Raw genomic sequence first — 72089 nt, 5'->3', positions numbered from 1 at the left:
TAACTATCGATAGTCTTTGTGAACCCTGAGACAGCAGGAACCTCACATCTCCACTATAGAGCCCCTACTTCCCCCAGTCCTGGAACCCTTGGATAGGGCCCACTTTCCCGTATGCCTCTCCCAATCCATATCAAATAATATTGCACCAGTTTCTGTGAGGGAGACCATATGTTCACACATATACATAAACTACTGCAAAATATATAACTGAAAGCAGAAGTACATTAGAGTTTGCAGTGAGTACCTCCCTAACACTTCCTCTCCACTAATCCAAGCTTTGGGTCCATGATTGCTCAACAATTTGTTTGGCTTCATTTGTTAACTCTCTTTTCAGTCACCAGGTTCCAGATGCCATCAGGATGTTGACCAGGCTTCCCTGGATTGAAGACCCCACCAATGTGTCCCGGAGCTCAGCTTCCCCAGAGTCACACCGTACTAGGGAAAGAGAGAGGCAGACTGGGAGTATGAACCAACCAGTCAACGCCCATGTTCAATGGGGAAGCAATTACAGAAGCCAGATTTTCTACCTTCTGCAACACACAATGGTCCATGCTCCCAGAGGGATAGACAATGGGAAAGCTATCAGAGGAGGGAGAGGGATATGGAGATTGGGTGGTGGGAATTGTGTGGAGTTGTACCCCTCCTATCCTATGGTTTTGTTAATTAATCCTTTCTGAAATAAAAAAAAAGAATGAAAAAAAAAGAATACTTAATCTTTCAGGTGTTTCATGCCACTTTATCTCAGAAATTCCTCTGGCTGTCCCTGTCATATATTTGTGCCATGCCATGAAATGCAAAGTCTATTTTAGTGCTATGCTAAACAATTGAATAAATTGTCTGTGAGTGTTAAGGCCATCCTCTTATCCCAGGACTATCAGGAATCACTACACCTTTTAAATGAAGTCTGAAGTGACTGACTTAGCATTCCGGTGGGTCATCTCAGCTAGATGTAATTTCCCTTCACATCTTCCTGGCACACCATCTTCCCACCTTTCAGAAGCTCCTTCACTTAGCTTGCAGCTGATACACTGAATATGTGTATCAATTCAAGTCTCAGGAGAGCCGAACAAGAATCATTTAAGGGGGCTTCACAGCTCACAATGTGGCACTGTGCTCTAACTCTGGACTTAAGAAGTCTGCTTCCTGGGGGGCTGGGCGGTGGAGCACCTGGTTCAGTATGCATGTTACCATGTGCTAGGACTCCAGTTCAAGCCCCCCGTCCACACATGCAGCAGGGAAGCTTGAGGGGTAGTAAAGCAGTATCTCGGGTCTCTCTTCTTTCTCTGTCTCCCTCCTCCCTTCCCTCTCTATATTCTCTGGCTTTATACAATCAATAACAAATAAAATATAAAGTAAAAAATAAAGAAGTTTGATTCCTAACTTTAAAGTGCCAGAACTCTAGTTCTGTCTCTTTCTTCCTTTTCTGAAAATAAATTTTTATGGCCCTGAAGTTGGGCAATGGCTAGAATACTCGACTCCAAAGCATGAGATTCTGGGTTCAGTGTCCAGCATCACTTGTGCCAGAGTGACCCTCTGATTATTTCCCCTTCTCTCTCATGTTAATAAGTAAGTTTTTTTTTTTTTTTTTGCCTCCATGGTTATCACTGAGGCTCGGTGCCTGCACTGTGAATCCACTGCTCCTGGGAGCCATTTTTCCAATTTTCCCATTTTGTTGCCCTTATTGTTATTGCTGTTATTATTGTTGGATAGGATAAGAGAAATCAGAGAGGAGGGGAAGAAAGGGAGAGAGAGACACCTGCATACCTGCTTCACCACATGTGAAACAACCCCATCCTTCAGGTGGGGAACCAGGGACTTGAACTGGGATCCTTAATGCTGGTCCTTGTGCTTCACACCATGTGTGCCTAACCCGCTGTGCTACCACCCATCCCTACCCCAGTAATTGTTTTTTTAAAAGTAGGAAGGTGGGTGGTGAAGTAGTAAAGTTGAGGGTCCAAGTGGTGATGCACCTGCCCAAGTATGTGCATTAAAATGTACAAGAATTCAAGCACTCCAGTGTTGGTATTGCTTCGGTCCCCCTCCCCCCATCTCTAGTTGATTGTGGTTTAGTCTTGCTAGTTTTGGTGGGGCCGCTTGTCCCCGCCCTAGGAAGAAACCCCAACAGAGTTCCAGAGTTGAGTGGTAATTGGCGCCACCGCATGAGAAGGAGGCAGGAGAGTTCTGTTTGGTGATTAGTTTGGTTTAGTTTATAAATCGCTGATCTTAAATAAAGAAATACAGCTTCCAGGCCCAGCCGTGTGTCTCTGGTCGTCTCTGTTACCCGCCCGTGAAGCTAGCCCAGCCTGCTGAAGCCAGCCTGTTGAAAACAACATATGGCGCCTACACCATGGGACCGGACCTGCGCAACTCCCAGATAAGTGAAGATTTTGACTACCTATGTACTATGGCCTTCTCTTCTGCTTGTCAAGAGATCTCCAAACGCCTCTGCCCTTTCTTCACAAGGCTGTTTTGCTGTTTCTGGAACATTTATCTCTGGACCACTCTGTGGTTTCCACTTCCTCAGGCGCACTCAGAACAGCCAGCAGAGTCGGGAGAAGCCAGCAGGCGGGGGGCGAGGCGTGGAGCTGCCATTTCCACTTGGTGGAGCAGCCAGCCAGCCAGCTGGCCGCACCCAGACAACCCCACATACCACGCCCGCAGCCCCACAGCCCGCAGGAGGCTGACGCCAACCCACAGGAGCCCCCCCCACCCGCCTGCAGGAGCCCCCCGACGCCAGCCCGCAGGAGCCCCCCAAGACCGGCCCACAGGAGCCCCCGATGACCACCTGCAGGAGCCCCATGACGCCATCCTGCAGGAGCCCCCCGACGCCAGCCCAAAGGTGCTAGCCTTCCGCTGCATGTTGTGGGGCACTGGGTGACGGCTCCCTCCATGCTGCTCAGCCACTGAGAGCAGGGCAGCAGACATAGCAGGGCCATGGGGCAGGACAGCAGATATGACAGGGCCATGGGGCACGGCCATGGCGGCCTATCTTGGCAGCCACCCCTGGGCACCTCGGCCCATGCCTTCTGCCTAGCTGGCCCGCCCACCCTCGTGCTTTGAGATCTGCATGCATCCCAGCCCCCCCCCACACCACGCCCGCAGCCCCGCAGCCCGCATGAGGCTGACCCCAGCCCACAGGAGCCCCCCACGCCCGCCTGCAGGAGCCCCCTGACGCCAGCCCGCAGGAGCCCCCAAAGGCCGGCCCACAGGAGCCCCCGATGACCACCTGCAGGAGCCCCCTGACACCATCCTGCAGGAGCCCCCCGACGCCAGCCCAAAGGAGCTGGCCTTCTGCTGTATGTTGTGGGGAATCGAGCCACGGCCTCCAGTTCCCAACTGCAGGAGGAAAACTTCCATGGGTGGTGATGCAGGGCTGTGGGTGTCTCTGTCTGTAAACCTCTCTAGCTCTACCCAATAAAACAAGTCATTTTTATTTAGTTATTGATTTTTCAAAAATAGCTAATGGGTAATGTGCTGCTTTGCCAAGTGTGCACCCATATTCAAGCCTGGCCCTCAATGATTTGAATTAAGATTTGGTGCTGTGGTGTGTCTGTCTATTTGTCTCTCTCTCTCTCTATGCCTCTATTTAAAAAAAACGCACACACACACACACACACACACACACACACGGGATTTTATTTGAGCACATACACATAGCCACTTATCTCCTCTTGATTGGTGACTAGTGTCCTACCAATTAAGCAACAAGTGTGAATCTTAGGGCTAGGTGGTGCACCTAGATAACAACACACAGTATAGTGCAAAAGGACCTGGGTTCAAGCCCCTGTTCCCCCCTGCAGGGGGAATGCTTCACGAGTGGCGAAGCATGGCAGCAGTTGTCTCTCTGTCTCTCCTTTCTAACTCAGTCTCCCCTCTCAATTTCTGCTGTCATTAAATGTAAATCATGTTCTTATAATTTGCATTTACTCTTAATGAAGACAGAAGAGATTTCATCCCTAATAGAGTTAGTAGTTTAGAATAAAGAATATATATCATTGTATTTTAATATAGAAAGTCATAACATTTTTGGAAACTCAAAATACAGGTTGCTTAAATCCATTGCTTGTTGGTGGTGGCGTTTTTGTTCTTACTGTTATTGTTTTACAAAGTGATTCAGAACATACTGTTTTTATTGACAATGTTGTACTTTATTTACTAGGTAAAACAAAGCAAGAAATTTCTGGGTTTTGAAAGGTATGTCTCATTCTGAAGTCCTATAAATATACTACCATTGATTTAGTCTTGATAACTCATCTCTAAGATGTTATCTATTTAAAATATTCAATGACTTGAGAGAGTGAGAAAGGAATACCAATGCACCAAAGATGTTTCTCAACATATATATTCTTATCACCTGATCAGCTGAAACAAATGCAGTTGAAACAAATTTAGAAGGGATCTTTTTGCTTTTTTTTTTGTTGTTGTTGTTTTCTTCACATATTCATTTAACCGAGCCCTGCTCAGCTCTAGTTTATGGTGGTATGGGGGACTGAACCTGGGACTTCAAAGCATCAGGCATGAGAGTCTCTTTGCATAAGCATTATGCTTAGAATAGATCTTTACTAGAAGACCAGATGGGATGCATTGGATCGACCTTCCCATGGTGCATCCCGTGAGTACCCATTCATTGGGGAAACTGACGATCCTTCCTAGCCGACTGAATCCACATGGATCCCAGTCACTTTCAAAGCCAGCAACAAGTAGCTCTTGACAACTTTCAAGCTGTTGGTCCTGCTCTTCGAGTCCTCCAACTTAATGTTGAGGGGCTGTCCTTTGCCGAACGCGTTCTTATTGGTCAATTGGTGATACAGCATCAGGCAGATGTTATTTGCCTACAAGAAACACATATAGCAGTTGATGAAGCTGCTTGATTCACCATCAGTGTATTTGATTTAATATGCTATAATCTCCATCGTAAACACGGCCGAGCCATCTACGCCAAATCGTGTCTTGCGGACGTTTACCATAAGGCCTCTTCGACCTTCTATGACTCCATTACTATTGGAACTATTCAGCTCGTCAATGTATATAAGCCTCCCAGTGCCTCATGGGATAATGAGGTCCTGCCTAGCCCGAAACACCCAGCCATTTACGTTGGAGACTTTAATAGTCATCACCAAGACTGGGGACATTCCTCCACTCGTGCTGACGGCTCTATCTTAGCCGACTGGTCTTCAGCAAATGACCTCTCCCTATTATACGATCCCAAACAGCCAGTGCTAGATGGAATAAAGACTCTTTACACAGTGCTAGATGGAATAAAGATGCGTCACCCGACCTGTGCTGGATTAGCACAGTCAACGGCCAAGCCTTTCCCTCTACGAGACACCTTCGTTCTCAACATCTTCCTTCACAGTCATCACTATGCAGCTATCATCCACATTGGTCTCCAGCTCCCACTGTGCTCGGAGAAACTAAGATGGAACTTTCGGAAAGCAAACTGGCGTCTGTTCAGTGATCTTACCAACAAATCTATTCCTGCAATTCCAATTAACTCTATCCCCTCTGAAGACTCCTACAGGCGCTTCCACCAAGCCATCTTCAAAGCAGCTTCCCAAGCTATTCCTCGTGGGAGACGTGCTAACTATAAGCCTTGTCTTGATGCTGAATGCGAGCAACTACTAAAGCAGTATGATGAGTCGGGTGACCCAGATGTGGCTGACCAGCTCATTGCCTCCCTGGATGCAGCACGCCAAGCCCGCTGGCAACAACTCATGGAAGGCCTGGAAGCTTCTTCACAGACTGGGTGCCGGTAGCCAACCCCCTCCAGTCTCCCATCCTCCCGTATCTCCAAACTCAGTGGCCAGTCACCTAACTCAAGTTGGACGTGCTAAGATCGACCCAGTCTGGAAAAGAGAAATTTCCCATGAGTGGTCATCCCACTTCCGGTTGTCTTGTCTATGTCCAAAACTCTCTCCCTTTACACTGTCTGAACTGGAAGATGCTTTGAAGAGGGTTAAACCGGGAACAGCTGCTGGCTATGATAACATAACCCCAGAACTCATTCTTAACTTGGGCCCCGCGGCAAAGAAGTGGCTCACTACATTCCTGTCCCACATCTTGGAATCCGAATCTATGCCCAAAATTTGGCGTCGTACCAAGATAATAGCAGTTTTGAAACCAAAGAAAGACCCAACACTGACCGCCAGCTATAGACCAATTTCTCTCCTCTCCGTGTGTTACAAACTCCTTGAGAGGCTGCTTCTGTCACGTATTTCTCCTCTTACAGAGAAATTCCTATCACCCGCCCAAGCTGGTTTCCGCCCAGAAGATCTACCTGCCAACAAGCCCTGGCCCTCTCAACTTACATTGAAATTGGATTCTAGAAGAAGTTAAAGACGGGGGCTGTCTTTGTTGATCTCACAGCAGCCTATGACACGGTCTGGCACCGTGGTCTCCTAGTCAAGATCTCAAGATGCCTGCCTCCATGGGTGGCCAACACTATATCGTTTCTTCTCCAAAACAGAAGATTCCGGGTGCATCTGGGTGACAAGTCTAGCAGATGGAGACTTGTCTCAAGTGGCCTCCCCCAGGGCTCTGTTCTGGCTCCTACGCTATTTAATATTTACATCAATGACCTCCCAGAAACTTCTTCAAGGAAGTTCATCTACGCCGATGACATCTGCTGTGCAACTCAGGAATCCAAGTTTGACATCCTCGAGGAAACACTCATGAAAGACATGTCTCTGATATCTGATTACTGTAAAAAATGGCGACTAATCCTAGCACTGCAAAAACGGTATCATCTGTTTTCCATCTACACCATGCCTCGGCCTCGCGTGAGCTTAATGTGCAGCTTGCCGATACGAGAATCCGTCATGAAGCCCAGCCAGTCTATCTTGGCATTACTCTCGATCGCACTCTGTCATTTCACGAACATCTCATAAAAACTGCAGCAAAGGTGGGCGCGAGGAATAACATCATTGCAAGACTGGCCAGCTCCTCATGGGGCACGAGCGCTTTCACACTACGATCATCATCTCTGGCATTATGCAATTCCACTGCAGAATACTGTGCCCCAGTATGCTTCTGTAGCCCCCATGTCCACTTGGTTGATTCCAGATTATATTCCTCCATGAGGTTAATTTCTGGAACCATCCGTTCCACCCCAGTTCCATGGCTGCCAGTTCTTAGCAACATTGCCCCAACAGATATTCGTCGGGATGTGCCATCATCTAAGTTCATTTCCCACGTCTTCGCTGGACCAGACCTGCCAATATACGTGGATATCTTCACCCACCCTGTCCAAAGCTTGAAGTCTGGTCACCCAATCTGGTCCCCTACACCTACACTGAACTTCTCTGTTCCAGACTCTTGGAAACAGAGTTGGCAGTCAGCTGAGGTAAAGACCAAACACCTCATCACAGACCCCTGCAAGCGTCAACCCGGCTTTGACCTAGCACGTTATGATTGGGCCCTCCTTAATTGCTATTGAACAGGCCATGGCCGGTGCGCCGCTATGTTTCATCACTGGGGAGCCAGAGACCCGAACTGCCCCTGCGTCTCCAGACAGACTATGACCCACATAGTCAACAACTGCCACCTCTCCAGATTCAAAGGAGGTCTCGAAACTTTACATCAGGCGCAACCTGACGCTGTTGACTGGCTTCGAAAGAAGGGTAAACGCTAGAAGAAGAAGAAGAAGACCAGACCATGAAGAAAACCAAACTAAAGGGTAGTTATAAGAGTTACTTCCTAATGAGTGGTTTGAAAGCAAGTTCTATGCCATATATATGATAATTAAATGTATTTTCTGTGTACTATATACACTGATTTAATATGCAAGGATTAATATAATGCAGAAGTTCATAAAGTTATATTATTTGATGTTCATTAATAAATACATGCTACAGAAAATATATTTATTGATCCTGGAAATATTTTAACAGGAAAGAATGACAAGAAATTTAAGTTAAAATAGCTAATATTGAAGAGAATTTATATATATATATATATATTTCACCAGAGCACTGCTCAGCTCTGGTTTATGGTGGTGTGGAGAATGAACCTGGGACTTTGGAGCCTCTCTCTTGAGAGTCTGTTTGCATAACAATTATGCTATTTGCCCCACCCAAGAGTTTTTTTTTTAAAAGTTTTACATTCTCCTGCAGGTAAGGACTGGGGCTTGAACTTGGGTTCTTGTGCATATTAATGTGTGCATTCTACTGTATGTGCCAATGCCTTTCTCCCACATTCCTCAACTTTTTTTAAAAGATTTATTTATTAATGAGAGAGAAAGATCACTGTTCTGAGTAATTGACCTCAGGACCTCATGTTTGCAGGCCCTGTGCTCCCCTGCTTTACCCACCACTCCTTGAGATATTAAGTGCTCCCGTTTTTTCCTTCACTATATTATTTTTTCTTCAATAAATATGTGTCAAGTGGGGAATAAATGAATTGTCTACCTCTTGCATGGAGGGTTTTGTCTCTGCCTCACCATCTTGCCTCTTGTATCTTAGCAACCAGCCAAGTGCCTGGTAAAAGCTAATATATGCTCAGTAGACATGGGTTAACTTTCTGGAAGGTTTTGAATATTACAAAAGTGAGGGCATTGTAAATGTCTTCTCTTTCAGATACATCCCCAGACTGTCCTTATTCAGAGTGTGAGTCTTTGGGTTGTGTGGCTGCTGAGGGATCTGAATGAAAAAGTGACTGTCATGTGGGTTTTGCAATGCAAGTCAGAGCTTGCAGAAAAGCATATGTGCATTGAGGCAGCTTAGAAAACTCTGACCCAGTTCATTTCTGTCTGTTTGCTTAAATCCCTATACTCTCCCTGCACTTTACTCTGTGTGTTTCTTACCTTGACCAACTCTTGGACTACTTGAAAAGTAACCCATACTCTTGGTGATCAGTAAATTGTAAAAGGCAGTAGCCTTGAAATTCCCTTTTTATGCAGTTGTTTGTTAAGTGCTTTTAGTATGAGTTGCTTGTAGTATGAGGTGGAAAATTCCTTGCTCCTTCCCCCTTGAATAAGCAGGACCTAATCAGTGAAGGCCACCCATTGTTCGAAGGACCCTGCCTGGGGACAAGCCTTATCAGGACCTAATCAGTGAAGGCCACCCATTGTCTTGTAAGTTGTTCGAAGGACCCTGCATGGGGACAAGCCTTATCAGGACCTTTGCACAGACTTTGTGGTGTGCTGTCTACCGGATGGGTGGTCATAGCCGATGGCAGGAGGATGTGGCAACCCTGCCTGGTTGAATTCTATTGGTTGTGTGATCTTACTATATTTGAAAATAGCCCGCGCTTTGCTTTGAATGGATCATGCTTTTGCTAAGTTTGAAATGATTGGATCTTGTGTTTGCTATAGCCTGTTATTGGATGTAGGTTGATAGGTGATGTGCTCCCCCTCCCTGAGTGTAGTCTGAATTCCTATAAATTGTATGGTTTGAGCCCTGTTCGGGGTCGAGCTTGGTAGACTAACACCAGTCACCATCTCGGCCCGGATTGCAATTCGTCAATAAACATCTTTGCTTCCTTACAGTGGATGGTGGTTTGATTTATGCTCGCTAACATTTGGAGGCTCCAGCGAGATCCCTCAGATGGGAATTCCTGAGGACACCCCATCCCGGGTCCGGACCCTCAGAGGCCTTGGAAGCCCTGCCCGGCGCCGGTAAGTTAGGCCTAAATTTTGTGCGGTACCGTTTTGTTTTCAGTTTTGTGCCTCCGGAGGACTGGTAGATCAGGCCTGATTTTTGGTGCACGTCCCCGCGGGGCCTGAGGGTCTGTGGATTGCGGGACGCCGCGGTGTAATCCCAGACCGCGGTGCTGAGAAGTGACGACTTCCAGGCCGTTGGGGCAGGTCAGACTGGTGACGAATCTGAAAGAGGATCGACACCCTAGGGATCTGGAAGAAGATCCGACAGCCCCGGTTAGGCAGGGTGGTAATAGGACTTGAGAGATAGTTCACGCCCTGACCGCGATTTGTCTTGTGTGGCCACTCTCTGTCTGTCCTTTTTCTTTCTCTCACCCTTTGGCAATTCGCGAAAAGGCTGAGCTTGATAGTGCAGCTGAGGGGGTCTGGCCAGAGCTACTCTCTGGTGATTCCCGAAGGCCTAACTGGCAATATTCCTTAGTAGCGGTGGCTGGAATGGTAATTGCCCAATCTTGACTGAATGGATGGTCTGCTGCGTGTGTGTGAATGTTATGTGCCTCACGGCCTGAAAAGCTACGGGGCTTGAGTGGGCTCTAACCTGCGTGTCCGTGGGGTCGTTTCAGCTAAGTGGGGGTTCTCAATGTAGTTGAGACCTAGACCGGGGATCATACGGTCACCCCTAAGCTAAGACCCCTTAAGGTCCCGCGAGGGGCCCGGCCAGGCGAGCATCGTTGTGTGCCTGACATCCGTCAGATGTCAGTTCCTTTTCCCCACTTACAATCTGCCTTGTTGGTCTCGCAGCATTTGCGGTTTGTCTTTTTGTTTGTCTCCTTCCCTTATTTTGTGTTACGGTACCACAGGAGGTTAAAGGTTAAAAAATTTTAGAAAAACTGGAGTCTCCATTAATAAAAACTACTTGCAACCTAAAAAGGGAAGAAGGTCCCAAGTGGACACCCTTTGGGTTGATAGGGAAAAAGTGTGTGAGAATGAGAAAACGGTGTGCCAGCTGGCTGTAAGAAAAAGTATAAAAAGAACCCGTGAAATCTGGGGTGTTAGATATTGTCTGGACATTTGTTAAGCGCGCTTGTCTGTCTGTGTGTGTCTTGTCTGTTTGTCAGTCTGTGTTTCGTGTTCACTTACTTTCACTTTGCAGGAATGGGCCAGGCGGCATCTACCCCACTGGACCTGGTTACTCATAGTTTGGGGGTAGGAGTGCATAAATATAAACTCATGACTTTTTGTTCCTCAGAGAGGCTCACCTTCGATGTAAGATGTGTTTCTGTGCTTTTTTGTGTCCCTGTGTCTTTTTGGTCAACATTAAGAAATCATCTCAGAGCGACGGGACCAGATTTGGTTCCGGCCTGAAGTTGCCAGCTGAATTTTGCCTTGTCTTTGTCTCTCTTTTAAGCCTGAGTAGCAGAATCATGTCCTCAGGCTAGTCCAGGCAGGACCCTGAGGGTGCCACCCCGCCCTGCCCTCACAGGAGTCAGGCTGGCTGGTCACAGCAGGGGCCTGGAGCCAGGCCAGGCAGCAGCTCTAGTGCAGGGGCGACACCCCGCCCTGCCTCGGTGTGGCTGTGACCTGGGACTGGCCCATGGGTGCAGATGGGTGATAGTGCTAGCATGTGTGTGGCTTTACCCATGCCCCCGGAGCTGACTGGAGCTGTCTGAAAACTGTCCTTGGTCCTCTTGGGCTCCTCGTGGAGAGAAGCTGAAAGAATTTGTTTCTTCTTCCTTGTTTTTTTAGGGCTAGTTAAGGTTGTCCTAGGAGCTATTGGATAAAAAGAAAAATCTTAGTATATAAATGTGAGATGTTTCATCTTGAAAAATTGTGTGAGTGCAGATCTAAATTTGTGTTTGACCAGGTATGTTGCTAAGATGTGTCTGTACTGGTTAAAAGCTGCTCTTTTCCCTTAAACAATCAGCCCAGATATATAAATGATAAAAAGGTGGCTATGAGATGTCTTACATGTTTATATGTGTGTTTAACGTTTGTTTTTGTGGCCTAAAAATGTTAATCTTAAGGTTAAAAGTGTAAGTAACTTTAAAGCTGCATTCTTATCAAAGTTCTTAAAAAAAAGAGTTTTTAATACAGTTCTTATGTGGTAATATAAGGGTAAAAAATTCATTTGCTAAGACAGCTAAAGATTTAAAGTCTTGAGTATTTAATGTGACAATTCATCTTCTCCAAATTGATATGCAAATTATCTATTTTATAGATATTGGTCCACAGCAAATTTGGCATTTGTCTGACATTGAAAATGCTTTGAGAAGTCACTAGTATGTGTTAACTCTCTAAGTAATTAGAGTTTGTTTAAAGTTTAAAGAAACATTTAGTTAAACTGAATTTGGTTTAGAGATCCTGGTTATGGAAATTGCTACAGGAGGTTAAAAAAATAACTTTTAAATGTATGCTCTTTAAAATTCAAACAGAGTCTCTCAAGTTAGGTATCATACACTGAAGATGTGTCTCTATCTCTTGTGTGAAAAATGGCAGGAAGGTTATTGACATGTAAACGTTTTAAAATACCTTCTCAACTAAAGAAGTAGAACTGGCTTAGGTGAGTGAAAAATAACACAGTGGTTATATTAATGATTTTCTAGCCTGAGGCTTTTGCTCTGGTTTTATATCTTTCTGCTTTTAAAAATTATCTGGTTTGTTTTAAGACACTGTCAGAGATTTATTCTTGACAAATGGTATTTTTGGTCTGATAGATTTGTTTTGGCAAATCCTGATTTAACAAAATTATTATTTTAAATATTTAAGTTATGAGGTTTATTTTAGCCCTTTAAGTTGCCATATTAGAGTTCTAAGGGGTAAAATCTATTAAGAGTTTTATATCTACACTTATTCATTATAGCTTTGTGATGAGTAAAGATCTTAACAAAAACTGTTTTGATATTGTGCTTAAATTGTCCAAGCAGTTTAAAATAATGCTAAAAAATGGTGATCATTTTATTATGTCAACACATTAGATATTGACTTTATATACTATACTGGTATATCTGTTTGTTAAAAAGACCTTCTAAAATTACATAGAGATGTATAGGCAAATTCTGGTCATTAGATTGTCAGTTTTGGTAAGCTCTTAATCTGGTTTTGTGTATGTCTTACTGGTTACAAATGTACGAGTACGGCAGTGATACCCCTTCAATCATACTGCCAGGTTCTCTTAGGGGGTCTCCAAGAGGCAGTAAAATGGCCCACAAATTTCTCTAAGGTAAATAGAATGACACTAAACTGGGCCTTTTGTTGCTCAAATCTGCCCCAGGTGTTAGAAAAAAGTTACAGAAGACAGAAAGATTTTAAAGAAAAGCTGAGAGATTGCTCAGAGGGTTTTTAAGAAGTTGGTAAATGTTTTGACATTAGACTTTGGAAAGAAAGAAAGGAAGAAAGAAAGAAAGAGAAAGTTGGGGCAGTGCCCAGAGGGAAAAGGAAAGTCAGAAAATAGGGGCTAAGGGTAGAGAAAGATCAGTGATGTTACTGCAAAGAAAAAGGACACTGGAAGAAAGGCTGTTTTATCAACAAGCCATTTAGACTGCTGGTGGATGAACTTAAAGGCATAAGCCGGGGAGTGCTGACCCAAAAACTTAGGCCATGGCACAGACCCATTGCCTATTTGTCAAATATTGGACCCTGTGGCTGCTGGATGGACAAAATGCCTGAGGACAATAGCACCTGTGGCACAGCTGGTAAGGAAAGCAGACAAGCCATCACTGGGGCAAGTCCAATGCCCACCTAACCTGCTACCAAGTTCTGTTCCTAGACCAGCCATGGGTGAAATTCAGTGCTGCCACCAGCCTGAACCCTGCCACCCTGATGTTGGAGACGGATCCTGAGGCTCCCTACAAAAGCATGACTGCCAAGAGGTATGCCTTTGCTACATGGCGTGTGCATGGAGCATGTGGGGAGAGAAGATTCCTGACTCCCACCGGGAAGATGATCCAGCAAAAGAACCTACTGGAGGCCGCATGGACCCTGCAAGAAGCAGCCGTGACCCATTGTTCCGGACATCAGAAAAGAAACTAGAGGGCAGATGAAGCCACTTGTGCAGCTACACAACAAGCAGGGCCAGCCTTGACATTGATTCTACTAGGCTCCCTGCTTCCAAAGGACCCTGGATACAGTAAGGAGAAATAAGATGGGCAAGAGATTAGGACTAGAGACTAAATAGATTTTACAGAAGTAAAATCAGAGACTTTTGGGTATAAGTACTTGCTGATATTTATAGACACATTTTCAAGTTGGGTAGAGGTTTAACCAATAAAGTCTGAGGGGGCATAGATGGTGAGCAAGAAAATTTTAGATAAAACAGTGCCCAGGTGGAGAGTTCCCTCTCACCATTGGTTCTGGTAAGCAGACATTCACTGTTTTTGTGTCTCAGTTAGTGGCCCGAGAAATGGGAACAAATTGGAAATTTCATTATGCTAACGAGCCCCATATCCCTGGGCAGGTAGAGAGATAAATTAGACCTTAAAGGAGACTTTAACTAAATTAACCCTTGAAACTGGCAGGGGATGGGTATCGCTCCTGGCTCAGGCCCTTCTGAGAGTACACTGTCTCCCATTGTAAACAAACTGTCTCCCTTTGAAATGGTTTTTGGCAGACTGCTGCTGTCATGATCTGTGATGCTCTTGTCTCTGATCTATCCCACAACTGTTACCAAGTTCTTACAGATCTCCAGACTATATTGCAGGACAATTAGAGTGCTGTGCTACAAGCCTTTGGGAAGGACCCTGTCACCTGCTGCCTGCTCCACAAGGCACACCCAGTGAGAAAGACCTTATATTGTGATCCTGAGTACACCAACTGCTGCAAAGGTTGCCGGAAAGTGCCACTAGATTCATCACACTCCTTTGAAGAGGACAGTTGCTGATCCCACTGACCCAAAAGAAAAAAAGATGAAGATGAATCAAAGATTTGATTCTCGGCTAAGACAAGTGGGGAATGTAAAAGGCAGTAGCCTTGAAATTCCCTTTTTATGCAGTTGTTTGTTAAGTGCTTTTAGTATGAGTTGCTTGTAGTATGAGGTGGAAAATTCCTTGCCCCTTCCCCCTTGAATAAGCAGGACCTAATCAGTGAAGGCCACCCATTGTTCGAAGGACCCTGCCTGGGGACAAGCCTTATCAGGACCTAATCAGTGAAGGCCACCCATTGTCTTGTAAGTTGTTCGAAGGACCCTGCATGGGGACAAGCCTTATCAGGACCTTTGCACAGACTTTGTGGTGTGCTGTCTACCGGATGGGTGGTCATAGCCGATGGCAGGAGGATGTGGCAACCCTGCCTGGTTGAATTCTATTGGTTGTGTGATCTTACTATATTTGAAAATAGCCCGCGCTTTGCTTTGAATGGATCATGCTTTTGCTAAGTTTGAAATGATTGGATCTTGTGTTTGCTATAGCCTGTTATTGGATGTAGGTTGATAAGGTGATGTGCTCCCCCTCCCTGAGTGTAGTCTGAATTCCTATAAATTGTATGGTTTGAGCCCTGTTCGGGGTCGAGCTTGGTAGACTAACACCAGTCACCATCTCGGCCCGGATTGCAATTCGTTAATAAACATCTTTGCTTCCTTACAGTGGATGGTGGTTTGATTTATGCTCGCTAACATAAATAAGAGAGAAAAATAAGCAAAATAATTCCCTGAACTCTTCCTCCCCCTTCACATACGATGTCACATGGTTCCCAAACAATCACAGCCAACACTTTAGTGTATCTTTCCTCAAAGACTTATACAGGCTTGCACAGTATACTTATGCCAGGGAACAAACTTCATAGTTAACTTTGTACCACCTGGCATATAAGTTTGGCATTGTTCCCACTGAACTTTTCTCCTGTTTTTTGCAGAGCAGATTGTTGGCAGGGAAATAGCCTGGGTGCCCTAGCTTTGCTGTGGACTGAAGCCTGTGTGTTCTGCACCCCGAGTAGAGTCCAACTAGTCTCTAGTCTCTGTTGGGACAGACTGGGGAGCAGGATGGAACAGTTGTTTCTTTCTTTTTTTTTTCCTCCAGAGTTACTGCCTGCATTACGAATCCACGGGAGGCTATTTTCCCCATTTTGTTTCCCTTATTGTTGTGCTTGTTGTAGTTGTTTTTGTTGGCATAGCTGTTGTTGTTGATGTTGTTGCATAGGATAGAGAGAAATGGAGGGAGGAGGGGAATACAGAGAGTGGGAGAGAAAGATAGACACCTGGAGACCTGCTTCAACACTTAGGAAATTACCTCCAGCAGGTGGGGAGCTAGGGCTTGAATCAGGATCCTTACTCTGGCCCTTGGGTTTTGTGCCATGTGCATTTAAACTGCTGCACTACTGCCCAGCTCCCCGGAGCAGCTGTTTCTATTACTGATGAAGTTCTAGTTCTTGCCTTCGGCAAGGTGTTGTTTTCGACGGGTTATGTTGTTTTCGCCAGGCTGGCTTCACGGGCGGGTAACAGACGACCAGGGACTCATGGTTGAGCTGTAGGCAGTATCTCTTTATTCATGCAGGACGCAGCACTAAGACGAGCTAAGTTAAACTCAAAGTACAGTACAGTACAACTCACAATGCTGTCTTTATATATACTTGCCAAGTAGTGTGGAAACAGGATGTGACATAGAGATGGTGGAGAGAAAAGTGACTGGCGAAAATCAGAGTGTGACAAGGAGGGGGTGGAGCAGGCGAGAATCCTATCACTGAACCACAAATGCCCTGGAGGGAGGGTGGTACTTGTTAACAGTGGTTATGTAAATAGAATGAAGTGGTTATGTAAATAGAATAGTGTTAAGCAGGGGGGATTTAAACCAAATGAAACATAAGGGGTCTCATGCATACCAACAACAAGGTATACATGACTGTGTTTAAGGTGTGAGAAGTCATAGCTAGCAGTGAAGAGTGTGAAAAACAACAGTGCAGGATGGTGGGGCAGGTAAGGGAATGGAGGGGCAACTGGATAAAGAAGTGTCAAGTGCGATGAGACAAATACTGCTTTGTAATTTAAAAAAAGACCATTGGAGGTGATGATGCTGAGTGAAATAAGGGAGTGAAAGGCAGCTACCATTTGGTTTTGCTCATGTGTGGAATATAGAGGGTTGAAACACAAACTTAGGAAAGGAGGGGTTAAGGGATGGAAGGGAGGGGGAAAAGAGGAGGAGAAATGATAAATAATGAAGGAGAATGAAGAAAGGAGAAGACAGGTGAAGGGGGTGGGTGGTAAGAGGAGCCAAATTGTCTCTAAGACTTTGTGAGGTGGGTCAGGTGGCAGCACACATGACCTGAAGCACAAGGACCAGTGTAAGCATCCTGGTTTTAACCCCAGGGTATTCACCTACAGGGGGCTGCTTGACAAGTGGTGAAGCAGGTCTGCAGGTGTCTACCTTTCTCTGTTCCTCTCTGTCTTCCCCTCCTCTCTCCATTTCTCTCTTTCCTATCCAGCAACAACGATGTCAATAACAACAATAATAACCACAAGGATGATAAAACAACAAGGGCAACAAAAAGGGGGGGGGCACAAAAACCTCTAGGACTGGTGGAGGCACCAAGCCCCAGCAATAACACCAGAAACAAAACAAAACAAAAAAAACTTTGTGAGAACTATGGTTATTTTGTGGTGGGGGTAGGGTGTCACATAACTCTGGTGGTGGGTGTAATGTGCAACTATACCCTTGTAATCTTATCATCTTGTCAGCCACTATCAGATCACTGATGATGATAATACTGAAAAAGGTTCATCCCAGCTATAAACTCATTTTTTAGGTTAAGAACAGAACATTAAAAAAAAAGTCAACCTAAACTGGAGTTTGTGTATTGCACCAAAGTAAAAGATTATGGGGTGGGTGAGTGGTAGAGTACAGGTCCTGGAAAAGGATGACAGAGGACCTAGTGGGGGTTGTATTGTAATGTGTAAAACTGAGAAATGTAACTGAGAAATGTTATGCATGTACAAGCTATTGTATTTACTATGGAATGTAAAACATTAATCCCCCAATAAGTGAAAACATAAAAATTAAAATGAAATAAAAAAGTATGAAAGGGGGAAAAACCTTCAACAGAGAAAGCCAGAATGACAACCTGTGGAGCAGATCTGACAGCAGCATTCTAGCAACGGGGTGGGGGCTGGGGGCCCAGGTGATGACCTCTGAGCCTTTGTTCTTTGTTGCTTGCTTGCCTGGCCACGCCCCTTCGGCAGGTTGCCCACATTTTCTCTCTGAATCCTGAGAGTGTAGGAGGGCAGGAACCCAGCTCCATTGTAGCACTGCCCTTCTGGCACTCTTGCCCTAAATACTGAGCCCAGAGGGTGTGGAGGGGAGTCTAGGAAGAGCCTTTGCCCTATATTAAAAAAAAAAAAATCAAATTGCCCATTCAGTTTTAGTGTAATTTGGAGGCACAGCCAGAAGTCAGACAACCCCAGTGCCTGCCTTGGTGGGCGAGCCCCACCGCCCACCTCCGTGGGGAGGGTGGAAACCATGCGCCCTGCGGACAAGACAGGCCTCGGCCCTTCTGCCGCCATGGGTGCCACTGCAGAAGAGTTGACCATCTGGCGACAGCACATGAATAAGAACAAGCTGCACACCCTAGCTCGGCTGAGCCGGGATGGTAAGGACACCACCCACCCCTCTGTGTCCCTCTCCGTGGGCAGGCTGGTGGGGCTGGGGGGCGGGTAGGGGGAACCCACACTCTGACAGCCTGGGGTGCCCCAAAATCTGATATGATCTGTATACTGGCAACAAGTCTGTGCCCAATAAATGCCACTCACCACAGCCACCTCCAAGCTTCCTGGCCAGGAAAAGACGGCCGGTGGCATCCCTGAATCCTGGGCTTGTGTTTTGTTAAGAAACTGGGGTGAGGAGGGCCCAGGTTCAAGGCCCCAGTTCCCACCTTCAGAGGGTGGAGATTTTTAGGAGCAGTGGAGCAGTGCTGCAGGTATCTCTTCAGTTTCTCTTGCACTTTCTCTCTGTTTTCCCCCTCTGTTGGAAAGTAAGTGGGGGTGAACGTAAAAAGAGCTGCTTAATGTTTGGGAGAGGACCAGAGCAGCATCTCCTAGAAGACTTTCTAGGCTTGTTTGAAAGTGAACCCCAAGGGGGTGCTGAGCTCTTGGCAAAACAGGTGCCTCATGAATGGCACCACCATTACCATTAAGTCACTGGGCTCTTGCCCAGACTCTCACTAAATGATGTGAGATAAACCAGGAAGAGGCATCTCTTCTTTCCCTTCCTTGGCATCTATTCGACTTCCATATTTTTATAAGAACTTTATTCTGCTGTCAGGAACAGGAGAGCTATGGTGTTTTGGTTCACTGGAAGTCATCTTCCTCTGTTGGACATTTAATTACTTTCCCAGTTTTCATATTTCCATTAAATTATAGTTAAAACATTTCTTACTAAACATCTGTTATTTTTTCCCCCCAAACAAATTCTGAAATGAAACATAACAGGTAATGGTTTTATGGGTCTTCTTTTTAAAAATTATTTTAAAAATATTTATTTACTTATTTCCTTTTGTTGTTCTTGTTTTATTGTTATTGTTGTTGCTATTAATGTCATAGTTGTTGGATAGGACACAGAGAAATTGAGAGAGGAGAAAGATAGATAGCTGCAGCTGACCTGCTTCACCCCTTTAAGCCACTGCGCTACAGTCCGACTCCCGATGTTATGTGTCTTAAGAAATCTATGCCTGGGCAAATTTCTCATTTTTTTTTCTTGATTTCTTTCTGATTTCTGCTAGTATTCCTTCCACCAAGCCATTTGGCTAGAGGTCAGGTTGCCTGGGAGATGATTATGTCACAAAGGCCACCCTGACTGCCAGTCCCCAGGTCATAAAGGCTTGTATTGTTATATGGGAAGCTGGGGAATGTTATGCATGTAAAAACGATTGTATTTACTGTTGAATGTAAAACACTAATTCCCCAATAAAGAAAAAAAATGACATTTGTGAACTGTGAAAAAAAAAAAAAAACGTGGGCACTGTTGGGGAGACCAGTATGTGACAAAGGTCAGCCTGGATGCCAGGTCCCAGGTCATAAAGGTGGACATTTCCCAGCACCTCCAAGTGTATGGCTGTGTGCTGGGTACTGGGGAACTGATCAAAGTCAAACTTTTTTTTTTTAATTTATAACCTAGTAGGGGGAGATACACAAAACCCAGTAAGCACAGATATAAACACACATGTACAGTGAGTGTGAGCTGTAATTTGTATGGTTACTAGGAATGCTATTTTTTAAAATTTCCTTATTGGGGGATTAATGTTTTCCAGTTAACAGTAAATACAATAGTTTGTAGATGAATAACATTTCTCAATTTTTCCACATAACAATACAACCCCCACTAGGTACTCTGCCATCATGTTCCAGGATCTGAACTACAAGGAAGACTTTTACAGAGGGCGAGGGTGGGGTATGTTTCAATGTTGACTAGAGAAGGGGGAGATGTGAAGTGAGAATCAGGATCAGTGGAGCAGGAGGGGAGGATTTTCTTTGGTAGAGGGAACAAGGAGAACAAACACACTTGACTGAGGGTGGGTGGACAGTGTGTGAAAGGAGGTGAATGACAACACTATGGCTGCTGTCTGACTGGGCATGGAAGTATGTGATTTTTTTCCCACCAAGGTTATAGTTGGGGTGTCGTGTTGGTAATACAAAGTCAGCACTCTTGGCAGCCATATTTTCCTTTTAAGACAGCAGAATTTAGAGAGTAGGGAGAGAGAAAGATAGTCACCTGTAGTCCTGTTTCATTGTTTGTAAAACATCCGCACTGCTGGTGGAGAGCCAGGACTCAAACTCAGGTCCTTGCACAGGTCCTTGCACAAAAAACTATGTGCACTTAACTGGGTGCATGACACGCAGCCAAAGTGTCTGTTTAATGAGAGGGAAAAGTCATGTTATTTGGGGCACTGTCAGTCACATCACATAGGTTGGCATTGAAGATAATCCTAATGAGGGGGTAGAAGAGGAATGAACCCCCAAGATCTGTGCTGGGAAACACTGGCTCAGGTGGTAGTGTGGAGAATTAAGTGGAGGTCGGGAGTGCCTTTAAGAGTGATCTAAGTGACAGCTCAGGTGGTGGCACAGTGGATAAGATGTTGGACTCTCGTGTATTTGTTATACTTTTGCATAGAGAGTGCAAAAGCTCACAAGAACAAAATTTCATTTAAGGAGTTGGAGGCTGGGCTTGGACCTGGATAGCACACATGCAAAGTACTTCATTGTCCAAGGAAGCATTTTGCTAACTCAATTTGTTGGATTTTCAAGCTTGAGGTCTTGAGAATAATTCCATGGCATCCTATGTGCCAGAATGGTTCTCTGGTTCTGTCTCTTTCTCTCTACTTATTCTTTTCCTCATAGGGTTCCCCCTCCCCACCCCTCCTCGTGTTTTAAACTTTAATCAGGAAAATGAAAAGGCCACGCACTAGTGAAGCATGTGCGCCACTTAGGCAACAATGGATGACCTAACGTGGAACAATTGTTTCCTTTCAGAGTTATCTAAGAGAGAAAGGATGGCAACTTGGCATGAATTGGTAGAATGAAGTGTAGAACGTGGACAGACTCAAAGTCCAGTGGGACATGAAAATCTATTGGTTACGTTGATGGAGTACACGACAGGATAAAGCAGAGAGGAACTTTCCAAGCAGCTTTTGAGCTCGGGTCTATGCAAGTGAATCAGTGATGATGCTATTCGTCGAGAGCAAAAACCTGAATCGAAAACAAGATTTAATGGAAGCCCGATTCTAGTTTTGAGTGAGTTGTGTGTGGTTTTTCCCAGAGCACTGACCTTTGCAGGCTTATGGTTGTGCTGGGAATTTACCCTTGCACCTCAGAGCTTCAGGCTTGAGTCTTTTTGTATAACCATTGTGCTATTTATTTCTCCAATCGAAGCATATCGATTGTGGGATATTCAGGTAGGAAGTCAAAAGGTGATTGTGTGTATGTTGGTGGTAGGGGGTTGACAGGAGGGAACCTAGGCTTCTGAATTTGCCTTTGGCAGAGATCTGCATAGTGATGGTTGGCAAGGTCCTGGGCATGATGTAAGCAGAGGGCATGGAGGGAAAAAAGAGAATGTGGGGCTAGACCTCAACAAGCTCCAGCACTGATGTCAAAACTGAGCAAGTGAACCTGCTGAGGGAACTGAAAAGAAATGGCAGAGAGACATAGGGAATCCCAAGAGAGAATGATGCCACAAAGCCAGCCTTTGATGCCACAAGCCCTCATCTCCAGGGCACAGTGGATGCAGGCTCAGTGAGCTTGTTGGCAAGGTAACAGTGTCAGTGACTGCTGCAAAAGCCTCATTGGTTGAAGGGTAGAGAAGTATTTTTAAATATAAAAGTCATATTCCAATTCTCTGACACACTGACATATTGGGTCATCAGAAAAACTAGTTCGAAATCAAGTCTGTAAGGTTTCTAAATCTATACCAACTGAATTGCAGAGGCCTGAAACTATTCTAGAGGGGGGCAAGCGGTAGCTCACCGGCTTATGTGCACATAGTGCAAACTGCAAGGAGCTGCACAATCATACCATTTCAACCCCTTGGTTCCCCATGAGCAGGGGAGTCTATTCACAAGTGGTGAAGCAGGTCTGCAGGTGCCTACCTTTCTCCTCTCTGCAGTATTTTCTCCTCTCAGTTTCTCTCTGTCCTATCCAAGAAAAGAAAAAAAAACGGTGTCCAGGGGCAATGGGTTCATAGTGTAGGTACTAAGCTCCAACAGCCCTGGAGGAAAAAAAAAGAAAAAGAAAAACTTCTGAGAGTGAATACTGTGCATGTGTTCTCTGTCTTCAATGAGAAGTAGGAAATATCAGGTCAAAGGAATTTAATGTTGTTCTTATTAGAACATCTACTAGATTCTTAAAAGCAAAACCACACAGTGGATTTGTATAGTATCCAGATGAAGAAACATGACTCTTACATTTCCAATTTAGCTCTCACAAGCCGTTCTACTCACATTTGGTTGCAAGAAATACTGTTTCTCTGGGTCCCAACTAGGTCATTTTCTTTTTGAATAGATGTGTTTCCTGAAATCTGAGCTGCCTGCCACAAATCTATGTGAAAGACAGTGATTTTGACGCACTAACTTGGAAAGGGCTCCCTTAGATCCAAATAGTGAGATTCTGTTTTATTCCTATGTATATTTGATCATGATGAAAATTTTAACTTGGTGGGTACAAGTTGGACTAGGTTGGAGGATCTCTTTTGTGCTTAGCTTCCAGGAGGAGAATTCTTTGGTGATGAAAATATGACAGGATAGAGGAAATAAATGATCAGATTCAGAGCTTGTTTGGAGGTTCTAGCAGGGGAGCACAGCTACTCTTATGCCCTCAACCAAAGACCAGTCACTTCTACTTAGGGAAGGCCATCCTCCTCGACCGAGTGCAGGACATTGGGAGGATCACACATGGAGTGGTGAGGGAGGAAGGTGACACCCGCCTAGCCAGCCAGATCAGCCAAATCAACCTGACAATCAATGGGGTGACAGATGTCACAGCCAGATTGCCCTCACATGCCCTGATTAGTTTTAATACATTGATTAGCTATGATTTAGACCATGTTTTAGAGGATAGGGCAAAAATCTTAGTATTTGACTTACTTACATTTAGTACTTGGCTTATCATAGCATATGTTTTGGGGTAGGTTTCCACCACCAAGTTTGTCTCCAATGTCCATAAGAGCAATTACTAGTTCTCCTTGAACAACCTGTGCTTCCTTCCTCGGACATCAGAAAGACTGTGTATAACCTCCACATACTGGAAGTGAAAGACTATGGTATCTCTGTCTCGGGTAGTGGTTTGGGGGTGGAGGAAATATTCCAATGAATTGAGTGAGAGTTTGCTTTATTCCAGAAAGACTTTCTTCAAGCACACATCATGATGTGCTATTTCTTACATATTTACAGAGCTTAGCAGGGGTAAAGTTAAACAATCAGGGAAACAGACTTTCAGGAAGGACCTTATTTTCTGTCTGTTCCTAGCTGAGAATGACTTGCTATTTGACAGAGTGTTTTCCATTTGAATTTGGATAGTGACAGGGGCACTTACATAAATAAAATTATGTTTTTGTTTTCTTTGAATTTCAGAAGTCTCTATGATATGGAGCTATGTTTGTGACTTTATTCTACGACAGCTGAGGCTGCAAAAGGTAGGACTTAGGAAGGTGACAAGGCAGTAGAGCACAGACCCTGCACACATGCCTGAGATCTTGAGTGTGAAGCCTGGCACTGACTGTGCTGGTGTGGTGCTCTGGTATCATGCTCTCTCACCTCTCTCTGTCTCTGTCTCTCTCTCTCTCCATATATATATATATATATATATATATATATATATATATATATATATATGCAACTATGGCATCCCTATAGCTTCTCTTAATATTATAGCCTTTGAGCTAGAAATGGACCTACTCTATGATCTTGCAATTCCTCTCCTGGGGATATATTCTAAGGAACCCAACATACCCATCTAAAATATCTGTGTACACATATGTTCTTGGCAGAACAATTTGTAATAGCCAAAACCTGGAAGCAACCCAGGTGTCCAACAATAGATTAGTGGCTGAGCAAGCTGTGGCATATATATATATATATATATATATATATATATATATATATATATATATATATATATAATACTACTTAGCTATAAAAATGGTGACTTCACCTTTTTCAGCTGATCTTGGATGGACCTTGAAAAATTCATGTTAAGTGAAGTAAGTCAGAAACAGAAGGATGAATGTGGGTTGATTGCACTCTCAGGAAGAAGTTAAAAATCAAGATTAGAAAGGAAAACACAAGTAGAACCTGAACTGGAATGGGTGCATTGCACAAAAGTAAAAGACTCTAGAGTGGGTGGATGGGGAGAATACAGATCCAAGAAGGATGACAGAGGACTTAATGGGGGTTGTATTATTATATGGAAAAATGGGAAATGTTATGCATGTACAAACTATTATATTTACTGTTGAATGTGAAACATTAATTCCCCAATAATTTTTTTAAAAAGAAAAAATATATCATAGCCTTCTAATTGGTTATATTTTATGCAAAAATCATGTGAAAACTTTGAGTCTAAACTTCTCTCAGGATTCTTCTTTATTATCCCTTCAGAGAAGTCAGCATCTTTTCTTCCCACCTTTTTGCTGCATTTCTAGGGGATCTACATACCTGCTTTTGGGACATTTACTTTTATGTGGCAAAAACTAGATGCTGGGAACAGGTTTAGCTCTATCCAGATAACGATCTTTATCATGTCAGAGAAGCTATTGCAGCTACACGGACTACGACAAACTAAAATCCACACACCTGGTAAGTCCCTTTACTGGCTAAGCCTTCCCATTAAAAGAGAGACAGTTACTTCTGAGTATCTGCCATCCGCTCACTGTCTTTCCCGCACACAACTGTCCTTTTCTCTTCCAGGGGATATCCCCGTTGTACCACTGAATTTTATCATGGTTGCCATAGCGGGGCATTATAGCAGGGACACAGTCGAAGGATGCATTAAAGAAACTCTGCAGCTCTTATCACGATCAATCTGCACACGAAAGAAAGTTGAATTTACTTTCCAAGGAATCGGTATCCTTACAATTGAAAATGACAAAGTAAAAATGAAATTTTTTCAGGACTTCTTGTCTGCAGTGAATACAAGTGGCAATCTGGAGAAAGATATTGCAAAGGTAATATTGACCTTCTAATTGTTTCTCTTTCTTACAGTTCTCTGTTGTCTACAGAGGTGTCATCCTTCAGTTGTTGGTCTGTCTTAGATGACAAGTGCCCCATGGGCAAAGAAATGCTTGATTCTAAGTGTCTTACTCAGATAAAATAGTCAGAAGGACAAAACAATCTGAAGGTCTGAGCCAAGGCCAGGGGAAAAATATGGTTTAAAAGTATCTTATTGGGAGTTGGGAAGTTGTGCAGCAGGCTGAGTACAGTTGACCCAAAGCACAAGAACTGGCATAAGGATCCTGGTTTCAGCCCCTGGCTCCCCACCTGTAGGAGAGTCGATTCACAAGCAGTGAAGCAGGTCTGCAGGTGTCTATGATTCTCTCCCCCTCTCCATCTTCCCCTCCTCTCTCCATTTTTCTCTGTCCTACCCAAAAACAAAGACTTCAATAACTACAATAACTACAACAATAAAACAACAGGGGCAATAAAAAAGAGAATAAATAAATATAAAAATAGATAAAAGTATCTCACACACACAATTTCTTTTTGATTATTTTTCTTGGGGAATTAATGTTTTACATTCAACAGTAAATACAATAGTTTGTACATGCATAACATTTCTCAGTTTTCCACATAACAATAAAATCCCCACCTGGTTCTCTGTCATCCTTTTTGGACCTGTACTCAACCACCACTGCACCACGGAATCTTTTACATTCTTCTTCTAGCGTTTGCCCTTCTTCCGTAGCCAGTCAACAGCGTCAGGTTGAGCCTGATGTCTGCTTGTTGCTGGCTTTGAAAGTGACTGGGATCCAATGTGGATTCAGTCGGCTAGGAAGGATCGTCAGTTTCCCCAATAAATGGGTACTCACGGGATGCACCATGAGAAGGTTGATCCAATGCAATATACCAACTCCAGTTCAATTTCTACTTGTGTTTTCTGATCTTGTTTTTAAGCTACTGCCTGAGAGTGGGATCATCCATATTCATCCTTCTGTTTTTGACTTATTTCACTTAACATGGTTTCTTCAAGATCCATCCAATATGGGCTGAAAACGGTAAAATCACCATTTTTAAAACCTGAGTAGTACTCCATTGTGTTTATAGACCACAACTTGCTCAGCCACTCAACTGTTATTGGACACCTTTGTTGCTTCCAGGTTTTGGCTATTACAAATTGTGCTGCCAAGAACATAGGTATACACACATCTTTTTTGGATGGGCATGTTGGGTTCCTTAGGATATATCTCCAGGAGAGGAATTGCAGGATCATAGGGTAGGTCCATTTCTAGCCTTCTGGAAGTTCTCCAGACTGTTCTCCATAGAGGTTGCACCAAGGAACAGCAGCGCAGGGGGGTTCTTTTGACCCCACAACCTTGTAGCATTTGTTGCTGCTACCTTTTCTGATGTATGACATTTTCATAGGAGCGAAGTGGTATCTAACGGTTGTCTTTATTTGCATTTCTCTGACAGTCAAAAACTTGGAGCATTTTTTAATTTGTTTCTTGGTCTTTTGGATCTCTTCTGTGGTGAATATTCTGTCTATGTCTTCTCCCCATTTTTGGATGGCGTCATTTGTTTTCTTGTGGTTGAGGCTGGTAAGCTCTTTATATATTTTGGTTATTAGCCTCTTGTTTGATGCATGGCATGTGACGATCTTCTCCCATTCTGTGAGGGATCTCTTGGTTTGGGTATTGGTTTCTTTTGCTGTGCAGAAGCTTTTTAATTTGATGAAGTCCGATAGGTGTATATTTGCCTTAGTCTACTTTGTAACTGGATTCATTTCCAGTTACAAAGATGTCTTTAATATTTATATGGAAAAGAGTTCTGCCAATATTTTCCTCTGAGTATCTGATAGGTTCTGCTCTAACATCTAAGTCCCTGATCCATTTAGAATTTACTTTTGTGTTTTGTGATTCACATTCATTCCTCTGCATGTTTCAACCCATTTTTCCAACACCATTTGTTGAAGAGACTCTGCTTTCCCCTTTAATAGTCTGGGCACCTTTGTCAAAAATTAGATGTCCAATGTGTAGGGGCTTTCTTCTGGGTTCTTGGTTCTATTCCACTGGGTAGTGTGTCTATTCATGTTCCATTACCAAGCATGTTTGATTACAATGGCACCATAAAAGAATTTGAGATCAGGGAGTATGATCCCTCCAGTTCTGTTCTATCTTAAGATTATTGTTGACAATTCTAGGTCTTTTCTGGTTCCAGATAAACATTTGTAGAATTTGTTCTATTCTCCTACAAAATGTGTTTGAATTCTTGATGGGGATAGCATTAAATTTGTATATGGCCTTGGGTAGTATATTCACTTTAATAATGATAATTCTTCCAACCCATAAACATGGAATTATCTTTCCACTTCTTTGTGCCTTTTTTCAATTTCCTTGATTAGTGACTCATACTTTTTAGTATACAAGCCTTTCACTTCTTTGGTTAGGTTTATTCCTAGACATTTTATTGTTTGTTGTTGTTGTAGTAAAAAGAACTGATTTCTCAATTTTTCTTCTTCTAACGTAGTGTTTGCATAGAAGAATGCCACTGAATTTGAATGTTAATTTTGCAGCCTGACACCTTACTGTATTGCTTGATGATTTCCTAAAGCTTCTTGCTGGATTTCCTAGGCTTATCTATGTATACTATCATGTCATCTGCAAATAGGGAGAGTTTGATGTCTTCTCTTCCAATCTGTATGCCTTTAATTCCTTGCTCCTGCTTGAATGCTAGGGCAAAAACTTCCAACACTATGTTGAATAGTAATGGTGATAGTAGGCAGCCCTGTCTAATACCTGATATGTGTGGAAATGCTTACAGTTTTTCACCATTGACTATGATTTTGGCTGTGGGATTCTGAGGGATCAGAGCTCCAGGACACATTGGTGGGGTTATCTGTCCAGGGAAGTCTGGTGGCATCATGCTAGCATCTGCATCCTGGTGGCTGAAAAGAGAGTTAACATATAAAGACAAACATGTTGTTGACTGATTATGAACCTAAAGGCTTGAGTGGTACAGATGAAGAGTTGGGGTTGGTCTCCATTCTGTGGATATCTAATGGGCATATTTTAGTTATATTCATTTTTCTAGCTTTATTTTTTTATTTATGAAAGGAGACATTAACAGAACTGTAGGATAATAGAGGTACAACTGCGCACAATTCCCACCACCCGATCTCCATAACCCATCTCCTCCCCTGATAGCTTTCCTATTCTCTATCCCTCTGGGAGTATGGACCCAGGGTCATTGTGGGTTGCAGAAGGTGGAAGGTCTGGCTTCTGTAATTGCTTCCCTGCTGACCATGGGTGCTGACTGGTCGATCCATACTCCCAGTCTGCCTCTCTCTTTCCCTAGTAGGGTTGGTCTCTGGGGAAGTGGGATTCAGGTCACATTGGTGGAGACTTCAGTCCAGGGAAGTCTGGTCGGCATCATTCTGGCATCTGGAACCTGGTAACTAAAAAGAGAGTTAACATACAAAGCCGAACAAATTGTTGAACAATCATGGACTTAAAGGCTGGAATAGTGCAGATGAGGTGTTGGGGGGGTACTCACTGCAGACTCTTGTGTACTTCTGCTTTCAGGTGTATATTTTTCCCTGGTTTATGGACACATGTGAACATGTGCTTTATCTCAGGGGATCTGGTCTATATCTAGGATTGGGGACTTTATTGGGGAGTGGACCACCTGGAATGGAATTAGAGAATACTATGAAAGGAAAGGTCTTACCTGAGTGATGAAGCTGAAGGGTTGTTGTCCCACACCTGAAGTCTCTGGACACAGTCTGAAGTGAAGCATGCTGGGGTGGCCTGATAGTGACAAAGAGTCATTGTTAAAGTATGCTAGTCTCTTGCCCTTATTGAGCTTTTGCAGTCCTTGCTTTGATAAGGATATCTTGGCAGTAAGTATAATAGGAAATAGGGAACGAACTTCCCTATTCTTTATCCCTCTGAGAGTATGGACTCAGGATCATTATGAGGTACAGAAAGTGGAAGGTCTGGCTTCTGTAATTGCTTCCCCACTGAACATTGGCATTGGCTGGTCATTCCATATTCCCAGCCTGTCTCTCTCTTTCCCTAGTGGGGCAGAGATCTGAGATAGGTGTGGCTCCAGGTAGAGTCGTCTGTCCAGGGAAGTCGGTTGGCATCATGGTATCATCTGGAACCTGGTGGCTGAAAAAGAGTTAATATAGAAAGCTGAACATATTCTTGACTAATCATGAACCTAAAGGCAAGGATATTGCAGATGAAGATTTGGGGTCTCTATTTTGGAAAAAGCAGGTCTATTTTAGGTTTATCCAAGGGGTTCATTTTTGCCTGAACCTAACAGGTAATATGCAGGTGGACACAGGTTATTGTCTGGGGAAATGGTGTAATAGTTGGAAAAGGGACTAGAAAGCTGGATCTGGGAGAAGAGTAGGGAGATCGTTATTAAATGGACGGTAAGCTTGAGGCTTTAGTCACTGAGCACCCAACAAGCCAGCCTTCCAGTAGCATTGCTTCCAGGGAGCCTTTGAGTCATCTATGTCCTGGAATGTAGACCAGGTATAAATCTCCTCTCTCCCTATTTTCCAGAAAACTCAAAATGTCAATTCAACTATAGCAAACATCAAAACTTCGAAGAGAAATCCAAACTGTGTTCTTTCCTTCCCCAGGTGAGTGCCTTGCCCCATAGGTTCCATGGACCTATCAACTCTGGCCTCCCAAACTCTCTGCCAACCACATACCACTCTGACAGCCCTGTACTGAATCTGGTGACAGAACTAGAAAAGACACATTCAAACTGAAACCAAAACCCAGAGGCATCCCCTCCTCCCCCCACCCCCCCGGAGTACTTTTGAGACCTCAGTTTAGAAGAGGCAGGTCACAGTCAGACTCAGGCTAAAAAAGAAAAGAGTCTTCAGTCTGTGACTTCTGCATAACAAAGTCCAGGCACTCACTCATGGAAGAGAAGTAGGTTTATTTCAGTATTATCATGCTGGCTGGGGTGCTGCTCAGAACTGAGAATTCTCCTAGTATCTTATTCAGATCCAGTGAGCAGGCAAACATTTTGGTCCATTCCTAGAATTGAATTTGAATTAAAAGGAAATAATGAAACACTGGAAAAAATTGAACAACCTAAACTGAGGAAATCCGTGTTAAGAATGAAGTCAGACAAAGATGATGTGCAAGGTAAGCCAAAGATTTTAGCTGTCTTCTCTTTTCTGCTAAGCAGCAGGGCATTGTTGCTGAGCAACTCCTGTGCCGAAAATCAGTACCATTAGAGTTATAAGAAATGTGTTCTTCTAAGAAACTGGTCTTCTAGAATTTTCTTTTTTTTTAAAATTTTATAATTATTTATTTTCCCTTTTGTTGCCTGTTTTTTATTGTTGTTGTAGTTGTTATTGTCATTGATGTCCTTCTTGGATAGGACAGAGAAATGGAGAAAGGAGGGGAAGACAGAGAGGGGGAGAGAAAGGCAGACACCTGCAAACCTACTTCACTGCTTGTGAAGGGACTCCTCTGCAAGTGGGGAGCCAGGGGCTTGAACCAGGATACTTATACCCGTCCTTGTGTTTTGTGCAATCTGCATTTAACCGGCTGCTCTATTGCCCGACTCCCAAGAAATATGCTCTTCTAAGAAACAGCTCTTCTAGGGAGTCAGGCGGTAGCACAGCGGGTTAAGCGCAGGTGGCTAAGCACAAGGACTAGTGTAAGGATCCCGGTTCGAGCCCCCGGCTCCCCACCTGCAGGGGAATTGCTTCACAAACGGTGAAACTGGACTGCAGGTGTCTATCTTTCTCTCCCCTTCTTGGTCTTCCCCTCCTCTCTCCATTTCTCTCTGTCCTGTCCAACAACAATGGGATCAACAACAACTACAACAATAAAAACAAAAAAAGAAGAGCTCTTCTAGAATTTTCTATCACACCTTAACTAAAATCCATGAGATTCTCAACTAAGACTCTTTGCTGTCTCTCTACTACTTAAAAGACTCAAGTTCATATGGCTACAGGGGGAGTGGAGTGGCCTAGGTAGGTAACAGAAATACATCAAGTGAGCTGCATGTAACATGTTCCATATATATATTCTGAGTATGAGTTTTACAACTGTCTTATATGGCTTAATAGAAAATAGTAGGATTCTCATGTCTGTAGCTGATGTGACTTTGGTTGAAACATATGTAGAAATAACAAAGGTTTTATTTATTTTTTCTAAGTTACTAGAGATAGCTAGAAGTTGCCAGACAATGTTTTGAGGACTGTTCCTTTCATAAAGAGATACTATTTGTTATCTTAAGTTGTTATTTATGCAATCTTTTCCTTTCATTTTCTTCCTTTCTCTCTCTCTCTGTATCTGTCTCTGTGTCTCTCTGCCAGGGATTGAACCTGTGATTTCAGAGCATCAGACACAAAAAAGTCTTTGGCATAACCACTATGTGATCTCCCTGGCCCATTATGCATTATATTAAGCACTTAGCACAGTTGGTGTAGAGTAAGAATGTGTTATATGTTCCTATTGTAATTTTCTCTCTTCATTGTATCTATGACCATTAAAGCCTCAAAGGAAACGACTGAAAGGAAACTTAACTCTATCTCTTATTCCGCAGACAACTTTCTACCTAGACCTCCAAGTCAAAAACCCATTCCAGCAACTGGAAATATTGTTCCCATAATATTGCCTATCTCAGTGGAGCCTAATAAGACTGTCTTTACAAAAACAGGGACCAAAAGGTAACATGCTGGTCTTTTGTGGAGTGTGGGGATTACACTGTACTAAGTGTAGTTTGAGTCTTATCTTGATTCAGGGATATTAGATGTTTCCATCCATGCCTTCACATGGTGTCCCTGCATTTGTGCTCCATGGTGAGGACTGCAGGGATGTCCAGGGCTCACAGTCTATCAGAGGGAAGCTAGGTGTGCATGGTCGTCAGCAGTGCCAAACACACTGGAGACCTCACTTACCTTGTTTAACTTTGCTTTAGAATGTTAATTCCACAGGCAGAAGGTGTGTGTGTGTGTGTGTGTGTGTGTGTGTGTGTGTGTGTGCGTGTTCACTGTACCTCCCATGCCTGAGAAAGTGCAGTCAGTAATGCTCAAAAGTCAAGTGTAAACAAGCATGCTGAGATTGAAATCCAGGGTTATCAGACACATAGGTCACTAACCTATACAATGCAGAGCTCAGAAGAGAACCACTCAGCTGTCTTCCATTGGCTATATTTGCCTCTAATTTCACTCTAGATGTGAAATTGTGTTGTTGTTTTTTAATTATTTATTTATTTATTCCTTTTTTCTGACATTGTTGTTTTATTGTTGTAGTTATTGTTGTCTTTATTGTTGGATAGGTCATAGAGAGATGGAGAGAGAAGGGGAAGACAGAGAGAGGGGAGAGAAAGATAGATACTTGCAGTTCTGCTTCACTTCTTGTGAAGCGACTACCCTGCAAGTGGGGAGCCAGGAACTCAAACTGGGATTCTTAGGCCGCTCCTTTTGTTTGCGCCATGTGCACTTAACCCGCTGTGCTACTGCCCGACTCCCTGTTGTTGTTTTCTTATAGTGTGCCACATCCACCCAGTCCATCAAAGAACACCAAAACAGAACCTAAGACCTCTGAGACTACAACTTGTAGGGATCATGAGAAAGCAGGACAGGTACCAGTCTCCTCAGACAAGCAAATGATGGGGGTGGGTGCCACTGAACACAAACAGGGCTGGGAGAACAAGGGTTCTGAGTGAACATAGACCCTGCACATCAAGTGGGATTGTGGCCACTCCTGCAACCCGAGGACTCAGCCTATCAAACCCATCATGCCAATCGCTGTTAAATGTCCTTTTATCAAACACACTCCTGAGACTGGAGAAATCCAGCCATGGGGGAGGCACAGGAAGAAGTGTGAAGATAAGAAAGCAAAAGATAGGAACAGACCCTTGGTGTCATTGTAGGAACTTTGTTACGTGTGTATGCAGCGCACTAAGGCCAACAGTGCACTGTATTCTAAAGTCGAGAACAAAGAAGAAGAACAGGACGAGCAATTTCTACATCAATACCAGATAATGAACAACAAGGACACTGCATTCAAAGACCAGGTAGTGTTATGCATTGATTGAGAGGTGGTGCAGTGGGGGCAGCAGACAAGACAAGGCCACTGCAGATGTCCTGCGCATGTCTCCCTGGCAGTGTGCCAAATCAGGCATTTCATGTGAGAATAAAGTTTGGGTCATGGCCAGGTTTCCAGGAACAGACTAAAGTCTTGTTTGGTGCACTATGTTTAGGAGCTGAAGCTCATTTTTGATCTCTTCACAGCTTATATAAATGCACTGGGGAGGGGTTTGGAGGATTAATGCCTTTACTCTTCTCTGCTGCATGAGTGCAGGGAAGAACATAGATAGCCACCATTTTCAGCTGCCATTCTGCTTGTCTTGCTTGACCCATCAGGCCTTGGGTTTGAAAAAGAAAGGTCTTGACTGGGAAACATTTTGTCAGGGAGCAAAACAAACATAGAAAAGCCCAATCAGTTTGGACTCATTTGAAACACAGTCTTTGTAGAGAGAAAGGTTAGTAGCCACAGAAACAGAATGACATTTTCAGTGTCTGTTGGTTTTATTTATTTATTTTCTTTTTCCTTGCAAAGTTGAGACTAAAATCAGAAAAAGAAGAATGCATGAAGAATGCTGCATATAACCTTGGTGTCGCAGATGCTATAAAATCACAGAGGAATCAGAAATGCCACTTTTCTGTAAGAATTGTTTCTGCCTCTCACTTGCATATAACCCTGTCTGGGAATGTTTGAACCCACCCTCTGGAGGGCAGATTAAAGGTATTCCAGTGGGCTTTACAAGAGTGACACTTACTTTCTGAGTGGGAGCTCATAGAATCCATAGAATCTTGGGCCCCTCCCCACACCCCCAGAACTGAGGTCTCCACAGGTGTAAGACCCTCAGGTGAGCTTTAGGTGCAGAAGTTTCGAGAAACCTCATTACAGATGGTAGTGAATATGCTTCACCACCATTTTCATGTTTTTAGTCACTTTGGCTTCTTTTTTTATCTACCTAAATCATCCTTTTTTCACACCATTATCTAGTTAACCTGAGAACTCTTGGACATGATAGATAGTCCACTGTATTGCCTTTGTTCACCATGCAGGGCTTTGGGCCTAGGGTAGAGCTTAGTAGAAGAACCTATGATTGCACACCTTTGGCCCTGGGGTTAGATTGTTCACATACACACACACACACACACACACACACACACACACACACACACACACACACACATATTCACATCACACACATATACATACATACATACACATACCATGGGGAAGAAAAAAAAGACCTGTGACCTCTGGTCAGTTCTGCTCAGAGTCACCTTGGAGCAGGTGAGTTCAACATGTAGCTGCTTCATCAGCACTTTGAAAAATGACTTTTCTTTCTTTTAGATAGATGTAGAAAGCAACCACAGCACTGAGGCTCCTTCAGTGTGGTAGCGCAGGGCTGAAACCCAGGTCTTACCAACGACAAAGCAGTCACTGTATAAGCCAGCTATTTTCCTAGCCCATCAGTTGCTTTCTTGCTCAGCTCAAAGAAATGAACTGCTCCTCTTTCATCCTAGAATCCATACATCTTTGAGAACCGACCAGAAAGTGCTGCTATTGTCACTGAAAAGAAAAATGAGTATACTAAGAACCTTCTTAAACAAATAGATGCCAATAGTAAACTGGCCAAGAAAAAACAAGAAAGCCAGGAAGTCTTGGAGCAGCTAGAACGGCTGCAACTCAAACAAGAGTGAGTTTTGGTGGACTTGCAGGGAGACTCCGGTGGGGAAGGGTTGGGCAGCACAGCTAGTGCTTCAGCACATCTCAGGCAGCCAACCAGGATCCCCATGCAGCCCGTCATCGCCACCATGCTTAGTGTCAGGACAGCCTTAGTGGCCAGGCACAGTTGTCAGTCAGCACCATGGCCTTTGGCTTTGTGGTCAGTGGTGTTAGTAGAGGAAGAAGGGGCCAGTCTGAGGCAGGGACCCTTCCCAGTGTAGGTTTATCATCAGTCTCTTGGGGGCCCTGGAGCCAAGGTCAGGAGTGTGGGGGCCCAGACTGGAAGCAGGGTTCAGGCCATCATGGAAAGCATTCAACATACTCATACCTGCCATTCTCCTGTAGCTCAGACAGGGATGAACATTTCTCTCATTTCCCACTTCTGAGGAAAGAGAGTGTTTTGTTGCACATGGCTTGAGGCTGAACATTTGAGTCAGGGAGGAGGTTAGGAGAGAAGTGAAGGAAACTGCTGTGGGAAATACTCCCCCAAATGGAGGTAATTCCTGCCTCCATAAAGCTAGACTCTCTCTCTCTCTCTCTCTCTCTCTCTCTCTCTCTCTCTCTCTCTCTCTCTCTCTCCCCCTTCCTCCCTCCTTCCCTCCATTCCTTCCTTATTTGCCACTATGGTTATTTGGGGCCTGGTGCCCTGACACTTCACTATTTTTGACAGTCCTTTCTCCCATCCAAGTACTAACCAGGTCTGACCCTGCTTAGATTCTGAGATCAGATGACATCGGGTGTGTTCAGCGTGGTATGGCCATAAACCTGACAGTCCTTTCTTTGATAGACTGAGAGAGAGAGAGAGAGAGAACAGGAGAGACACCTGCAGCACTGTTTCACTGTTTGTGAAGCATCTTCTTTCCAGGTGAGGACCTTGAGCTCTCAGGTCTTTACACATGGCAGCATGTGTGCTCTCCCAGATAAGACACCACCAGGCTCCAAGGCCCGTCTCAATCAGGTGTAATGGAGGCTTCCAGAAGGAAGTGCCAGCTGTTAATTCTTTGGAACTTATTCCCACTGTAACTTGTTGGGTGTGTTTTGATGATGTTGGTCTCCATTAGAATAAACTGTGGTCTCACCTCCTCCTCTTCCAATTATCAGGATTGATGAACAAAAAGCTGAACTGAAGAAACATCAATTTGAGCAGAGAGAAATGTATAAGAAAGCACTGGAATACCAGGTAAGTGGACGGGTTGCTATTTTGAGAACTGTACACTGCTTCCTAGCACTCTGAACATAGGTGTGTGGAGGGTAGAATACTGGGCCCCCACCCACCTAGCAGGTTTCCTCATGTGAGTTTGGGTGCCCTGGCTCCTTCCTATAAACAGTGGGTCTGTCAGTGTACCCCAATGCTGCAGCCTTCACACTGGCTCTCTCTGTTCCAGCTGAAACACAGGCCTTCCAGACTGCCCATCTATGAGCCCATGGGCACCTTCACCAACTTTGGGCAGAATGAGAAGACCCTGGAGGCCGAGAAGCGGCAGAGAAATATTGAATACATGAAGCAGCAGGTGGAAGCCGCTGCAGGCCACAAAAGACAGCTTATCCTCAGCCACATAAAAAATCTGCAGCAAGAAAAAGAAATGCTCCAGAAAAACCAAGAAAAGTAAGGGGCCTGGCCCTTCCTTCCCCACCATAATCCTCTCCTCCTTTCTCTCCCTCTCCTCCCCCACCCCTTGACACCGACCTTAGTAGAAACATGTGTGGACAGGTGGAGAGTCATGAATGACCCTAGCTCGCCCCAGCCTGCTTCTCATCTCTACTCCCCTGTCAACTTCTGAGGCTGTTGCATGTCACAAGCCACCTTATGGGATGAGTATATATCCAGGGATTAATGTTTTACATTCAACAGTAAATACAATAGTTTGTACATGCATAACATTTCTCAGTTTTCCACATAACAATACAAACTGCACTAGATGCTCTGTAATCATTTTTGGACATGGACTCTCCCCCCACTGCACCACAGAGTCTTTTACTTTGGTGCAATACAGCAACTGCAGTTCTGGTTCTACTTGTGTTTTCTCTTCTGATCTTGTTTTTCAACTTCTGCCTAGGAGTGAGATCATCCCATACTCATCCTGTTTCTGACTTATTTCATTTAACCTAATTTCTTCACACTCCATCCAAGATGGGCTGAAAATGGTGAAGTCACCATTTTTATCACTGAGTAGTATTCCATAGTGTATATAGACCACAACTTGCTCAGCCACTCATCTGTTGGACACCTGGGTTGCTGGTAGCTATTACAAATTGTGCTGCTATGAACATATGTGTATACAGATCTTTTTGGATGTGTATGTTGGGTTCCTTAGGATATATCCCAGGGAGAGGAATTGCAGGATCATAGGATAGATCCAAGAGATGTGTTTTTAGATGAGTTAAAGGAAACAAACAGCTTTTGAGTGGGGATTCATTGACAGAAACAAGGTTTTGGCTGAAAGCAAGCGGTTCTGGACCCCTTAACTAGGGTTCACTCTATCTGCTCATGTTATTGACTCTTTTTCTTTTTTTTTTTTTTTGTTGAAAAAAAATTATTTATTTTGGGTTGAGATTGGTAGAAAAGTAGAGAGAAACCTGTTGCACTTTCCTCCTGAAGTTGGGGACCTGAGGCTTGAACGTGGGTCCTTGCACACTACAATGTGTGCCTTCAGCTAGGTGCCCCACCATCTGGACTCCACCTTTACCTCTTATTCCAAATAGTGAGAGCAAAACCAGATTTCCCACTGAATCCAAAGGAGAGAGGACTAGGCGGGAGATGGTGGCAGTGGATGGAGTCAGACTCTTGCCTTCCCTCCAGGCATTTAGCAGAAAGATGTGCAGAAGAGGATCGAAGGAACACCATCAATCAACACCTGAGAAAAGAATGGGATAAAGATGTTGTGCTGAAGCATCAGCGAGATGAAGATGCCAAGGCCTTTGACAAGTAATTGCCTTCTGGGGTTGCAAGTTGCCTTCTCTCCCCATTTCCTCTCCTCTGATCTGTGGGTCTATAGAGCTTCATGAAAATGAGTGGGGATTGCCAAGGGAACTCCATGGAGGACAGAAGTATGGGTTTAGTGTGGGGACAGCTGTGCTGCCTGCTAAATGTCTACCAACTGTGTTTTCCTCTGCCTCTACTCAAGGGACCTTTGTTTTCCTTTTGTGGACGGTGGGGAACAGAGTGTGGGGCATTTCTCTTTGGAAATAACAAGTTTCAAGCAGTGAGTTATTTTCCAACCCAGGCTTATGGAGTGTTAAGAGCAGAGCTGAAGAATCATGGGTAAATGGGCAGTCAGTTAGGAATGGAGTCATGGGTAATGGGTGCTATACTAAGTGAGACACCCAGCAGGAAACAGGAAACAAGACCATCCTCCCAGAGGGTGCCTGTCCCCTCTCCTCAGCCCTGTCTCTCTCTACTCACCACCCAGGAGCAGAGCCTAGGGCCATGGAGGTTGACAGCTAGCCTGGGAAAGTCTGATGATCTTTTGTCTTATTTTCATCTGCCAATGGGGAAAGTTAACATGTGCCTGACTGAGAATGTGAAAAACCTGCAGAATCAGATGGAGCCTATCCCTTCAGATATTAGCAAAGCCTCAATATGCCAAACTTTTTTTTCCTGGACCTTTGGTCAGGCTTATAGTGGAGCTGGGAATTAAACTGAAACTTAAAAGGAAGTGAAAGTCACTTGCAGACCACTATGTTATCTCCCTACCCCCAAGTATTCTAAATGACCAATTAGCGACTTGTTATCCTAGGTGACCCATGGATAACTCCTCCTCCTCCTTCCTCTCCTCCTACTCTTCTTCCTCTCTCTACTCCTCCTTCACTCTGGCTAATGATGATACAGAGGATTGAACCTGGGACCTCAGAGCCTCAGACATGCAAGTCTTTTGCACAACTGCCATGCTAGCTTTCCCACTGGGATACAATCTGTTCTAGAGAAGATGCTTTGATTTTAGTGGAAGGTGTTTCCTCCCCCTCTCCCATGTAGGGCCGTCATTTGTGGCAGTGAGTGAGAGGAGAAGGGCAGGCTGGGGGCAAGGGGAACAGGTAGTTGGGGGGGGGGTCACTGTCCTTGTCTCCTTTTCACAGCTTTGAGGAAGGCCTCTCACTATTACTTGTGCTTCCTCCCCTGCAGGGCCCCAGACAAACTATTTATTTTGGATCAGTGTAATGACTACAAACACTGCAGACAGTGTCAGCGAGACCCGTCCAACAAGGGCAAGACCCACTTCTGGCCTTATAACAAACACTTGCCAGGGTATCGCATGCTCCTGTGATGCCAGAGTCCGATCCTCGCCTCTCAGTTGTCTTGGGACTCCAGCAGGATGCCATCTGGGAGCTTGCGGAGGAGATTGTGTCTGTCCTCCCACCTTTTGTGAATCCATGTGTGCCTGATCACCCCCAGCCTCCCCCTAGTCCACCTGCACCCCAGAGCATAATGTGACAGCTGTGGGGAGGAGTTATGTAGCCTCAACCTAGGGTGTAGTGCTGTCCTCCACCCACACCACCAACATCAATCTAGCCTCAACCTCACAGCACCTGCTGCCAAGGTGGCAGGGGTGAAGGCACCCAGCCTCACCTGAGCTGTGGTGCGCTGCCCTCACACCCGCCCGCCCCCACATCCCTTTCCCTCACAGCCCTGATTTCAGGACAGCTGGTGAGAGTGCTCCCAGCCTAACTCTGGACTATGCATCTGACCTCAACCTCCAGCCTGCACCAGACCACTCTCATCCCTCCCACTAAACTTCCCTATCTCCCAGTCTAAACCCCTTGCCCAACCCTCCCCATTCCTCTATTCCAGCCCATCCCCATCCCACCCCTCCCCCCCTCAAATCCCACACCTCCCACTCTACTCCTCCCTGAACCTACCCCCTCCCCATTACCCCTCCCTCTCCACTCCAAACCTCTCCCATTCCATTCCCTCTCCCCCACTTTACCCCTCCCCCAACCCACCCCTCCCCACTTCACCCCCCATTCCCCTCACTCTCCCCCAGTCTACCACTCCCCAAACCCACTCCCTTCCCAACCACCTCTCTCCTCCCACTCCAACCTTCTCCATTCCACCTCACTCCACCAACCTCCTTCCCCCCACTCCACCAGTTCCCTTCAGTCCAAGCCAACCCTTCTTGTCCACCAGTGCAGCCTCCTGTCCTCTAGGCTCACCCTTGACCCCATATCACTCAATTCCAGGGCAGCTGGGGAGGGGACCCCAGCTTTACCCCCTAGCTATGCAGTGCTGTCTTTATTCTCATGCCCTTGGCACCCAGTCCATGCTCCCCAGAGCATCTGCCAAAGAAGCTGGGGAAGAGGCACCCAGCCTCACCTCGCCTGGGGTGTATTCCTGCTTGTGCATGTACCCTCCTTGTGTGTCACCCCCGTCCTTTTCTAAAAAAGCACAACCTCCTCTTGGAATTTATGTTAAAATAATAAAGCATTTCTATGTGCCTGCTTGCTCTTAATCTTTTTTTTTTTTTCTCATCAAGACTTAACCACTATGGGCTGACTTTTTGAGAGACAGAAGCAGCACTGAATTTCCCTCAATTCTGTGGGTGCCAGGTTTGAACCAGGGTCATGCACATGACAAAGCAGCACACTGTTTTAGTGAGCTATTTTTCCAGTCCATAGTTCTTTGTCTAATGTGGTGCCTTGTTCGAGGTGGAATCCAGGGGCCTCATGCCTGCTCATTGTGACTGAGCTACCTTCCTCGGACAACCTGTAAGTCTGTATGTTTTAGAGAGAAGACAAGATCAAACTACTGTCCCACCATCCATGGAGCCCAATCCAAGGCTTCAGCCCTCCAGGGAATTCTTTCAGACAGAGGGAGAGCAGGAAAGACCCCAGTAGGGCAGCTTCCTCCAGTGTGGTGGGGGTTGGGCTCTAGCAGGGTTGAGTGTAGGGCCAAGCAGGGTCTGTTCAGGGAAGCTTTTCTGCCAGCCTTCCACTGGCCTTTATCCAGGGTGCTCCCATGTAATGGTAGGTCTCCAACTCAGGGCCTCCTGCATCAAGGCTTTATCACAGCTCCCTCCTGGGTCCCTGCATGTAACAACTTTCTGTAGCTAATGGTAAGGAACCCAAGGCCCTGTGCTTGTGTAATTCCATTGCTCAGAGGCCTCCTGGCTTTAAATGTTCCACTGTGTCCAGAGGGGGAGAGAGACTAAAGTTACCCTAGCACCGGTCCCCTGACCATGAAGCTCCCCACCCCTTTTACCATTCATGGTACTCTCATGTGGTACAGGGGCTCGAACCCAGGGCCTTAGTATGAAGAGCTATTTTCTGCCTCTCTCCTCCAGAAAAGTTGCTTGTGAATCTGATCATGCCTCCCTAAGCCTGGACTTTTCTGAAGGAATGAATTTCTGGAACAACCCCCAACCCCCATGAATCTTTAGCCCGAATCCAGGAGTCATGGGACAGAGCTATGCTTTGGGGACACTACACTGAGTGTCAGCACACTGGGAGATATGGAGAGACTAAGACCTGCACGAAAGGGGCCTGTTGTGGCTGAAAGATGGCAGTGTGGCTCTAGGCAGAGCAGGCAGCAGGGGTTTCCTGAGTGTCTGCTTCCTGTGTCATGCAGTATCATCACTGGCACACTCGATGTCAAGGATTGAAGTCAGGATCTCATGCTTGTGACTCGTGTATTTTAGTTACTGCTCCACCACTCTGCTCTCTCACTTCTCAGCTGCATGTCCTGAACCACTCTCCTCCCGTCCAAGTGACTCCCCACATGGCACACTTCTGTCCCCACCAGCAGCTATGGGCACTGTCAGGGCTGAGTTCCAGGTGGGGCTTTTAGATTTCTCACAAGCTTAGGTTCAGAGCTGGCAACAGAAAGTCTGGAGAAATCCTTAAGCCAGATGTGGAGGGAGGTTCTAAAAAGATGGGCACTTAGGGCCTGTGGGACAAGATGTCCCTGGGCTTCTGCTCTTGAGCAGAGAGTTTAGGGATAGACAGTGACAAGGACAGCCATCAGAGGTCATCTGTATTGTGGGTGTCCCTCTCTTGTCCCTGCCCCCAGCCCTGCAGAAATGGCATCAGACCATCTGCACACTCATGGCTTCCCTAGGCCAGGTGCAGCTGTCCAGTGAGAAGGAGTCGTAGTCAGGAGTGTAGACCAGGGAGAAAACAAACACCTCCTTGTCCAAGGGTTCCGGGCAGTAAGTGGCCAGGTTGTGCTTGTAGGCATATGTGAGGACCTGTGAGATGGTCGGGGTGGGTGATGAACGGCCGTTAGTGTGCCCCTAAGGAGGGCACCAGCTAGGGGAGCAGGGACAGTTAGGAGGACTATATACTATGAAGCTCCTCAATTCTAGGAAATGAAAAAACACAAATAATAATTGGGGCCAGGTAATCACACATCTGATTGAGCACATTTGATACAATGCCCAGTGACAAGGGCTCAGGCTCCCAGTCCCCATCTGCAGGAGGGACGCTGCACAAGTGATTGAGCAGTACTGCAGGCATCTCTCTGTCTCTATCTCCCTCTTCCCTTTCAATTTCTGATTCTATCCAACAAATATTGCAAATATTAAAAATGATTGGGGAAATAAATACTTCAGGTATATTCATAGAAGCACTATTTGTATCAACCCAAGTTTCGAAGCAACCAGATGCCCAATGACAGATGAGTCGCTAAGAAAGTGGAGCACTGGTGGAACACTGATCAGCTGTGAAAAATGACAAGGTCATCTCCTTTTCCTCATTGTGGATGGAACTTGAAAGAATCATGTGAAATAAGATCAGCCCCAAAGAGAAGGATGAATACTGGATGATCTCACTCACAGGCAGATCTTAACAGTCAAGGACAGCAAGGGAAAACAAGTAAAATTGAACTGAGTTTCATGTATTGCACAAAAACAGCAAAGGACTTTGGGGAAGGTTGTGGGAAAATGGCCGTGGGGGAGCTTGAAGGGAGGATTTCTGTTGCATGATGGAACAGAAGGACCTAAGTTAAGATTGAGAGTGTTCTGCAGGTGAGAGATTGCACCCATGTGTCAACAACTGTCCTGTAAACCACTATCCAGCCAACATAACAGTAAAAAATTGGTTTAATCAACAAAAAAGATGTAAGGTATATATGTATATGTATATTAATATAAATAACAATATAATAATGTCCTCAGCATTCCTGGAATCATCAAAGATAACTTCACTGCTCCACATTTGTTTTTTCCACCAGGGGCATTTCTGGGGTTCAGTGCCTGCATGGATCCACTCTTCCCTGTGGTTATTATTTTTTAATGAGACAGAGATAGTGAGAGATAGAAGTGAGAGACAGAATTAGAGGGAGAGACAGAATTGGAGCCACCTGCAGCACTGCTCCACTGCTTATGAAGATGCCCTTGCAGATGGGGATCGTGGCTTGAACCTAGGTAACCTGTGCTCTCTACGAGGTGAGCTACCACCTGGCCACTCTGATTTACGCTTATGGCCTGGGCTCTCAGGTTCCATTTCTGGTTCCATACAGTCTTCTGTGTATACACATGTACATTAACACATATGTGCATGCATAAGATGCACATGTACACACATGTGCAGCTATGTCTTTCCATACCTGTGTGTGCACAAACATATGTGGGAGCACTGGGTGAGAGCATGGCTGACAGGAAGCAAGGAGGGGACAGCCCAGGTAGCACAGTTCCAGCTTCCTCTGCACCATTCTCCCCTCCTCTCCGCAAGCCACAGAGAAGGCCACTTGCCTCCCTGCCAGTGTCACAGGGCAGATGTCCTCATCTTGATGGCGATTCTCAGAGACACATCTCTGATGGAGCTGAGGGGCGGGTACTGTCTCCCCTGTGACAGGTGCTGCTCTGACACCTCCTGGACATTTTGCTGGGGGGGTGGGGTGGGGTGCTCTTGGGGAGGGGAGTAGGGAATGGGAAGAGAGAAAGAAGTTGAGTTTGGCCATTTCCAGAACAAAGCCAAAGTCTGAGCCTTGGCTTGGTGGGGGGTGGGGGGAGGTTGGCACTGACTAAACTCTCAGAAACACTCAGCTTCACTCACTACAACAGGGAGACACCAGCAGTTGAGTACAGGTCCCCCAAGCCCGAGGGTACGCCTTGCATGTGCCAGAGCTCAGCAGTCTCTCTCTCCCTCTCTCTCTCTCCCCTCATCAAAATAAATATTTAGTCAAATATAGCTGTTCTTATGAATGCCCAGAGTTGTCCAGAAAGAATCCATGAAGCACATCAGAGTCTTCTAAGAGTGGAAGCAGCCTAAATGTAATGATAAGCTGAGTAAGTACCAGGATATATATTCCATGGAATACTACTCTGCGTCCAAAAAAACTTGACATTGTGATCTTTGGGGCAACATGGATGGAACTGGAAGTGATTATGCAGGCTCTAGGTCCCAGAGCCTGCCTATTTCAGCCTGCCCACCTACCTGCCCTCCAGCTGCCCACCTGCCTGACCATTCACCTGTCCACTTGGATACCCACCCACTTGCCTGCCAGCCCCACAGCTCTTGGGTCATGTCCATGCCTCCTCCAGGCTCCCAGGCCCCAGGTCATCTTCCCCTGGAGGGCTCATCTGCCCGCCTGGTAAGGGCCTTCTGACCTGGATGTTGCAGTAGCACTGCTCAGCTGTGCACTCGGCCCTGCTGGTGGGGTTGCTCAGTGCGAAAATTATGGAGCGCTCATGGAAGGAGGCCATGTCCCTGAGGGAAAGCATCTGATAGATATCTTTTATCTTACTTATTTCACTAAGCATAATCAGGTGATTGACACAAACTCTCTCTTCTCAGTCCAATCCTACAATACTACGATATTTTATTTTATTTTATTCTATTTTTTGCCATCAGGGTTCTTGTTGGGACTCTGTGTCTGCACACCTCCACCAGTGGCCCCTTTCCCCTATTTCCTCCAAAGAGAAACACAGAGATAAGGGGGACATTGCAGAATAACTCCAACTTTGGGAATCTCCCCTCCTGCTGCTGCTCCCTTTGGTGACATGGGACTTGAACTCAGGCCTTTAAGTCTGGTCACGTGTGCACTCTGCCAGGAGGGCCCCTGCTGTCCCCATAGTCCCAAGACTTTTACCCAGTAGCTGCTCAACAAAAAACGTGGCCTGAGCAAAGAGCTTTGCCAGCATGGAGTCTCAATACCTCCGAGCCTGGCCGACCCTCCTACCTATGATGGTTGTGGGCTTCACTTGCTGCACCACCTCCTCCAAGGAGCCCATCTCAGCATGGTCCTGGGCAAAAGTCTCTTTTTCAGGGCTCAGATGGCTCCTCCCCTGCAAAGACAGAAAGAAAGGGTGTAGCTGTGAGGAACCTGGGGAGAGTTGCTGCATTTGAGCCACAGAGAGCACTCTGTACTTCTTTCTGAGAGAGAGAAATAGAGAGAGAGAGAGAGAGAGAGAGAGAGAGAGAGAGAGACACACACACACACACACACACACACACACACACAAGGGTAGCCATCACAGCATCAGAGCTTCTCCCAGTAATGACACCCTCCCATGTGGTGCTAGGGTTTGAATGTGATTCAAGTGCATGGCAAGGCATACACCCTGCCCACTGAAATATATGGCTCTCAGATGCAGGTGTCCATGGTACTTATACTTTAGTATTATTATTATTGCCAGTAGTGTTATTGCCCAGGCTCAGTGCTTACATAACTCCACTACTCTTGGTGGTCACTATTTCCTTGTTCCTTTCTTACCTTCCTCCTCCCTCCTCCTTTTCTTTTCTTTTTTCTCCCTTTCTTTCATGGAGACAGAGAGTGACAGAAAGGGAGTAAGGAGAGACATCTTCAGCCTGTTCTATAATTTGGGAAACTTTTCCTTTGAAGGTCAGGATCAGGCACTTGAAACCTTGAACTCAGGTTCTCACAAATGGGAACCTTTGTGCTCTACCAGGTGTGCCACCTCCTAGCCCCAGTTTTTACATTTTCATCTCTGACCTTTGAACAGTCTCGTGGGTCCCTCTCCCCAGTTTTCTAAGCTAGTGGAATCTGGGACTTGAGTTCAGGCTCTAAGTGACATCTGAGTGGGGTCACTCTGTGCTGCAGGGTAATTATCTTTCTCTCTCCTTTTCCCCTTTCTATTTCTCTCTATCTCTTCCTCTCTACATAAAAAAGGCAGCCAAGACTAATGAAGCAGTGTAGGCACCGAGCCCCAGTGGTAACCCTGGTGGCAAAATCAATCAATCCATCAATCCAAATAAAGAGCAGGCCCTGCCCTCATCCTCCTCCTCTCTCTCCTGCCTGCCAGACTTGCCTCCTCACAGGTGAGCACCCCATCTCCAGCTACTGTAAGATACCCCATGTCTTGCCCCCAGGCCAACCCACCTTGACAATGAGTCCCCTGGAGTCCACCATCCAGATCTTCTTGGTGGCCTCAGCCGCAGGGATGCCTTCCTGCTCCAGGGCCATGACCAGGAGGTGAGTGATGCCCAGGGCAGCCTGGGGGTGCCATACAGGACAGGCTCAGACCCAGGGAGGCAGCAGCCAGCCCTCCTCCCTCCACACCTGGGAGACGCAAGGATCCTCAAATGAGAGAGGGTGCTAAAAGCCCATAGGTCTGGATGTTCCTCCAATGCAGTGCCCGTGCACATGGCAAAGGAGCGCAGTGTCCAGATGAGGCATCGTGCCAGGCTGCCTCTAGGATTCTCCATTTCCTGGCAGCACCTACAACCCCGACTCCTCCCCGCTTCCTTGGAAGACGAACACATGGCTAGAGAGCCGGCTTCTGGTGACCCACAGAGCCCCAAGTATCCCAGCCACTGCCATGGAGGCTGTGCCTGTGACAGAGCAGAGTGGGCTCAGCTACTTGGTGGGGGTGGGGGGTGCCCCGTGTGTCCAGCTGGCTCCTAGAGAGACCGAAGAAGACCTAATTAACAGTCTGTTATGTAAAGACAGAAGCTGCTGTGTAGCCCTCCCACTCAGAAGCAAACATAGTAATGGACCAGATCAAATAATGATAATCTTGTGGATATTAAAACCAGTGAATGGGAACCAGAAGAGAAGAGGGGCTCTTTAGGGAGAGGTAGGAAATCAGGGTCAGGGGATGCTGATTTTCTTTCTCCCAATAAACCCCGCCCCCCAAACACACACACCAGCCCTTTATATTGATTTGCTGTGTGGGGACTCAAGCACAGTCTTTGGCCTACATTTTTATCCCAGTGGATCACCAGGGCCTTACACTACTGCAGACAGGGGAGAAAAGATTCGAACATGAATTTACAGCTTGGTTTGCAGAGCATTTAGATTGTCTGGGGACCTAGTAGGAGTAGGTCTCTTGGGCTGATGAAATCATACTCAACTCAAAGAAACTTCCAAAGCCAAGTCAGCGAGTCACAAATCTGAACTCACAGATCTTATGACACAAAAGATAGATATCTTTCCCCGAATGACAATAGGCCCTCGAAATCCAGCAAAGAAGTCTCTGGTCCCCTTTTTTGGATAGGTATTTCCCCAGAGCCCTCTTTAATGTTGATCTCTTGGAGTCTAAAGATGTGTTTCTGCCAACTTGATGATTTTTTGAGCGCCTGTAAATCTTCCCTAGAAGAATTCCAGGGTTTCCTCAGCCTGGGAACCTATTTCAGCACAGCCTTCTGCCTCTTGGAGGAGGGATTGTGCTCTGACCAGCAGATGGCTCAAAGACCATCAGCAGAACAGCCCCAAGGCAGGGCCTTGGTGCTGGGAGTGGAATGTTCTCTCTGGTGGCTGGAATCTGAATAACCCTGACAGTATCCACTGCCAAGGTGCTCTCTGCTCTACTGACAGGCAATTTGCTCCCCCAGGTCACCAAATATAATTTTCCTAGACTTCTGAGCAGCACCTTGACCTTTGACCATTGGTACTCTCTATATCCAGCAGTGTATGTGGCTTCCTGAGCCCCCCAACCCCTTGGCTGCCTAGCTGGCTTTGGGTGTTCTCCCTGGGGTGCCTTTGGAGGAAAAAGTTACTCCCCCCACAACACACAGTTCAGCCCAGAACCTCAAAGGCTGAACAACAAGTCTTGAGCTCTACAACAGAAGGTTTGTTTTTTTCTCCAACATTGACTTTCATGGGGGTTGGGGGTGGCTCTTGGGTGACATATTAAGGACTTAGAAAGGGGGGATCAGAAGTTGGCTCACCCTGTAGAGTGTACACATTACCATATATAAGGTCCTGGGTTCAAGTCCCCCAGCCACCCTAAGGGAGCTTCTGCAGAGGGGTGGGGGCTTCTCAAGTGGTGGAACAGTACTGTGGTATCTCTCCTTCCCTTGAAGTCTTTCATTCTCCATCTCAAGGAAAAAAATGGTCATTGGGAGTAGTGGAGTCAGGCAGACACTGAACCCCAGTGATAACCCTGGTGACAAAGAGAGAGAGAGAGAGAGAGAGAGAGAGAGAGACCATAGCACCTCCAGTGTGTGGGGGCTGGGCTCAAACCTGAGTTGTGCACAGGAAAAAGGAGTGCACTATCTGAATGAGCTGTTGTTCCTGTCTCCTTCAAAGCCTCCCACCTTAACCATGTTTCTTTCAAATATGTATATGTATTTCATATATATGTAGTTTATCTTTCTTGCTAACATTTATTTATTTATTTACATTATTTATTTTATCTGATAGAGCAGAGAGAAACTGAGAGGGGGGAGGTAGAGAGAACCTCCAGCACTGCTTCACCACCTACGAAGCTTTCCCCTTGCAGGTAGCGACAGATTGAGGACTTGAACTTGGGTCCTTGCGCATGATAATAAAGCCCTTAACCAGGTGCACCACCACCCAGGCCCCAGTACTTCATATATCTGTATGTGTGTATTTCAAATATGTATATTCAAGAGGGATTTCATTATTTATCCATTTATTTTTTAAACAAAGCACTGCTCAGTTCAAACTTATGGTTCTGCTGGGATTGTACCTGTACTTCAGAGGCTCAGGAGTGAAAACCCTTTTGCAAAACCACTGCAATGTCCTTTCAGGATGCTAATTCCCAGATTCTTGGTCACCTGACAGACCCTTCAGATCAACTAGGGAATGAGGGCTGAATAGGGAGCCAATGTGGCCTCCAGTTGAACCATTTATTGTAGAAGGTGGGCTTGTTGGAAGCTAGCCATAGTGACTGGCCAGCTGTCCCTGTGGGCCCATTGTCAGCCCCGTGTCACAGTGAGGCTGAGTTGGGTCACTTAATGGAAGCCACAAGTGGCCACTGGGAGGCATAAAGGTGATGGGACCTGATGTGCCCTCCCCCATCTACCCCTATAGATACAGGGACCAGGGAGAAACCAGGGAAGACCAGGTGGGCTTCCCTCTCCCCAGCCTAGTGCAGAGTTACTGGACTCCAGCAAGGACTCTCCTATCATCACCCCCTTTTTGGTGTCTTCTGGGACATTCCTGGTCCCAGACAGACCAGCAGTAGTCCCCAGAGTCAGAGCTACGTATTTCCTCCCAAATTCTGCAGTGAGTCTACCCAAGGATGAAGGACACAGGCCCCCACCCCTACTTCCCAACCTCAACCCCCGGACTGCTTTACTTGGCCTGTTCTGACTCAGCATGCTGGCAGCTCTGCCGGGACCAGAGAGAAAGGCAGGAACATCTGGTGCAGCATGCCCAGACACTGGACTGGCAGTGAGCATGGATGCTCCCCAGAGAGTCCTGTCCCTGTGGAGTGTCCTCTATCTGCAGTCACAGGCCCTAGGGACATCTTTCTAGTCCCCACTGTTGAGGACCCCTCTCTGGATCCTCCTTGGCACTTCCAATCCAGGTCGTGCTTATCAGTGTCTACTAGAAGCCCCTCCCAACCCCTGGGGTCTTCAAGGCCACCAGAAAGGGGACACACTACTCATAGTTCGTCATTCCCTGTAAATGCAGACATGACAGACATATGGTTGAGAGAGAGAGAGAGAGGAGGGACATCTGCCATACTGCTTCAGTACTCATGAAGCTTCCTGCTGCAAGTGAGGACTGGGGGCTTGAACTTGGGTCCTTGAGCATGATAACCTGTATGATCTACTAGCCATGCCACCATAGGACCCCTATATATTAAGTGCTTTAAACATTTACTGTATCTGCCCCAGGTCTTTGTTAGCTTCTTCTGTGGAGAGAGGCTGAAACTGTAGCTCACTACCAGCTTGTACTAGCTGGTTGCATTATTTAGAATGCCCTTTACATGTTTCATTCCTTTTTTTGGTCACCAGTGTTCTTCATAGGGCTCAATGCCTAAATTATATATATATATATATATGGTATGATAGACGTCAAGAGACAGAGATAGATTAAGAGTGAGAGAGATAGAAAGAGGAGAGACACCATGGCACTGCTCCATTGCATGAAGCTTCCCTCTTGTAGGTGCTCCCATATGGTGTCCAGAGGCTCGACCCTGCGTCCTTGTACAGTCACAGATATATGCAGTCATGTAATACTCATCTCCCTGGATGCAGCTATGGTCTCCAAGGAGCAGTGGTTTAGCAAAGCCCCAGCACTCTCTCCCAGGTCACAGGGAAGCCTGAGTCATGAGGCAGTGGAGCCACAGTGGCACGCTGGCAGCAGGTGGTCCTGTGTGAGGGAGCCAGTCCCAGATACTCAGTCCCAAGGCAGAACCTACCTTGGATGTCATCACTGAACATGCAGTACTTTTCTCAGTCTTGTTTAGCAGACGGAAAGCATTGGCACTGGCCAAGTCCTCAAACTGGATGAGGCAGTGGATTCCGTATCTGAGTGGAGAAGTCAGTGAGAGTATATGCTACTATGCAAGAGGTCCTGGGTTTGAACCTCAGCCACAACATGTGGGCAAATGTGGATGGGGAGGGACTTCACAAGTAGTGGACCAGCACTGTGGTTTCACTTCTCTCTGTGTCTCTCCTCTCTATCTCTCTGTCACTCACCCTTTATCTAGAGGAAAGAAAATAAAAAGCTTCTGTGAGCTGTGGAGCTGTGCAGGCACTGAACCCCAGCAATGAGTTGAAAGGGTGAGATACTGAAAGGGATAGAGAGCTAGTGAAGGGGAGACACCTCCACAGCACTGCTCCTCTGCACAGGAAGTGTCTCCCCTGCAGGTGCTCACACACAGTGGCCTGGGATTCAAACCAGGGTCCTCTGGCCACGTAACATGTGCACTCTACCAGACAAGCCCCCTAGTGCCTTGTTGCTCCCTATTTTTTGTTTGGGGTGGGGGCATGAAACAGAAAGAAACAGCACTGGTCCACCAGGCATAAAGTGCCCCTGGTGTTGTGATGCTCTCACGTGGTGCTGGGGCTTGAACCCAGCACTTGCAGCTACTCCCAGCTTCTTGAAGAGTCCCTGAAGAGCCACTGAGACACACAGTTCATTCAGTTCCTCATCCTGTGTCAGGGTGCTCTGCCCCAAGAGAAGCCAGAGCACTGTGGGAGGTGCTGGCTTATTTAGGCCAGAGGACAACCTCTCTGGGCATTTCTGGATGACATCCCTCTGGCTCTTCTCCAAACATCTACCACATTCCTGCCCCTTTGAGCCTCAGTCTCATGTGTCCTCCTCAGCATACTCGTCCCTTCAGATACATTTTCAGCTCCTTTTTCTGGATCTTTCTTTTTGGCTCCAAGTGTGTGTGTGTGTGTGTAGCTGGTCGATGTGATTTGGGGCAAGACAGAGCAAGAAACTCACTGGCCTTAGCTGGGCTTCCCCTGGGCAGTTCTCCACAGAGTGAGGGCACCCTCATTCCAGGGAGGAGATGTCCCCTCATTAATCTCACAGCCAGTATCCACAGGACCTGCTCACTCACTCAACCTGGCCCCAGGTAGGGGTGAGGCATCCTGAATGCTAGAACCTTTTGTGGGAAGGACACATTTCCCCTCCACTCATAACATCCTGAAGCCTGCCTCCAGTCAGAACAGCTCGGGCCTGGAGGTTTCCCTCTTTGGACTTTAGATGCTGGGTTCCCTCCCCTATGTGCCTCAGGAACCACCCAAGCCCACACCCCACACACACTCACCACTGATGGCCCTTACTGTCTCTGAATTCAGAGGTGAGGTCAGCTCAGTTAATTGTTTCTTTGTTTAAATTTTGACACAGGGTTGGTCCTGGAGCTTGGTGCCTGCACAACAAAACCGCTGGTTCTGGCAGTCACTTGTTTTTCTTCCTTTTTGTAAGTTATAACTTTATTTTATTTATTTATTGCTGGATAGATACAAAAATTGAGAGAGGAGAGGGAGATAGAGAAGGAAAGAGACAGAGACACACATGCAGCTTTATTTCAGTTCATGTGAAGTTTTACCCTGCAGGTGGGGACCAGGGGTTTGAACCAAGATCCTTGCACACTGCAGTGTGTGCTAAACCAGGTGCACCACTGCCTGCCTCTCTCCCCAACTGTTTTTCTTTTAGTTACTTGTTCAGAGGTAGAGACAGACAGACAGAAGAGAGACACTGGAGCATAGCTCCTAACTTTTCCCTCCCATTCACACCTGCAGGACCATCTTTTCCTTTCTCCTTTTATTTCTTCCTTCCTTCACTCTCTCTCTCTCTCTCTCTCTCTCTCTCTCTCTCTCTCTCTCTGTCTTTCTTCCTTCCTTCCTTTCTCTCTTTCTCCCTCCCCTCCAACATTGCTTAGCTCTTGTTTATGGTGTGATTGGGGGTTGAACCTGTGACCTCAGAGCCTCAGGCAGGAAAGTATTTGTGTAGAATCCCTGTGCTATCCCCCCAGCCTTATGTTTCTAAGAATTTATCCTAAGAAGATAATCAGGATGGAACACAAACACTGATCCGTAGATACTCAGTGCTAGAACTGGGTTTCTATTTGCCAGGAGATGAGAAACCAGTTGTGGGAGGGAATTTCTTTATGGAACTCTGGATACACCCAGCATCTGATCAAATGACACCTTTCAGCAGGGAGGCAAAGGATACAGCTTAATGGTAATACTAAAAAAAAACCATGCTTGAGGCTCCAAGGTCACAGGTTCAATCCTTAGCACCAACAATAAGCCAGAGCTGATTGGTGCCCTGGCAAAACAAACAAACAGACAGACAGACACAAGCAAACAAACAAAGCAATGACACAGTAGGACAAAAGGTAACTTGGGAGGGAACTCAGAATACACATGACCTTGAGAACAGCTGAATTCTGGTGGCTGGGAAAAGGCATCTTAGGCCTTAAGGATGGCTTTGGTGGAAAAAAGACTGAAGAAAAGAGTCTAGAATGGGAACCACTATTCTACTTTCACCACTTCTCTTCATGTTCTCCATGACTTTAGCTTTTTGGAACCAGGACTAAGGCATGGGTAATTTCATTGCCCAGGACCACATTTTTCAGAAACAGAGAGAGAGAGAGAGAGAGAGAGAGAGAGAGAGAGAGAGAGAGAGAGAAAGGAAAAGGAGGAGGTGGTGAAGAATGAGTAAAGTCATCACAGCACCTGAATTTCCCCTGGTGCCAAGCATCCCTGTGTGGTGTGGGGGCTCACACCTGGGCCAGGCCCTTGTCCTACTTGGTCTGGCTTCTTTTCCTGGTTCCTTTTAATTTGATGTTTTATTAGTGACTTAATAGTGTGCTGCAAAATCATAGGATAATAGGGGTCTAATACCATACTACCCCTACCATCAGAGTTCTGTGTTTCCATCCCTCTCCAGCAGAAATTGCTATAGTTCTGAGGTCATAGGTGTCGGTTGAGTATATTTTCCTCTCTCTCTCTCTCTCTCTCTCTCTCTGTGTCTATATATAGGTGTGTATGTAGTTATATTTTTGCCCATTTTTATTCATTTTAATTATTTATTCACTTCCTTTCTAAGTCACACCTACACCTATTACTTCTTCCAAATGTCCTCCCTTTTTCCCCTTTTCTCCAAGATAAGCAAAAAAGTACCTGACTTCCTCTGGTTTTTGAGATTCTCTTCCCTCTCAGTGATGGTATAGAAATAAAGATACTTGGTGACAAACATTTCAGGTCCCAGTGGAATTCAGGTCATCTTCCCCTAACATTTTCCCCCTCTGGGAGTAAGAACCAAAATTCTTTTTGGGGCAACAAAGGAGTTCTGGCTTCTGTAACTACTTCTCTGCTGGACACATATGTTGCCTGGCCTGGCATCTCTCTCTCGCTCTGTCTCTCTCTCTCCTTCTCCGATGTGGCCTGTGCAGAGGAGGTGCCCTGAGGCAGAAGCATCCCTGCCCTTGTGACTCAGGTTGGGGGCATTACCTGGTTGTTGGTGCTCACATCCAGCATCACAGGCAGGCACTGGTGTAAGTTGATGCCCCCACATGCTGTGTATAGTGCCAGCTTTCCCACAGGGATGCACATGCCATAGCAGCCCAGGTGCCCCAGGCCAAGGATGCGTTCCCCATCTGTCACCACGACACCTGCAAGACAGGGGGAATGCTTCTGCAGTGGTCCTCCTCTGGATGCCAGCCTACTTGAGCCAGCGTAGGACTCTGACCCCTTGACTCCCCTCTGAGGATTTGTGGTTTCTGCAGGCTCAGTGGAGGGAACCCATCTGTCATCATCCTTCAGAAAAACCAAGGTTACCATGCACCAGGATATGGGTTCAAACCCTCAGCCCCCACTATCCCTGGAAGCCTTTCTCTGGCCCACTCTAACTCTGTCAGGCCTATCAGGTGTGTGAGCCTGTCTTAGCTAAGATAGGATGACTCTTCCCTTGGTGCTGCGGTGGCTTTCTTTCTGGTCCAGGCTGAGAGGACCCAGTGCACCACAAAGTAACAGCACAGAAGAGAAGAACCCTACCTTAATGTCATCCTCAGGCAGAAGTTGAGCATGGTGGCAATGTGGCCCTTGTCATGAATGGTGATGAACAGCCCACTATGGGAGACACAGCCACAGTCACCAGAGGGCGCCAGAGGCCAGGCATGCTAATCACCAGGCTCTGTCCTCAGGCCTGTCTAGAGGTTATCATTTAGGAAGCCACATCTTGAGTGCAAATGGCCTCCCACTAGACTGTTTATTCTGTGGGGCCAGAAAACACCTGTCTTCTCACTGGCGCCACACCCATAGCCTACCCTACCATCACCCTCCACAGGGCACTTGTGAGCTTGTTGGATCCAGGACACTCACATACATACAAGTGCACTGGTCTGCATCTTATGTTTTTGTTTTTATTTTTGTATTTAGTGAATAAAGCCTCTGGGAATATGATCAGAGTGACTTCAAAATGAGGATGACATGGGATAAAAAGTGCCGGGGCATGACCTAGCAGTCCATAAATGAGGATGGAGGTGGGTTACTTTTGCTAGAGAGTGATACTATAGCTAGATATATCCTGCTAACCCCTCGGAGGAACTAGATCCAGCTAACTGGCATGTGGAAACCCTAATCCTAGTGACCTTACTTAGAAATTGGGTTTTTGCCGACAATTTAAGGTAAGAGGCGCTGTCATCTAGTCTGTCAGTTGTCTCCCAAAAAGAGGAAAGAGAGAGACACACAGGGAGAAATGGGTGCCCCAACCAGCAGGGCGGTGAACAGGTGCTAGGAATCCAATGAGACCTGAAATGATGGAACATGAGACACGAAGAATGACAGCAAGACAAGTTTCTGATCAAGCTGCATTTTATTGTGAATACAGGCATTATAAGGCTTTGGGGAAGGAAAGGGAATGCTGGAGGAGGGGGGAGGGTGCTGGGATAGCCTGAGGGTACTTCTTCCCGAGCTAGTGCTCTCTGGGTTGGAGAGAACTCAACTGGAGCCGATCTAGGCTGCTGCGTGGGAGAGGGATCAGGAACTCGTGCCGCACCAACTTGGCAGGAGATACACTCTGGAACTCTCGGAGCCGGAAAGCAATTTCCAAGTGTCTTTAATCAGAAGAGCAGCTGTTTTTATACTCTCCAAGTAGGGTGGAAACAGGATGTGATATAGAGAGGGTGGAGAGAAAAGTGACTGGTGAAAATCAGAGTGTGACAAGGAGGGGGCAGAGCCGGCAAGAATCCTATCACTGAACCACCAATGCCCTGGAGGGAGTGCTTTATGTAAATGTAAAAGTGATTTATGTAAATAGACCAAAGCTTTGAATGGGTTCAGTAAATCCCTATATAGGCATATGGTTAAGCAGAAGCCAGGGGGAGGTGGTATACTACCCAACAGGAGGGGGAGCAAACTACAAAGCGGAATTTTCCTTGCAACAAATGGAAGGAACCAAACTGTGTGTTGACTCACTTGTGTTGACTCACTTGATTACTAATGAATGGTTTACCTGAGGGGAAATGGCCTGCCCAGGGGGGAATTAACACTTGTCTTGAGGGGTTCCGATGTCTCAAAGCTTATCATCTATAAAGCAGAGAAATGGCTCCTGGCATATCCTCCCTTTTTATAATTTAAAATTGAGGCAGGCAATGGGGGTGAGGAGCAGAGACCCTAACAGCAGGTTTGGTGGGCGTAACCAGAGGAAGGAAGTATTGACCTGATTCCTCCCGCGGAGTGGGTGCAAAACCAACCTTCCCGCATCTTATAAGGCTCTCGGTGTCTTTTTGGGGAGGGGAGGCAGAGCCACAGTTTCTAGGGAAACAATTTTTGTTGCTGACACCAACCTCCATGCAAATCAGGTTTGCTTCACGGGGGACTCAGAGGCGGACGATAGGGTCCTCCCCCTGCAGTGCTTTGCCTTCTACCCCTTACTGGTGTCCTTGCCCTGCCATGGTTGGATGTCTCCATGCATAATTCTGAGTTTTATGCCATCTGAAAAGGGGGTCTGTCATCCTCAGGTTTAGCCAGGCCTCTGTCAGCCAAATCAAGTCTGTGATAATGTATTTGCAAAGGTTTTGATGCCAAGGAGTCAATCTGCCATTTTATAAAATCAGTAATCTTATTAAAATAAAGGACCTTAAGGTAATCATTAACAAAAGACTAATAAGGGTCTCATAAGGGGCTCTGTAGTGACTCAAGACTATTTGTGGTGGAGTCTATAACCTGTTGTAATTTGTCAGAAAATTCATGGGAGAAATATATAGAGTGTCCTAGCGTGCCACCAGCAAGTCTAAGGGAAGCAGTCAGTGGATGTGATGTCGAGGGGAAGAAACACAGCACGTCTGGTCTTCTGGTCAGCGCCAACTGATGAAATTTTTCTCTTCATAGAGGGTCAGCTGTGGAACAAGCAAAACTAGGAGGCAAGGACCAGGTAGAGAAGAATTGACATGAAAATATAGGATGGTGTTGTACCAAAACTCAGAGGAGGTGCATACACATTAGAAGTCAAGGTGAGGTTCCTTGAACATCGAGGAATATTTTGAGAAAAGTGAGCAGTCAATAAACATGCAAAGATAAAGTCAGCAGTGGTAGGTCAGCAGAAAGAGAAGACTTGGATAGGCTGGTGAGGTTAGCTGGAGTATCTACTGCCATGGCATCCTTTGTGGTAAGGACTTGCCAACAGGGACTCTGTGGATTTTGCAAGAGCAATGTCATCCACCATAATAAAAGGAAAACAAACATGGACATCCAGTGTTGAAAAAGAGAAAAAGAATATGTCTCTATGACTGGAAAAGTGGGTGGCTTTGTCAATGAGATACAATAAATGGACAATTCGAATTTTTGTAAATATTAAGAAGATTTAGTATGTTACTTCATTGACACTTTAGCCAACTGAATACTGGGGGGTGCATTTCCCTTTTTTTTATTAATTAAGCTTAAGGGTTTTAGTTTTTCTTTTTTTAAATTTTTTAAATATTTATTTAATTTATTCCCTTTTGTTGCCCTTGTTGTTTTATTGTTGCAGTTATTATTGTTGTTCTCATTGTTGGATAGGACAGAGAGAAATGGAGAGAGGAGGGGAAGACAGAGAGGAGGAGAGAAAGACAGACACCTGCAGACCTGCTTCACCGCCTGTGAAGCGACTCCCCTGCAGGTGGGGAGCCGGGGTTCGAACCAGGATCCTTATGCCGGTCCTTGTGCTTTGCGCCACCTGCGCTTAACCCGCTGCGCTACAGCCTGACTCCCAGGGTTTTAGTTTTTCTTGTTTGAGCTGTAGCCCAATAAATTTAGAAAAAATATCAACTGAGAAAAAAAAGTTTTTGTTTACTAAACATGGGCAGGTGAATTACATCAATCTGTCAGAGAGCATTGGCTTTTATCAATGGAGATTAATCTTAAAAGTCTGAATAACAGGATCTTAATTAAACAATGCAGGAGCCAGTAAAGTGCTCTCACTATGGCAGGTCAAGCGTTAAAATATTTAGAGACTTGTAAAAAAAATGAGAAAAATTTTAGGATATGAGTGACTTTAGGAGTCATCGCACACCCATAAATAAAAATAAAAAATGTTTAGTTTTAAATCTTACCATATGAGCAGTCAGTTCTTCATGTGCAGATGTACCTATAATTATTTACTTAGAGAGAGAACTTGTACCAAGTTAATTGATGATCTAATGGTTAGAATTGGCTTGAGTTTTTTTTCTATGATTTTAGAAGGCTTTTTATTAGAATATACCAATATGTTATAGAAAGTCAATACCTAAAGTGTTGACATGATAAAATTTTTACCTTTTTTTGGCATTATTTAAAACTGATTAGACAGTTTAAGCACACTATTATACCTTTAGTTTACTAAGATCTTTACTCATCACAAGGCTATCATGGGTAAGCATAGATATAAAACTCTTAATAGATTTTGTTCTTTAGAACTCTAATATGGCAACTTAAAAGGCTAAAATAAAACCTCATAACTTAAATGTTCAAAATATTAATTTTGTTAAATCAGGATTTGCCAAAACAAATCTTCTATCAGACCAAAAACACCATTTATTACCTTAATTTATCAAGAATAAACCTCTGGCAGTGTCTTAAAACCAGATAATTTTTAAAAGCAGAAAGATATAAAGAGGAAAACCAGAGCAAAAGCCTCTGACATGTAAATAATTAAGATAACCATTGTGTTATCTTTTACTAACCCAAGCCAGTATTAAAAACAATTTTAAGTAAAATGTTAAACTTTATTTGCTAGGACCTTTGTTTATCACAAAGCTATCACACCCTTAAGGCAGCTATGAACAAGGGTGGGTACACGACTTAATTGATCTTTCACTTTGACTTGGATAGGTAACTTAAAAAGCTAAGATAAAACTTATAACTAAAATGTTAAAATAAATTTTTACTGTTAACATTTCTTTTAGATGATTATTTTACACTAAATAATTTTGTTGAATCACATCTGTTGAATGAAAATTTTTTATCAGGCCAGGAATATGTTTAACCCTTTTTTTTCCTGGCAAGGCCACTGCTCTACACTGACTGGGTTATTAGAAAGTCAGTTCAAGCATGGAATTAAATTAACAAACAGTGGCAGTTGATATTGGGGTGCTGGTAATATCTACAATTTTCACAAGAGTGAGAGAGACTGTAGAGGCATTTTACCATGCCTAGAGATCTCAGAAAATATTTTAACTAATGAATTGATGTTGATATTAGCTATCAGAAGGACGAAACTGTCTTATATTTTACTCTGGTAAAGGTGTGCCAACTCTATGAGTCCGGATCTTTAAAACCACATTTAGCTTAACTAAATCTTATTTAAAACTTAAAACAACTTTAGTTACTTAGGGGTTAACATACATTAATGAAAACAAGGTTAGCACAGACTTAAAACATACATTTTTGGTGAAAAGAAAATTTTCCCTTTGAAAAACCGCTTTGTTTTTTGGATTTCTAACTCACAGACTATCTAACCAGGTGGGGCTTTTGTAACTAGGGAATGATTGACTGCAGTCTTTGCCAATCTGTGGAGCAGGGGCACTGAGCCGTGATTGGCTGTGCAGGCGGAACAGGCAGGCTTAGTTTACCGCCGCCGAACAGAGAAAAATCCTTGAAATTTTTTTTCTAGGCTAAGGTACATTTTACAGTTTTAAAGAAAGTGGTCTAATCAGTATTATTGGCCAAATCAAGGACCAGAGCACAAAACGGAGGGGCGGTGGTGTAGGGAGGCAGTTTGGACAAGGAAGAGCATAGGGGTTAGGGTTAGCCAGTTTGAGCCTGGCTCCGAGTAACAGGGAAAGCCAAAACCTGTCTTGATTTAGATGGTTTAGTTTTAGTTTTAGGGATTGGGTTTTTTGGTGAGGCTAAGAATGTAAGCTCTTCTGTAACTGCAGCTATTTCTTTCATTAATTGAAGCTGCTCTCTCCGGTCAGCAAGGACCTTGCGGAGGGTGGAAATTCCTGTAAGGGCTCCTGAGCGTGCCTGCCTGATAGAAGGATTGTCAAGAAGAGGGTCAGGCTGGAGAGCAGGGGCACGGATATAGGGAGGGAAATTAAAGAGAGGAGGACACCAATCAGGATTGTAGTATCTGGCAGCCTCTTTTTCTAGCAAAGCCTCATTCTCTGAGGGAAGTGCTTCAGGAGAGGGGGGGTTTGTAAAACTGGATAGAGGCAGGGAAAGAATGCTGGGTTTCATTCTCATGTGAATTAGCAATAGGAGGGTCAATGGAGAGAACTTCAGTGAGTGCGGTGGAACCTGTAGGGAGGGGAACAGGGCTTTTACTTTCATCTGGTGCTGGGAGGCTTTTATTTTGACTGGGTACTGGGGGATCAAGATCAATAATCACAGAAGGGCATGGGGATGGGGACTTTTTCCTGGACAGCGGACTAGAAAGTTGCCGGAGGACCTTTTCACCCTCTTTAATAAGGTTTTTAATATCAGGGTGATTATTATAAATGTTTAAGATATCATTAAATTCCAGTAACAAACGGCAGAAACAGTTACACGTTCAGGAAAAAAGACTGATAGTGATCATTAATATAGTCACCAATTCTCCAATGTTTTTCATCTATAGTGCCTTCCTGGGGGAACCAGGGGCAAATATTTCCAATATAATCTAAAAACTTCTTTAATTCTTTCTTTTTAACCCTAGTTCCTCGTGTCTTGAGTGACTCCTTGAGTCCTATAATGAATAAATATTGTTTGCTAAATTCATGTCCCATGGTTTTGCTTACCTCAGCCGCTGCGACACTCTCGTCCAGATGCTACTCACGGTCCAGTATCTCTGTGGCTATCTATGCGAGTCTTTGCGTTACCCTCCTTCGGCCAAGGTGACTCATTGAATTCGGGTAGGCCTACCCTCTCCATCAGCGGAGTTTCTAGGTCCAGAAGGCTTCTTCGCCCCACGTTCTGGGTGCCAGAATGCCCCGACCAGCAGGGCGGTGAACAGGGGCTAGGAACCCAATGAGACCTGAAATCAAAGAACATGAGACACGAAGAATGACAGCAAGACAAGTTTCTGATCAAGCAGCAAAATTTTATTGTGAATACAGGCATTATAAGGCTTTGGGGAAGGAGAGGGAATGCTGGAGGAGGGGGGAGGGGGAGCAACCTTCAAAGCGGAATGTTCCTTGCAACAAATGGCAGGAACCAAACTGTGTGTTGACTCACTTGTGTTGACTCACTTGATTACTGATAAATGGTTTACCTAAGGAGAAATGGCCTGCCCAGGGGGGAATTAACACTTGTCTTGAGGGGTTCCATTGTCTCAAAGCTTATCATCTATAAAGCAGAGAAATGGCTCCTGGCAAATGGGCATGTAGTGATGATGGCAGACTGCAGGAGAATCTACAAACTAAGGATGGACTAGGCTTGCTTGTGAAGTTCACAAGCTACAGAGATAAGACAGGACCCCCCCCCATAGCTTTTAGAAAGCTCATGACCCTACCATTACCTTCATTCCAGGATGCAAGCCTCCAGCAGTGAGATGAGACATTTCACTGTTTGAAGCCACAAGTTTCTGATGTATTTTTCAGAAAAAAGATACTGAGGAATCAAACTCATGCATGTCCTCTGCCTCTGAGCTAGCTCTGCAGTCCATCCCCCACCACAAGCAATTTTCCTGGGAGAAATCATGGTTTACAGGACAGTTACTGACACCTGAGGACAGTTTCTTATCTCCTTGTGATAGATGGAGATCTCAAGGGCCAGTAGACATGTGAATAAACATTCAGTCACTGGTTATCAGAGAAATGCAAGTAAGAACAACAAAGAGATGTCAGCTGTGAGGATGTCAGACATCAGAAATGACAGAAACACCAAGTGCTGGCGAGGGGATGGGGAGAGGGAAAGCCTTCTATACATCTGGGAGAATGCAAATCCAAGCCCTGTGGGAAGCAGTCTGGAGATTCTTTTGATTCTTCTTATTTTTCTTTTTATCAATATTTTTAATCATTTTGTTGGGGGATAATGGTGTACACTATAGTTGTTGACACATATAAAATTAAACCAGGCTCCGTGTACATTGTAATGTGTGTGCTCTACCAGGTGTGCCACCACCCAGCCCCTGTAGACTCTTCAGAACACTAGAAACAGATATGTTGAGAGGAAGATCCAAGATGGTGACTGGAATGTAGCAGCACCAGTGGGCTGTGACATCAACTGCTAGAAAGCATTGAAATCCTGGCTTTCAGCGGGACAAGCAAGTAGTCATCCTAAAGGTAGACCAGGGAGGTGATTATAATTCAATTTGGATTAAAAATTAGATCAAAAAGAAAGGAAAATTCTTGATTATTTGTCTCAGCCCTCCTCTCCCCATAACCAGACCTCAGGGGTAGAGAGCTGCTGCTAGCAGGTTCCCCATGGAGCTCCTTTCTTTACCAAGATTCATGGCCCACCAGGGTGCCAATAAACCCTGCTTCCAAATTTCTAGGCTATTTTTATTGTTTCTCTGATTTAGGGACTTAGACCCATTCAAGTGACAATTAGCTGATCAAGCAAGCCTCACCCAGCCTGCTTGAAAGTTTTTTCTTTCTTTTTTTCACATTCGCTTTGTATTGTGTTTTCTTTCTCAATCAGTTGTCTAGACTAAACTTACATAGGCTAACAGGGAGATGACCAAGCTGTAGACTCATTGCTTGGGCTTTTACTCTGCTCTGTTTTACAAATACTATTATATATACACGCATATCCCTTCCCCCCCCTCAGGTGACCAAAATTAACTCTTAGTATACTTTCCATTGCTAGATGACAAGAATTATCACCCACTGTGAGAGAAACTTGTCTCACTTTTCATACCTTCTCTATACACTATCGCCCTTCTCTCACGTCCAAGCCAATTAAAAAAAAATATATATATATATATATACATATATATATATACACACACATATATATATATATATATATATATAAACTCTCCTTTCACTGATTTTTTTCCTGTTTTCTCCTTTTCTTTTTTCTTTTCTCTCTTTTTTCCCCCTGTCTTCCTTTCTTCCTTCCTCCTCCCTCTGCCTTCTGAATTCACTGATCCTTATTTGTGAACTATTTCAGGAAAGAAGTCTGACTCAGAGGGGACTCTGTGGGTGTCTCTGCTCTACTTCCCCTTCCCCTCTTGCTACCCTAGAATCTACAGTAGACAGTAGATTTGCATAATTGTCTATTCCTGCTATCCCTTTTTTCCTTTCTCTTTCTTTTCCATTTAAATTTGGTTGCTATATTTTCTTGAACTGGAGACATTGTGGGAGTAACTAGTATTGGTTAAACTTCTTCAGTCATTGCTTTAGTTACCATTGTAATTTCTGAGAGTGGTGATTGCATTTGTCATAAAGGTATTTAGTATAGTGTGACTTGTACATAAAACAAAGCAACTGAGGAACAGCAGAACATAAAAATAAAAACACATTAAAATGGGTAGATCAAGGGCAAATAAAACTGCTACTCCGATGAATGAAGACAAGAGCCTAGAAGAAACTACAAATCAGACAGAAGTAACCCTAGATAAGAAAAGCATGCAACAACAACAAAAGCCCTGGACCAGATGGCTTCACAAACGAATTCTACAAAACTTTCAGGAAACAGTTAATACCCATACTTCTTAAGCTATTCCATAAGATTGAAGAAACAGGAATACTGCCTTCCACCTGTTATGAGGACAAGATCACTCTGATACCAAAAGCTTATAGGGACAGAACAAAAAAGGAAAACTATAGACCAATATCTCTGATGAACATAGATGCCAAAATATTAAACAAGATCTTGGCCAACCGGATACAGCAACACATCAAAAAGATTGTGCATCATGACCAAGTGGGATTCATCCCAGGAATGCAAGGCTGGTTCAACATCCATAAGTCAATCAATGTCATTCACCACATCAATAAAAGCAAAGCCAGAAACCACATGATTATCTCAATAGATACAGAGAGAGCCTTTGACAAAATCCAACACCCATTCATGCTCAAAACTCTACAAAAAATGGGAATAGATGGGAAATTCCTCAAGATAGTGGAGTCTATATATAGCAAACCAACAGCCAACATCATACTCAATGGACAGAAGCTGAAAGCATTCCCCCTCAGATCGGGGACTAGACAGGGCTGTCCACTGTCACCGTTACTCTTCAACATAGTATTGGAAGTTCTTGCCATAGCAATCAGGCAAGAGAAAGAAATCAAAGGAATACAGATTGGAAGGGAAGAAGTCAAGCTCTCACTATTTGATGATATGATATGATATAGATGATATGATAGTATACATAGAAAGACCTAAAGAATCCATTAGAAAATTACTGGAAGTTATTAGGCAATATATTAGGCAAGGTATCAGGCTACAAAATCAATGTACAAAAATCAGTGGCATTTTTGTATGCAAACACTAAATCTGAAGAAGAAGACATCCAGAAATCACTCCCATTTACTGTTTCAGCAAAATCAATCAAATACCTAGGAATAAAGTTGACCAAAGAAGTGAAAGACTTGTATACTGAAAACTATGAGTCGCTACTCAAGGAAATAGAAACTGATACCAAGAAATGGAAAGATATCCCATGCTCATGGATTGGAAGAATAAATATCATCAAAATGAATATTCTCCCCAGAGCTATATACAAATTGAATGCAATACTCATCAAAGTTCCACCAAGCTTCTTTAAGAGAATAGAACAAACACTACAATCATTTCTGGAAACTGAAAACACCTAGAATTGCCAAAACCATCTTGAGGAAAAGAAACAGAAATGGAGGCATCACACTCCCAGACCTTAAACTATATTATAAAGCCATAATCATCAAAACAGCATGGTACTGGAACAAAAATAGGCACACAGACCAGTGGAACAGAATTGAAAGCCCAGAAGTAAATCCCAACACCTATGGGCATCTAATCTTTGATAAGGGGGCCCAAAGGATTAAATGGAAAAAGGAGGCTCTCTTCAGTAAATGGTTCTGGGAAAACTGGGTTGAAACATGCAGAAGAATGAAATTGAACCACTTTATCTCACCAGAAAAAAAAATCACCTCCAAATGGATTAAAGACCTAGATGTCAGACCAGAAACAATCAAATACTTAGAGGAAAACATTGGTAAAACACTTTCCCACCTACACCTCAAGGACATCTTTGATGATTCAAACCCAATTGCAAGGAAGACTAAAGCAGAAACAAACCAATGGGACTACATCAAATTGAAAAGCTTCTGCACATCCAAAGAAACTATCACACAAACAAAGAGACCCCTCACAGAATGGGAGAAGATCTTCACATGCCATATATCAGACAAGAAACTAATCACCAAAATATATAAAGAGCTCAGCAAACTTAGCACCAAAAAAGCAAATGACCCCATCCAGAAATGGGCAGAGGATATGAACAAAACATTCACCTCAGAGGAGATCCAAAAGGCTAACAAACATATGAAAAACTGCTCTAGGTCACTGATTGTCAGAGAAATGCAAATTAAGACAACACTAAGATACCACCTCACTCCTGTCAGAATGGCATACATCAAAAAGGACAGCAGCAACAAATGCTGGATAGGATGTGGGGACAGAGGAACCCTTTTACATTGCTGGTGGGAATGTAAGTTGGTACAACCTCTGTGGAGAGCAGTCTGGAAAACTCTCAGAAGGCTAGACATGGACCTTCCATATGACCCAGTAATTCCTCTCCTGGGCTTATACCCAAGGACTCCATAACACCCAACCAAAAAGAGGTGTGTATTCCTATGTTCATAGCAGCACAATTCATAATAGCTAAAACCTGGAAGCAACCCAGGTGCCCAACAACAGATGAGTGGCTGAGAAAGCTGTGGTATATATACACAATGGAATACTATGCAGCTATCAAGAACAATGAACCCACCTTCTCTGACCCATCTTGGACAGAGCTAGAAGGAATTATGTTAAGTGAGCTAAGTCAGAAAGATAAAGATGAGTATGGGATGATCCCACTCATCAACAGAAGTTGATTAAGAGGATCTGAAAGGGAAACTAAAAGCAGGACCTGATCAAATTGTAAGTAGGGCACCAAAGTAAAAACCCAGTGGTGAGGGGTAGACATGCAGATTCCTGGGCCAGTGGGGGGTGGTAGTGGGTGGGAGGGATGGGTCACAGTCCTTTGGTGGTGGGAATGGTTTTTATGTACACTCCTAGCAAAATGTAGACATATAAATCAGTAGTTAATAAATATGAGAGGGGGAAAATCAATTGTATGTCTCAAAGTTTCTCAAAACACAAACTGAATCCTTTTAATATATAGGCTGTGTATTTGATATGCGGACTCTCTCAAAAGCCTAGACCAAGTAGATTAGAAGCATCCAATAGCACAGCTATATGCAAGATACTGGATACTGTACAGCAAACCATAACAAAAGGACTTTTTCAAAGTTAACCCAATTAACGAATAATGTGATGATAACATTAACTATCGATTGTCTTTTTGAACCCTAAGACAGCAGGAACCTCACATCTCCACTATAGAGCCCCTACTTCCCCCAGTCCTGGAACCCTTGGATAGGGCCCAGTTTCCCGTATGTATCTCCCAATCCAAACCAAATAATATTGCATCCGCCGATCACAACCTAACCAACGCAATGATTGCCACCTCAACATGCTTCACCTCAGACTGTTCTAGAGACTTCACGTGTGGAATGACAATCCTTCAGCTTCATTACTTGGGTTCCAGATGCCACCAGGATGCTGGCCAGGCTTCCCTGGATTGAAGACCCCACCAATGTGTCCTGGAGCTCAGTTTCCCCAGAGACACACCTTACTAGGGAAAGAGACAGGCAGACTGGGAGTATGGACCAACCAGTCAACGCCCATGTTCAGCGGGGAAGCAATTACAGAAGCCAGACCTTCTACCTTCTGCAACCCTCAAAGACCCTGGGTCCATGCTCCCAGAGGGCTAGAGAATGGGAAAGCTATCATGGGAGGGGGTGGGTTATGGAGATTGGGTGGTGGGAATTGTGTGGAGTTGTACCCCTCCTACCTTATGTTTTTGTTCAGTAATCCTTTCTTAAATAAAAATTTAAAAAAATGAATAAAACACCATAAATTCATAATTTGTTCAAAAGTTTACAAAAAAGAAAAGCATGCAAGCAATAATAAATTTATTAATCACAGAAATGAAAACAACTTTGGAGGAAAGGAATAACAGTATTAGGGAAACAACAGATGAGACCCTCAAGGAAAATACTAACTACCTTGAGGCAATTAGAGAACTGAAAGCTGAAATAGCTGTAATGAAGAAAGCAACCAAGGGAAGGGAAAACAGACTAGCAGAGGTAGAAAACAGAATTAACCAGACAGAGGATGAGCTAGAGAAAACTAAGAAAGAGGTGAAAAATCTCAAAAAGATATTGAGAGACACTGAAAACAGAAACAGGGACATATGGGATGGTCTCAAAAGAAGTGACATTCACATAATTGGCCTGCCAGAGGCAGACAGAGAGGAAGGGGAGCAAGCATTCTAGATGAAATAATAGAAGAAAGCTTCCCAGACCTGAACAACAGAAAGGAAATTAAGACCCAAGAGGCTCAAAGAGTCCCAAACAGAATCAACCCAGACCTGAAGACACCAAGACACATCATAGTCACAGTGAAAAGAAGTAAGTATAAAGAAAGAATCCTAAAGGCTGCAAGAGAAAAACAAAATCACATGCAGAGGAAAACCTATAAGACGATCAGCAGACTTCTCTACCCAAACTCTAAAGGCCAGAAGAGAATGGCAAGATATCTATTGAGCCCTGAATGAAAACGGGTTTCAACCAAGGATAATATGTCCCGCTAGATTTTCATTGATACCAAAAGGAGTCATCCAAACTTTCTCTGACAAACAACAGTTAAAGGAAGCAATGGCCACCAAAATGACCCTAAAAGAGGTTCTAAAAGACCTCTTCTAAACAAGAACATCACTATAATACCTGCAACTTATCATATAAAAACTTGTTGAACAATGGCACCTCAACACATTAAATCCATAATATCAGTAAATGTCAATGGCTTAAACTCACCCATCAATAGGCACAGAGTGAAAGGTTGGATCAGAAAACATAATCCAACCATATGCTGCTTGCAAGAATCCCACTTGACCCAACAAGAAAAACACAGACTTAGGAAAGGATGGAAAACTCCTACAGGCTAATGGACTACAAAAAAAAAAAGAAAGAAAAAAAGGCAGGGACAGCCATTCTCATCTCAGACACAATAGATTTTAAATTAAATAAAGTAATAAAATATAGGCAAGGTGATTACATAATGATTAAAGGATCAATCAGCCAAGACGATATAACAATTATTATATAACAATTATTAACATCTATGCACCCAATGAGGGACCATCTAAATACATCAAACACCTTCTCAAAGAACTTCAAAAATATATCAATAGTAATACAATAATAGTGGGAGACTTTAACACCCCACTCTCACACTTAGATCAACAAAACACAGAATCAACAAACAACAGAATTAAATTAAGAGATAGACAGACTAGACCTCTTGGACATTTTCAGAGCTCTTCTCCCCAAAAAGTTGGAATACACATTCTTTTCAAATCCACACAACACATACCCAAGGATAGACCACATGTTAGGCCAGAAAGACAGCATCAAAAAAATTCAAGATCATTGAAATCATCTCAAGTATCTTCTCAGACCACAGTGGAGTAAAACTAACTTTTAACAACAAACCGAAAATTATTAAAAGTCACAGAATCTGGAAATTAAACAACATACTGCTTAAGAACCACTGGGTCAGAGAGACACTCAAGCAGGAAATACAAATGTTCCTGGAAACAAATGAAAATGAAGGCACAACCTATCAAAATATTTGGCACACAGCTAAAGCAGTAATGAAGGGGAAACTCATAGCCATACAATCACATATTAAACAACAAGAGAAAACTCAAATAAACAACCTTACTGCACACATTAAGGACTTAAAGGAAGAGGAACAAAGGAATCCTAAAGCAACCAGACAGACACAAATCACTAAAATTAGAGCAGAAATAAACAACATAGAAAATAAGAGAACCATACAGAAGATCAATGAAACCAAATGTTAGTTCTTTGAAAGATTAAACAAGATTGACAAACCCCTAGCCAGACTCACTAAACAAAAAAGGGAGAAGACTCAAATTCATAGAATTGTAAATGATAGAGGAGATATCACAACTGACACCACAGAAATCCAGAAAATCATGCAAGACTTCTATGAAGTACTATACACCACCAAGATGGAAAATCTGGAAGAAATAGAAGAATTCCTAGAAGCATATGCCCTTCCAAAACTGAACCAAGAAGAACTACAAAACTTAAATGCACCAATCACAGACAAAGAAATCGAAACTGTTACTAAGAATCTCCCCAACATAAAAGTCCTGGACCAGATGGATTCACAAATGAATTCTACAAAACCTTCAGGAAACAGTTAATACCCATACTCCTAAAACTTTTCCATAAGATCAAAGAAACAGGGACACTCCCTTCCACCTTCTATGAAGTCAACACCACTCTGATACCCAAAGCAGATAGAGACACAACAAAAAAGGAAAACTACAGAACAATATCTCTGATGAACATAGATGCCAAAATATTCAACAAGATCTTGGCCAACCGGATACAACAGCACATCAAAAAGATTGTTCATCACGACCAAGTGGGATTCATCCCAGGAATGCAAGGCTTGTTCAACATCCATAAGTCAATCAGTGTCATTCACCACATCAATAAAAGCAAAGCCAAAAAAAACATGATTATCTCAATAGATGAAGAGAAAGCCTTTGACAAAATCCAACACCCATTCATGCTGAAAACTCTACAAAAAATGGGAATAGATGGGAAATTCCTAAAGATAATGAAACCCATATATAGCAAACCAACAGACAACATCCTACTCAATGGATAGAAGTTGAAAGCATTTCCCCTCATATCAGGGACTAGACAGGGATGCCCACTATCACCATTACTCTTCAACATAGTATTAGAAGTTCTTGCCATAGCAATCAGGCAAGAGAAAGAAATCAAATGAATACAGATTGAATACAGCCAGAGTGAAGGAGGAGTAGAGACAGGAAGAAGAGTAGGAGGAGAGGAAGGAGGAGAAGGAGTTATCCATGGGTTACTCATGATAACAATTTGTTAATTGGTCATTTAGAATATTTGGGGGCTGGGGATATAGCACAGTGGTTCTTCAAACGACTTTCATTCCCTTTTATGTTCCAGTTTGATTCCCAAATCCACTATAAGCCTGATCTGAGCTCTGGGGGAAAAAAGTTTGGAATATTGAGGCTTTGATAGCATCTCCATCTGTTTTGGCACGTTTTTCACATTTTCAGTCAGGCACCTGTTAACTTTCCCTGTTGACAAATGAAAATAAGACAGGCTAGCTGTCAACCTCCATGGCCCGTGGCTAGAGGCTCTGCTCCTGGGTGGTGAGTAGAGACAGAAGATTGAGGAGAGCTGACAGAAGCCCTCTGGTAGGATGTTCTGGGCCAGTTCCCTGCTAGGAGTCTCACTTTGTATAGCACCCATTACCCATGACTATTCAGCTCCATTTTTTAAAATTGATTTTTATTTAAGAAATGATAAATTAACAAAACCATAGGGTTAATCTCCATTCTTAACCAAGCACCCATTTACCCATGATTCTTCAGCTCTGCTCTAAATTGAAAATTCCATAAGCCTGGGATGGAAAGTCACTCTCCTTGCTTCCAACTTGTTATTTCCTAAGAGAAATGCCCTGTCATCTGATTCCACCCAGGTTTGCCCACCCTCCATAAAAGGAAAACCAATTTCCTCTGAGTAGAGACAGACCAAAACACTGTTGGTAGATTTTTGTTTTCCTCCAGTGTTATTGCTGGGCTCAGTGCCTGCACCATGAATCCACTGCTCCTGGAGGCCATTTTTTACCCCTTTTTGTCGCCCTTGTTGTTGTAGCCTCGCTGTGGTCATTATTATTGCCATTGTTAATGTTGTTCGTTGTTGGAAAGGACAGGGAGAAATGGAGAGAGGAAGGGAAGATAGAGAGGGGGATAGAAAGATAGACACCTCCAGACCTGCCTCACCGCCTGTGAAGCAACTCCCCTGCAGGTGGAGAGCCGGGGGCTCCCGGTCCCTGCATTTTGCACCCCATGTGCTTAACCCACTGCGCCACCACCCAACCCCCACTGTTGGTAGATTTTTAACAGGCAACACAGCTATCCCCACACTAAACCCAAAGTTCTATCCTCCATAGAGTTCACTTGGCAGCCCCCACTCACCTGCATGAAGCCCTGTCAAGCCCCAGATCAGAGTGGCAGAAACGAGGAGAGGAGGCAACTTACAACCCCAGAGGGCAATTACTTGTCAAAAGCCATGGCATCTTCATCTCACTGCTGCTTCAGCACAAAGTCTTTATCCCATTCTTTCTGTAGGCTGAAATTGATTTTATTCCTTCTATCCTGTTCTGCACATCTTTCTGCTAAATGCCTGGAGGGAAGGCAAGAGTCTGACTCCATCCACTGCCACCACCGCACCCCCAAGTCCTCTCTTCTTTGGATTCAGTGGGAAATCTAGTTTTGCTCTCGCTCTTTTAAATAAGAGGTAAAGGCAGAGGCCAGGTGGTGGTGCACCTAGTTAAAGGCACACATTACAGTGTGCAAGGACCCAGGTTCAAACCTCATGTCCCCAGCTTCAAGAGGGAAGTGCAGCAGGTTTCTCTCTGCCTCTCTCCCTATCTCTATACAAGATCGATATTTTTTTCAAAAAATAAAAGGAAAAAAAAGAAAAACTGTCAATGACATGAGAAGGAACAGCGAACTCTAGCTCTCTGATAACTGAGGGGTCCGGGACTGCTTGCTTTCAGCCAAATCCCTCTTCTGGTCAATCAATTACCACTCAAAACTGTTCATTTCCTTTAACTGATTTAAAATCTCATCTCATAGGGTGACATGTGACATGTGACAGCTTCACAGTGTGACTGGGGAGAGTGAGATGAGAACCAGGGTGGGGTGAGCTAGGGCCAGTCATGAACTCTCCATGTGTCCACCCATGTTTCTACTACAGTGT

General features: G+C 44.6%; 1 protein-coding gene and 1 pseudogene across 1 annotated transcript; one reads left to right on the top strand and one right to left on the bottom strand.

Annotated features, from left to right (window-relative positions):
- The first annotated feature begins 31812 nt into the window (after nucleotides 1–31812).
- Nucleotides 31813–35726, top strand: LOC132533991 (coiled-coil domain-containing protein 81-like). Its single transcript, XM_060177416.1, has 5 exons — nucleotides 31813–31916; nucleotides 32740–32833; nucleotides 33125–33268; nucleotides 33814–33918; nucleotides 34794–35726. The coding sequence occupies exons 3-5, from the start codon at nucleotides 33143–33145 to the stop codon at nucleotides 34968–34970; spliced, it is 408 nt and encodes a 135-aa protein (XP_060033399.1). The 5' UTR covers nucleotides 31813–31916; nucleotides 32740–32833; nucleotides 33125–33142; the 3' UTR covers nucleotides 34971–35726.
- Nucleotides 35727–42011: 6285 nt separating this feature from the next.
- On the bottom strand, nucleotides 42012–54387 carry LOC132533772 (NADP-dependent malic enzyme, mitochondrial-like; annotated as a pseudogene).
- Nucleotides 54388–72089: the final 17702 nt, after the last annotated feature.

The sequence above is a fragment of the Erinaceus europaeus genome, chromosome 17 (genome assembly GCF_950295315.1).
Source record: "Erinaceus europaeus chromosome 17, mEriEur2.1, whole genome shotgun sequence".
Taxonomy (NCBI): Eukaryota; Metazoa; Chordata; class Mammalia; order Eulipotyphla; family Erinaceidae; genus Erinaceus; species Erinaceus europaeus.
The sequence above is the reverse complement of the archived record's forward strand: the minus strand, read 5'-3'. Positions and strand labels throughout refer to the sequence as shown.

Excerpts from the sequence above, each read along its gene's own strand:
- LOC132533991 (XM_060177416.1), top strand. The coding sequence starts at position 33,143 with ATGCAGCGCACTAAGGCCAACAGTGCACTGTATTCTAAAGTCGAGAAC. Across the intron at positions 33,269-33,813 it reads ACACTGCATTCAAAGACCAG|TTGAGACTAAAATCAGAAAA; the intron begins GTAGTGTTATGC and ends TTCCTTGCAAAG. Across the intron at positions 33,919-34,793 it reads ATCAGAAATGCCACTTTTCT|AATCCATACATCTTTGAGAA; the intron begins GTAAGAATTGTT and ends CTTTCATCCTAG.